This window comes from Pygocentrus nattereri, chromosome 22, assembly GCF_015220715.1.
Source record: "Pygocentrus nattereri isolate fPygNat1 chromosome 22, fPygNat1.pri, whole genome shotgun sequence".
In the NCBI taxonomy this organism is placed as follows: domain Eukaryota; kingdom Metazoa; phylum Chordata; class Actinopteri; order Characiformes; family Serrasalmidae; genus Pygocentrus; species Pygocentrus nattereri.
In genome coordinates, this window is record NC_051232.1 from 12,600,669 (window position 1) to 12,672,757 (window position 72,089).

At 40.0% G+C, this 72,089-nt stretch overlaps 3 protein-coding genes across 3 annotated transcripts in view; 1 reads left to right on the forward strand and 2 right to left on the reverse strand.

The window, feature by feature from the left end:
• Positions 1-425: 425 nt before the first annotated feature.
• npy1r (neuropeptide Y receptor Y1) lies at positions 426-48,905 on the reverse strand. The gene is made up of 3 exons (XM_017717452.2): positions 48,816-48,905; positions 24,846-25,700; positions 426-6,277 (listed from the first exon to the last, which is right to left on the reverse strand). The coding sequence occupies exons 2-3, from the start codon at positions 25,566-25,568 to the stop codon at positions 5,861-5,863; spliced, it is 1,140 nt and encodes a 379-aa protein (XP_017572941.1). The 5' UTR covers positions 25,569-25,700; positions 48,816-48,905; the 3' UTR covers positions 426-5,860.
• A 12,742-nt stretch (positions 48,906-61,647) lies between these two features.
• med28 (mediator complex subunit 28) lies at positions 61,648-65,167 on the forward strand. The gene is made up of 4 exons (XM_017717461.1): positions 61,648-61,895; positions 63,416-63,482; positions 63,589-63,701; positions 64,698-65,167. Exons 1-4 carry the CDS (start codon positions 61,740-61,742, stop codon positions 64,893-64,895), a joined length of 534 nt encoding a protein of 177 aa, XP_017572950.1. The 5' UTR covers positions 61,648-61,739; the 3' UTR covers positions 64,896-65,167.
• Positions 65,168-71,484: 6,317 nt separating this feature from the next.
• Positions 71,485-72,089, reverse strand: part of LOC108439197 (CD209 antigen-like protein A) — a 2,182-nt gene continuing 1,577 nt past the window's right edge. The window contains exon 4 of the mRNA XM_017717460.2: positions 71,485-71,727. Within this exon, the coding sequence (XP_017572949.2) occupies positions 71,553-71,727 (175 nt within the window). The 3' untranslated portion in view covers positions 71,485-71,552. The remainder of the gene's footprint in view (positions 71,728-72,089) is intronic.

The following is a 72,089-nucleotide window of genomic DNA, read 5'->3' on the forward strand; positions in this document are numbered from 1 at the left end:
CTGCATTTCCCCCCCAAAGAAAGTCTGCCCAACACGATTGTCCGTGTTATGAAACTTTGTCACAGTGTCATTGAGCTCTTGTGGCAAAGTTAAACTGCTTCTTAATTCAGTGAGCTAAATTTAAAATTGGCATTAACCCTTTTGCAAAAGCATTCTGGCTATCTACAACAGTCTGTCCAGTCCGAGCTCTTTTAGCTTGCACGTAGCTGCAGCCCTAGAATGTGAATGTCATTTGCTTTTTTTATTTTTAATTAGACATTTTTACATCTGACTCTTGTATTTAAGTGATACTTTTTTAATCCCACAACCAGGGAAATTCCACCTCCGCATTTAACCCATCCGTGAAGTGAAACACCACATACACACTAGGGGGCAGTGAGCACACTTGCCCGGAGCAGTGGGCAGCCCACGCACGGCGCCTGGGGAGCAACTGTGGGTTAGGTGTCTTGCTCAAGGACACCCCAGTCATGGATTGTCAGTGCTGGGGATCGAACCAGCAACCTTCCAGTCACAGGGCCAGCTCCCTAACCTCCAGCCCACGACTTCCCCATTCAGGAACGCATCGATACTGATACTGGTACCGGTTATTGGCAACAGTGTTGTGAAGGTACAAATAACACAACAAGCCAACAAGCAACGTGCAACTGACATTGGAGTATCTGAAAGAGTTCACAAAGGGATGTTCAGTTAAGCAGGGAAGAAAAAAAATACACTATGATTAGGAACAGAACTACATGCTAATGAGGACTTTTTGTGTTCTACTGTATTTTCTCCTCATCGGACATGCCGTTAACACGTTCATTTGTCAGAGAAATATAAATTCGTGGTTTTTGGGCTTAGCTAACGTCGGCTAGACTAGTTAGCATAGTTCGCTTGGCAATATCCTCACATTAAGGCACTCGTACAACACTTTAAATTTCAAAACATCACTCAATTTTTAGCGGAATTTCCTATAGCTTCCTGTGATGTGAATTCAGTGTCCGTATACTGGCACCTCGACTGGTTAACAGTGTCCAGAGTACGCCTCTGACACCTCAACATCTCTTAATCCAGATTTCCGATCATAAAAGTTCTCTAATTAAGAGACCAAGCTCTCAGATCATCACACATTTTCAGGAGATGCTATCGTCTCAGCAATATTTAAACCACAACGCATGACGCAGCATTCGCTCTGCTCCACTGATTCTCCTGACAGTCAGCTGTGATAGCTGTGCTAGTTCCTATAAGCTACTTATCTAGTTAGCAGTTATAATGGAGGTGAAAACAAAGGTAACTACTGCGAAAAAGTGACCAGAAAACCATTCATCAACCTTTTGTCCTAGATATCTACACCTATTGCTAAGAAAGGTGCTTCTTGTCATTTAGCCTTCACTCATCCTGCTATTCTGTCCATTATTACAGTAACCAGTGACAGCCAGTTACACGTGACGTAAGCAATTGCGTGTGGTGTTTAATACTCAAAGGTGCATTTTCCATCTAATTATGTGAGTAGTAACTGGCGAGTTACTATAGCAACATCTCTGGGCCTTCTGAATAATAGCTTAGCATTTAGCATAATGCTGCTGTAGTGCAAACACTTACTTCATCCATGGTTTTATCAGTATATCTCTCAGGGGGGGGAAAGCAGCTAAAGTAGCACACATATAAACCTTCAATATTTGTTTAATGCCCGTATTTAAGATAAAAAAGCACTTTGCATATGGCTAATTCTAGCCTAAGGCTAGCCTGCAGTACACTTTGCATCTGGTGAATAGCATGAAGCATAAAATATCACCAGCACATATTAGATCAACTTGTTTTATAGCAGGAGGATCTGGTAGGTTGCCAAAGCTAACTGTTTGCACAATTACACACTCTATAACAAATACAGATGAGTGCTGCTTGCGTCGCCGCTGGTGTAAAGGCTACGAAGATTAACACACAAGTCTACTGCAAGCGTCACAATCACATTCAAGGCTGCATGGTGTAACACTATACTTGAACGCCCCGGTGGGACCACACTATCAAGGGACCAGCCATGGCAAACTCCACTGGTGGGGCAATACTTGCAAAAGAGTTAAAGATACTTGTTTGTGAAATGTGAACTGCAGCCACCGGACGGCTGGTTCTCATGAATTAAAAGAGGGCAGAAGCGTTTTACTCCGAAACAGAGCGATGACACTGCACCCACTAAAATGTACAGTATACACAAAAATTCTGATAGTAGTAAACAAAGCTGGTCCTGGCGGCAGACATACTTTATAATGGAGTGTTTTCTATACTGACATATTGAGGTATAGTTGTAAGATTTTGGCCAACAAAAAAATATTTTAAGTTCTACTTTGAATCCATTCAGTACCTAGAAGGACGTTATTGTATCGCTCCAACTCTTATAAACATACACACTGCGATATGCACACACAGACCATACACACACTAGAACAATTTCCTTAAACTACAGTACCAGGCAAATGCTCGGACACACCTGGCTGTATGCTTTTCAAAATCTTTGACGTTTTGATCTGAACGCTTATGAATTCAACCATTCCATGATCGAGGTGGTAGAAGAGTTTGATTGGAAATGGTTTACTGTCCAGAGACTCTGATTCCTTTACAATGGTGGTGATAGGAAGCAGGGTCGACCTCAAACATAGCAATTTTATTTACGATCCAAAAAGACGAGGGAACTTACATGTCTCGTCTGCATTACTAATACTGGCAAGATCAACAGTAAATCTGACGACAAATAGCTTTTCTTTGGGGACTACTCTGCCATACAATGCCCTGCATGTACCGCTCTGCCATGAAAACATTGTAAAGAATAGGTTTTGGGCCAAAACATTTTATACAGCAATGATTCAGGCATCAGGCATTTAACTCATGACCATTTCATATAATAGCTTTCTGTGAGGAAGCGTTTAAAGGTATCAACTCTTTAGATGTCTGGTTTCTATCATCACCACTGTGAATAATTCTGACTATAAATTTCTCTAGAACGGAGCATTTCAAGTCAAACCATTCACTATACCTCAAAAATTTAAAAGGATTCATGGAATTTCCTTTAAATGCTTGAATGTATTAGTTTGGCTTGTTTCTAATAAAGCCTATGTATGAATGTGTTTCCAAAACACAACTTTTAGCTTTACAATTTTAAAATGCCCCCCAGCAAGGTCTCAGCATACAGTTCTGCTTGAAAGATTGTGAGCCCTTTAGCAGTATGTGAATTTCTGATCTAAACTCTGATCTAAAATGACTTTAGATCCTCATTGATGTCATAACAATAGATAAAGAGAACCCAACAAAAATACCTCGTATCTCCAAAATGACAATTTCACAGGAGAAGGAAAAAACCTAGTTTCCTTTTAATGTAAGTCAGTGGAACCAGATTTTTTTCAAGTTATTTTGGGCCATTTCTTTCCGTCCATTCATCATGAAATTTACACACAATATAAAGAATAAAAGGCTTTTACAAATTTCAATAACAGCGATAAGCAATTATATAGTTTCTGATTTGTTTTTTGAATGAAGTCCAACATTCTACATTTTGATTGCCCAAAGTATGTGAACCTTTAGATTTAGCACTTTGGCACAGGGGATTATTAGGTTTCATCAATTGCATAACAATGAGTAACATCTAAGGATCTTACAATGGCTAATGTCAGTGTTCATGAGTCCACAATCAGGCAAACAATGAACAAAAACAGTATGTATGGAAAAATAGCATGGAGAAATCTAGTACTCTCCTGGAAGAACATTGTGATCTAAAGATCACCTGGATGAGCAAGAAGACTACTGAAATAATGTTGTGTGGACAAAGAAGGCAAAAGTAGAGCTTTCTGTCTTAAATCAGTTTGGTTTGGCAAAAAACGAACACTGCATTCCAGCATAAGTACCTCATCTCAGATGAAGCTTGTGACTGTTTTGCTGCTATTGGACCAGTACAGCTTGCCATCATTCGACAGAGTTATGAATTCTGGATTATATTAAGAAATCCTACAGGAGACTTTTAGGGCAACCATCCATGAACTAAACCTCAACAGGTGGTCAGTCCGGCAGAAAGACAACAACTCTAAAAACACCAATTAGTCTACCAAGCGTGGTTGAAACAGAAGAAATGTCAAAATCAAGACCGTATTCCAGTAGAAATGTTGTGGCAGGACCTACATTGGGCATTCATTCAAGAAAGCCTACCAGCATCACAGAGGTGAAGCAGTTCTATGAGGGGGAATGGGCCAGAATTCCTCCAAGTCTAAGTGCAGGGCTGAAGAATAGGTTACATACATACTTTTTCCAACAAATACATGTTGTATTACTTTGTTCAATTAATAAAGGAAAAAAACACTTTGTTATTCTTTGTTTTTTTGGGTTCTCTTTTGTTATGCAGGCGTTTTAAAGCTGCGCCAACGCAAAAGGGGGCTACTTTTAAGAATCATGTATGTGTTTAAGATAGTTTTGATACCAATGCTATTTCACAGTTTGGCGCTGTCCCTACTATTTACAAATAGTTAAAAAAAAAAAGGAAAGCCCTTATTTAAGCAAGTGTGTCCAAACTTTTGACTGGCCCTGTATGTTTAACATTTCAAGGTAAAGTGACTTGAGTGAATATCCAAATTATGCTAATCAATACTTAAAATTAAGTATTCGTATGTCATTTCTAAATTCATACTTACAATTAAGTATATAATCCATCACCAATGAATGATGTCACCAATATATGAAAATATTCTCAATACGTCTCTAAATAACATTATTCAAGTAATCATACATAATCAGATTTCTAAGCTAATTTTTTTTCTTATACCACAACACTCAATTCATTTACATTCATAGTTATTTACGACAAATACCAATTAAAACAGTATTTTGCACATTCCTCTGTGTCTCTCTTAATCGATTTTTTTCATTTATACTGAAAGAACCTGTGCACAGAAATCCGCAACAGTAACATATTCATAAGCTTAAGTGGAACACTGCTCTGATATGTGTGTTTTGATGACGTTTTTAAAGAAAATCACTTAATATTGGTGTTACTAAACCAAGAAAACAAACCTTTTATGGTCATTCGGCTTGATAAGCATTATTTCCCAAAATGTTTTATCTTCTTCTAAACGGGACTGCTGTAGATACATTGCCAACAAATCCGATCACTTCTTAATTTAGTGGTCAGATGTTGTTCAACAAAATTTTGTTCGCTAAAATCCAACCCTAGTAATTTAGCAGAGCAGTAGTATCGAAGAAACAAGTCCACTCCTGTAGCTGTAGCATCTCTACGTGATTGACATTCAGGCCGACGAGCTGTTTTAAGATACCTGAAAGAAGTCCAACACAAAAGAGCACCTTTTGGGGTCCCTCACCTTCGAATCTAACTCTTCTAAAAGGCCCATCCCCTGGTGCCTTCTTAGCGTCTCCCTCGCTGGTGCAATTTGTTACAGTTACACAACGATTCAGACTGCTGTTCAGAGAAGTACTGGCTAAGGCATGTCCTCTGGCAGCCCCCTTGGGTTAAATTCCATTGTCAGGCTATGGTATTTTTTAGCAGAATTGATGTTTAAGATACTTATTGGTAGCCGAAATCCCAATTAGCATAAAATGGTCTGATCCAATTTCAGGATCGCCATTAAAGGCTGAAGAATAACAACTTCCAATCGCTCACTGCCCCATTTGCTCTGTTTGCTCCAGCATGACATCGGCACATGCTGAAACCTTCACTAAACCAGGCCTCTAGTGTTATGTATGTGACTGATCTGGGACGCAGCCGTCATTTACTCAGACCTTTTGCCACTTGATATGTGCAGTACATTTGCATCCAGGTGGATGATCTCAGACAGTACACTCCCTTGTGGCCAGAGCAGCTATTTGAGACACAGCTCAGGTTGTTCTCCTACAATTCTGGACTGCCGAGTTTAAGTGACGTTTTGGATAGGTCGGTGTGGACGGTTGACATGGCGATGGTGTCGTACTCATCCTCTCTGACCGACAGGCTCTTGCAGAGGCGGAAAGTGCGCAGGTCCCGCTGGAAGTTGCGGTTCAGGAAGCCGTAGAAGACGGGGTTGATGCACACGGAGCACATGGCTGTCAGGTGACAGAGTGAGAAGAGGGGGTTGTGGGTGCAGTTCATAGCCACCTCGTGGTTCCAGTCGATGACTGCATTGAAGACGTTGAGGGGCAGCCAGCAGACGGCAAAGGCCACTACAATGGAGAAGAGCATAGCGTTGATGCGCTTGGTCTCGTGGTTGCGGAACTTGTTCTCTCTCATTCTCTCCATCATGCTCTTCCGCTGCCTCAGACGGCCGTAGATCTGATGGGGTCAGACAAGAAAGAGAGCGAGAAAGAAAGACAGAGACAGATATTTGTTCAATGAACATAAACATACAGTGCATCTCTATATATTAAAATCTTAATGCCCGTGTAAATTTGGTAACACTTTATTTGAAGGCTACCAAATATTTAAAGACTTCATAACACAGACTTCAGTTAAACTGTACAAATGTACAACTTTTTAAGGGACTGTTACTGAAGGAATATGTTACCAATGGTATTTCTGCCCATTCTTTTTGTGCAGGTATATGTATATTCATATGTATGAGAAAATACGTACAAAAACTTAAGTGTTCACTTAAATTCGAGGGCATCTAAATCTTCCACAGAACTCATGGAGCTATTAAACTGGTCTCCATCTTTTAAGTTCTATAATTTGGGAATGAAGCTTCGTAACAGTGTCAAAAATAAATGAGATGTCTGTCACTTTAATTTCAGACCCCTTATGTCCACCCAATGCAACTTAATTTACAGAACATATTATGTCATGCGATTTCTAACATTAACTACTTGTTAGTTTCAGGTATTGCTTTATAAATATGTTTTCCAGTACTTATAAATGTCAAGTCCTTATGTAGCTAGCCTCCTCAAATAAACCTCCTCATATCGCTGCTGTTGGAAGACAAAAATTTCAGTTTTTGCCATTTTTCCGTTTTTGGCATAATTTGAAAGTTTCCCTTTACATTGTGTGTACATTTCATGATGAATTGACCAAAATATATGTCCCAAAATGACTGATTACTGAAAAATATCTGATTCCATTGCAAAGTAGTTTTTTCCCTTCTCCTGTAAAGTTACCATGTGATTTCCACAGTACCTTTTTGTTTGTTGCTGTAATTTTGCAATTTCTTTCTAAATGAACAATCTTTCTAGTATCTGTTCAGGCCGGGTGCTGTCAGCAACTTCATGATACAACACATCATGATACAAGCATCACAAGAAAACACAACAAAATGACAAAACACACCATATGTAAAACACGGCATTTTTGGTTAATGTTTACCTTAGAATTTGTGCTAAAACTATAGTAATAATGAACAATAACAAATAAATAAATAGACTGGAAAGAATGATAGTGACAGTTTTTATGATAAAGAGCTGGTCAGAGCACAGAGGGGCGGGCAGAAGAGTGAACCTTCTGAACTTTACACACTTTTATTCACAGAATCAACAGCAGCCTGTAGGGCAATATTCAGTGTTTGGAGAGAGTCTGTGGTTGTAAAAGTATCAGTGAACAACAGAATTGCCACTAAGACGTGCCACAGATCACATACAGCACAATAACATCATCCGTTTAGCCAGTGACCAAGCACTTATCACAACAGGCTAAGACCAGAGACTTTATAAAGGAGGAGACAGTTCACTGGCTGGAAAATGAATGGAGAAGCGCGTAATGCTCAACATGGTCTCTGTTTACGGGGAAAGTCCTTCCTTTTAATACAATAAACCAACAAGCTCAAAAAAGCTCCCCTTGGTTGTTGAGATAGGCTCATGCGCAGTAGCCGGAACAAGCTGAAATATGTTTTTTTGCGTTGAGCCCAACTACAAAATATTTATCCAATTTATATTTGACAGTGCAGTTAGCAGTGATTTCAGTTCGGGGTTTATAGTTTTCTCTCCACTCAGAAAGACAGGAGCCTGGTCCTTTGCACTTGGGTCACTCTCTCTTTAAGCGGTTTCCATATCAACGGAGACCAAGAGTGAAAACCCATAAAGACTGGCACCAACCGCCACCTCAACAGCTTCTTTCCCCAGGCCATAATCCTCCTGAATGAAGCCCCTTCTCACATCACTCTGCTTTAAACAACTGCACATGCACTTTGTTACACATGATGTACATTACCACTGTATATTCCATAACATAATCCTTCTGAATCAAAAACGATCCCACTTTCTTATACCATAGTCAGTGTATATATGCACTTAAACATACATATTATATAAATATGCAAACCCAATTCCAAAAGAGTCGGGACAGTACATAAAGTCTAAAAACAAAAGGCCGTGACTAATAAACTGCATTTTACAGGTACACAAAGAAGAGATTTTCCCCTATTAACCTTATTGATTTTTGGGAAAATACACATTAATTCCAAAATTGATGCCTGTAGCACATTCCGAAAAAGCTGGGGCAATGTAAGACTGGGAAGTTTGTGGAATGATCGAAAACACCTATTTTGGAACTTTCCACAGGTGAAAAGGTAACGGGTGATACTATCATGATTTGGTATGAGGAACGTGGGGGAGGGGTTGTGTATGAGATAAATATATCAGGAAAATGCTTATTTGGTAGCTTTCCGCCGGTTTAAGTGGGACTAGCAGTTCGGAGGAAACTATTTTATTGCCTATTGTATCGAATTTTTTGAGGTAATGTTTTTTTCTTTTCCAAAGTGAGTAATTTTAGCCATCTTTGACTTTAGTTATGCCACGTGACTGAAATTCTAGGATATATACAATGTAGATATATGTAGATATATGCATTTGCATTTATATTCGCTGCTCCCTTTTAGCTGAACCTACTATATACTTTATGTACTTCAGTATTTGATTGTAACTGTACTTAACTTCCATTGTACTGTCCTTATACTACTCACAGATTGTTTGTGTACTGTACTTATTTTGTGCATATATACATATAGAGTATAATTTCGTATATTTATTGAATTTCATTTTATGCTGACACCTGCACCAAGAGAAATTCCTTGTACATCTGGTACTAATCCTTATTTGAAATCTGCTTGAAAGGCAGGCACACTGGCAAGCACACACACACACACACACACACACACACACACACACACACACACACACACACACACACACACACAGATTCTGCATGGCCTAGAGGAGGAACATCATTAAAAGCACAGAGAGAGGAAACTCGCTTCCCTGGCATGTCAAACGCTGAACTGCAGTTTGTGTTTGTTTGTGTGTGCCTGTGTGTGCCTGTGTGTGTGTGACAGAGTGGACATGTGCATTTTCAGTCTCTTCCAATACTGAGTCACCACATTCTGACAGCTCTCTCTCTCTCGTCTCTCTCGTCCCTCTCACTCACTCTGTCCTTTATCCTCCTCCGCTCTCACTTTCTCCATCGCTCTGTCCAATCCCTTTCTCGCAAACCACACAGGCGTAAAGAGGGAGAGAGGGAGAGGCCTCTGAGTGAGAAAAAAAAAAAATGAGTTTGCGTCTCGCTTCCATTTCGCCTGGCATTAAGCTGACTTTTCCAATGAAGCTCCACAGTCACATTTATATTACAGTTTGGCTTAACGTCAGTTTTGTGTGCGCATGACTGAGAATGGATTTTTGTGTGGTCTGCCATGCAGTGTTTTAAGATTGGTCCACGTGTAGGTCACCATTGTACTGTCCCTTGTAGTGCTGAGTGATAATACTGTCTGGGACAGGGAGGCAGTCTCACTTTCTGTTCTAAAATACAGGGGTGTGGATAAAATAAGACTCCACCTACATACAAAAACTCTTCAGTGCTTCAGTAGTGACATAAAAAACATGGCCCAGAATTTTCAATTTAAAATTAAATTCATGGTAAATCTAAATCTCCACTTTAATAGAAAAACACACACACACACACACACACACACACACACACACACACACACACACACACACACACACACATATATATATATATATATATATATATATATATATATATATATATATATATATATAAAAAATGGAAGTATTATTTAAAAAAAAATATAGAAATTTAGGGGTTTGGGTTTGGAACCTCCCAACTGAAATCAACCTATAAATTATGATTTTTTATATTTAGCTTATTACTATTTGTATTAATGCCTTGGTTCTTAAATAGATCATACGTGTATTCTACGTGTATTCTTTATAAGGTCAGAAAAACTTCCTTTTTGTTTAAATAATTTTTTTTTTTTTTTACTGTGGGATCACAGTTTGAACTTATTATGACTCTAATGACTTATTATCATTAGAACAATCCATATATTAGATGGTTGAAGCTCCTCCATGATTGCAGCCTCTTGCTCTTGTTCTCTTTCACACAACTCAAGGATTCTTGTTAGTTCAAGGAGAACTGTGTCTTTCCACTTCGCTGTTGCTTTTGTAATCTGAGAATAATAAGTGTAATAATAAGAAGAATAATCCACTGTAATAAGTGAGAGCAGCATATATATATATTATACACTATTTGGACAAAAGTATTGGGATCCCTACAGATTAAACCTCCAGGAGCTTTTATGACATCCCAGTCTAAATCTATAGGTATTCATATAGAGTTGGTCCCCTCTTTGCAGCTCACACTTTTCCACAAGATTTTGGAGTGTGTCTGTGGGAATTTTTACCCGTTCATCCAGAAAAGCATTTGAGGTCAGTGATGTTGGACAAGAGAGCCTTGCTCACAATCTCTGTTCTTGTTCATCTTAAAGGTGTTTGATGGTGTTAAGGTCAGGTCACTCCAAACTCACCTAACCACCCAGCCATGCCTTTATGGACCTTGTGTTGTGGCACACAGTCATGCTGGAAGAGAAAAAGGTCTTCCCCAAACTGTTCATATAAAGTTGGAACCATACAATTGTCCAAAATGTCATGGTTTGCTGAAGTATTAAGATTCCCTTCACTGGAACTAATGGGCCTAAACCAACCTCTAAAAAAACTCCCACTGCATTATCCCTCCTCCACCAAACTTTACAGTCACTAAATCCACACTCATCCATCATACTGACAAATAGAGAAGCGTGATTTATCACTCTGCAGAATATGTTTCCACTGGAAACTGGAAAACCATTTCATTAAGCTCCTAATGCACAGGACTTTTTCTGATGTTGCTTCCAGAGGCAATTTTAAACTTTTTAGTGGGTGATTCAGCAGAGAACAGGCACTCACCAGCCCCACTCTATGAGTTTGTGGGGTCTACTGCTTAATGGCTAAACTGTTGTTGCTTGTAGGTGCCTTGATTTCACTTACAGGACAGAAATTTCAAAAACTTACTTGTGGCAGTGGTAGCATCCTATGACAGTGCCATAAGCAAAGCTACTGAGCTCTTCAGTACGACCCATTCTACAGCCAGTTTTTTTCTATTGCGACTGCAAGGTTATGTGCTTAATTTTATCCACCTGTTAGTATTGGGTGTGGCTGAAACACCTAAAATCAATCATTAGGACAGGTGTACCAATATTTTTATCTATATTGTATGTATATAGTATACATACACTATATGTATGCTATACACACTCAGTGGTTGGAACATGCAGCCACTGTTGCTCTCAGTGATAAAAATTGTTTACTGTTAAAATCATGTGAAAGAAATCTAAGAAAATAAGCCACTTGTGACTACTATACAATATCATGCCTTTACTTACAATTAATTATTGAATTTCAATTCAATTTATTCATCCCACCTGGCACTTGACATTTGTGTGTCTGTTTAGCTATAAAATATCTGGGCTTTTGGCCTTTAAGCCTAATTATCAAAAAAACATTAAGCCGTTTACAGCCAATTTCTCACCAAGTGCTAAAAAACAGGGAACAGGAAATTCCAGCTGTAATGAGGATACATTTGTAGCAGCAATGCTGATAAGCTCCTGACATCTGTCATAAATATTTAAATGAACATATTAACATGCTAACATGAATTTCATGGATCATGAGCTAATTGGACACAAGCTTGCAGAATCTGCCATAAGGTACCCTGTCAAAACGCAGGCACATGCACACGCACACACTTTCTCTCTGTCACTTTGTTTGATGATAATGTCAGTTCTGGCAGAGGCCGCTGTTACCTAAAACAACTGCACAACACCCACAGGCCGCTGTCTATGTTTGTGCACCATGTATTTAGAAACTAAATGTCCCCGGACTGATGGAAAACATGAAACTGGCGGACAATGCAGGGACATTCAGCTTGTCCTCATGAGGACAAATACCCTCTTTAGTGTTAGTAATGCAGCTTTCTTGCCCTTTTGTTTGTTAAGGCTAAGGTTAGGTGCCATAATGGCATCACTTGAACTCTGCTAGATAAAGATGTCACGGCAGATGTCATAAGCTGTCATGAGAGATTTTGTTCAGTAATATAATAGTGTCATGTTACTGTACATGTCCTGACAGACTCCATCATGTTTGGTGTCAAGACAGCTGATGGCATACGGTAATATTTGCTTTGTGTACTCTAACCAGCCATCATACCATCAACATCAAGACACCTACCATGACAATTCACGGTAACAGTAACATGGCAGTTCTATTTAGAGATCACAGGCTCAATACCACTTTTTCTGATCTGATAATGATGCTGAAACCTCATTTATCAGCCAATATTGATACCAATCAGATATTTTTGTTTATTTATTTTTGAACTACTGTGGAGGTGGTCCGCCCAATGCCTGTTGGGGCTCCAGCTTCCCGTCCCGTGACCCAGAAGGATAAGCAGTACAGAAAATGTATGCGCATGGAGGTCGTGTTGTGGGATTAATTTTGTTTACAAGACTGCAGTAGTTAAATGCCTTTCCCCCTCCATTGGCATGATCCGTCTCTCTTAGCGACATTCCTAACTATACCGTGCTCACTCCCTACACTCTGAGATTTACTGTACTGGATCCTGTTCGCCAGCACTCTCAGCTCACTCTCCCTCACTGCTCAGCTTCAGTTCTCAGTTCACACAGTTAGTTATAGTTAGTATTTATATCATATATGATCTATTCTACCAAACTGGTTTAAAGTCAGAGTTAAAACTCATTTCAGACTTTTAACTGACTTGGACCTTGGACTAAAATCCTTTTGCTTTGAGTAACTCCACATCTTAATTATGTTTTTTATTTTAACGAAAATAAATGATTGAACTTTCCATTTTGTCACTACTCAATGTGTCGCTGGTAGTGATGGTTTTGGTAGTAACAGTTTTAGCATAACTGAAAAATGTTAGCCAGTGCATGACTATAAAACAAAGCTTTGAACAAACAAAATCATTACATTTTTCATTAAAACACAAAAAAAGTTTACATAACAGCAGAAAACGTGTGTTTTGGTAATGACTATTCTTAAATGTTACACACTGATTTTCAGACTTTGGGACACATTTACTTCAATGGGATCTACCTGCTCAGCATGACCATGAAGGACAGGGACGCAGAATCACTTCTCGCTTTAAAATGCAGGGGTGTGACTAAAATAAGGCTCTGTCTATGGACTAAAACTCTTTGTGTTTCGGTAGTGACAGAAATGTGGGACAGCTTTTTTGTACATTTAAAATCAAACTTATGATAAATTTTAATCTTTTAACTAAAAAAATATATTTTTAAAGACACAACATTGAAAAATACAAATCGTATTATTATAATAATATCATTTTTTTACCAATTGAAGTTTAGGGGTTGGAGTTTGAGACATCTTCCAACAGAAAGTACCTTATAAATGCCTCAGCGACTGACTGTGACTGACAACACCGCTTGAACAATTTATTTGAATTTCCTCACACTGTCAGCTGCCAGTGTAAATTCTTGAAGGTCATGAACTTATCATGGAAGGAGAATGCTGTACTTTGCTTCATCTGGTTACTCTCTCTCCCAGCTCTGATTGCCTGGTCTGTTCTACTGTCTCTGCTCTATGCAATGATCTCTCTTAGCCTTATAGCTGAATAGCTGAACAAGGTGTATTGTTTGTTTTTGGTTTAATGGTGCTAAGTTAGACAAACAGTGCTAAGTTAGACAATATATTCGTGTCTTTTGCTGCATTTGAGGTCACTTCAATAAGAAAACAGATCATCTTTTATCCTCACACTGGTTTAGCAAAATTCAGTAATAGCAATGCAAAGCTTTGCACGTGTGCCATATTTATCCTGGCAAAGTATAGTTTTTAATCGTAAAGGTGAGCGAAACTAAAAGTACAGTCACTGTAAATATACAATCTTCCATATAGCAAATACTCGTTTTCTCCAACCCTTCTGTTATCACGTGACGTTATCATGTGTTTACTGATGTTAACACGTTGTTTTCCAGAGCTACAAGCAATTTTGTGTCAGGCTAGATTAGTGATAGACACTGACATCCGTTCCAGCATTTTCTGCCAATATCAGCCCAATAACGATATTGAGAATTATATCGGTGCCATCTCTAGTTATATTACTGGATATAATCTGTCATGACAGCTGATGACAGCATGACATCTGCCATGATGTGTTTATGTCAATGTTATGTAGCAGAGTTCAGGTAAAGTGTTTGTAATACAGAAGATAAAGGAAAGACCCATAAAGATGGTGTTTGCCAGAGAGAGAGACAGAGACAGAGAGAGAGACAGAGAGAGAGAGAGAGAGAGAGAGAGAGAGAGAGAGAGAGAGAGACAGAGAGAGAGAGAGAGAGACAGAGAGAGAGACAGAGACAGAGACAGAGAGAGAGAGAGAGAGAGAGAGAGAGAGAGAGAGACAGAGAGAGAGAGAGAGAGACAGAGAGAGAGACAGAGAGAGAGAGAGACAGAGAGAGAGAGAGAGAGAGAGACAGAGACAGAGACAGAGACAGAGAGAGAGACAGAGACAGAGACAGAGAGAGAGAGAGAGAGAGAGAGAGAGAGAGACAGAGACAGAGACAGAGAGAGAGAGAGAGAGAGAGAGAGACAGAGACAGAGACAGAGAGAGAGAGAGAGAGAGAGAGAGAGAGAGAGAGAGAGAGAGAGAGAGAGAGAGAGAGGGAGGGAGGGTGTGTTTATTCATCACTGACTTATGCTACTGGCTAATTTGCTCCAGCACACACATTTGAGGTCAGCCTCTTTGAAATTTCATGGCATCGTAAGCAGTGTGTGTGTGTGTGTGTGTGTGTGTGTGGTTTTGCGTGCATATGCATGTGAGAGCACGTCTGCATATCTCATTTAAGCCTCGCCATCTCTCGCTATCTTTCCTCTTGGCAGTGTTCAAATGAGATTAGTGTTGTTGTGGGTGCTGCACGTGGGTTTTTGGGCCGATTTCACTGACAGTGGACACGATTTAATCCCATAGTTATGGGGAAAAGAAAGGTTTTCCTCAGAACATTCCCGCGGTGGCGAGGATTCCGGACGTCCGTAATTTTCGCTGGGCGACCTACGTAACATGATGTGACAGTCACTGACCTCAGTGGACGTTTGTGATTGTCTGATGGTGGACATCTGGAGTTACGCAATCTGGTGAATGAGGGTTTAAAAAAAAAAAAACAAAACAGAGAGAGAGAGAGAGAGAGAGAGAGAGAGAGAGAGAGAGAGAGAGAGAGAGAGAGAGAGAGAGAGAGAGAGAGATGGGTGGGGGATTGGAGGAACAGGAAGGATTTTTTTCAACAGCTTGTGATTAAGTGAGAGCAAAAGTTACGAACAAGCCATGTATTTCAAGTGATAGTCTGGTGAAAAATCCAAAATGTTCCCCAAATGTAGCTGGTTTGGCGTCTGAAGTTTGCTTCTTCAATTTTACACTGGAGCTACAAGGCTAATGTAGACAACAAGTAGTAGGAGTTCATAACTGCATAAATAAATCATCACATACTTGCTTCAAACTGCACTCAGTCTGAAAAAATAGGCTTTTTCCCACTTTATGGACGAGTTTCTCCTCATCCATTTTGAAGTGGAATGGCAGAGTAATAGTAAAAAATAGAAAAGGTGTCCATGAAAATGCTCTACTGCTTGCAGCTGGTCTAGACGTCTTCATAGATTTCAACGGGAGCATTTTGGTTTTGTTGCTGTTGATTGCATCACGTGCTGGTAGGATGAAGGGTGTAAAGCTACAAGCTACTGCATGCCAAATGTGTCAGGTGAACAAACATAAAATGACAAAAGTAAGATGCCGAGTGGCACATTACTGTACTATATTAAAACCGGACCAATAAGAACGGCGTTCAATCACAAATATTTAAGATAAACAAAAAACAGACAAATGCTGAAGGTGTGTTACATGAGCTACTATTATTAGCCTAGGCAAAGAAAGTTTATTAATATAACACCTTTCATACATCGCTTTTGTTCAAAGTGCTTTACAAGTATGAAAATACAAAGACAGTTCATATCAGCTTCACAACTGTAGTTTTCAGTGAGTTAGGAAAAACCTGACAAAGTGAGGTGTTTACTATCTGAAGTATGTCCGCTTCTATTGAGTTGAAACACATTCTTTAAAAAGTTGGTTGGTATGGTGTCGCAACTACAGGATGATTTGAGATGACTCCCTAAAGCACTAAACTGGGATATTTTAATCATATCTTTTATGTCGTGATAGAGAGACACCAGTGTAAGTGTAAAAATAAAAAAAACTGTGTAAATAAAAAATTTATAGTAACTAATTCAGTTGTACCTTTATCTCATAAACAGCAAATTTGTGAAGTGTTAACTGATACCAAACGTAAAAACTTCATTTTATTAAATCTATATTAAGTGTAAAATTAACTTTGAAGTTGTTGGTAATCTGTGCTTCTCTGCAAGACTGCCTATGTGCTGTAGCTGTGCTTTGTACCATCTACAATGCAGCGCATCTCATACCGCTGTGTGGTCCTTTTAAAAGGCTGCAGTCTATCTATGCTTCTTTTCTTGGCTTAAGCATAAACTCTACCCAAAATGTACAGCGCAGGCCATCTGGTGAAGCACAAAGTTCAGACATTTCATGGTTCTGAAACACAAGATTGTATAACATTAATGAGATAGCAGTAGTGCAGTATCTGAATACATTGAAGTAAATATCCTGCAGATGTTCTGTTGATACATTATGTGCATTAAGCAGATGTATTGTTAATATGTTACTTCTATTAAGCAAAACCTAACCTTACCCAACCTTACCCAAGCCTAACCCTAACCCTGATCCAAATCCTAACCCTAACCCTAACCATAACCTCACCCTGATAGATAGACAGATAGATAGTTATTAATATTTTAATTATTTCTATTTTTTTTTTACTTTAGATTAATTTACATTAACATGTGCAAAGTTACTCATACCCTTGAAACCTTCGCTATTTTCTGAGAAAATGCAAGCTTCTGTATCTTCCCAAATGGCCCTGGAAATTTCTACCATCTTCTAGAGAATTCTAATCAGCCATAAATTGAGAACAGCTGATGTAGTAGTTCTCTAGTCAGTTACTATTCAATAGCACGTCATGGACACAACCAAAGTGTTTAGTGAGGACCTCCCGTTGCACATTTGGGCTGCTCACAAGATGGGAAAAGGCTATAAAGCCATATCCAAGTGTTTTCAAGTGCCAGTGGCCACAGAGTAAAGCATAATCAAAAACTACAAGGAGTTTCACACTGTAGAGTATCTCAAAGGGCATGATAGAAAGCCAAAAGTGATGCCGGTGCTGGCAAGAATAGCAGTGCGAGACGCCAAGAAGAATCCAAAGAACATTACCAAAGCCATCCTGGTGAATCTGAGTAATTGTAGTACCAACATCAAGGTATACACTCCAGCAGACACAAGGCAGGTCTCCAAGGACATTTTCCAAAGAGGACTTCACTTCTCCAAGACAGGCACAGAATAGCTTGACTAGCTTTTGCAAAAGCTCACCCAGGCAAATAAGAAAGTTTTTGGTCATCAGAAAATGGAACTGTCTGGACACAGATATGTGGCGTCCATTTGGCAAAGCAAGGTGAAAGGAGAAGCATCCAACCCCAAGCATAATGGTGGGAATGTTATGCTTTAGCAATGTTTTTCAGCCCATGGATCAGGCTACCATGTCAACGTAAACGGCATCATGAGAAAAGAGGACTGCATTAATATTCTGGAGGAAACACCAGGCAGTCTGCAGAAAAACTCAGCCTTTGGCAGCATTGGACCTTCCAACCAGGCAATGATCTGAACATACATACAGCTAAAGTGGTCAAGAAAACATTAAGATTTTGGAGTGGTCCAGACCTGAATCCCACTGAGAATCAGTGGAAAGAAATAAAGACCGTAATGGCAAGGACGCCTTCCAACCTCAAAGACCTGGAGATCATCACAAAAGAATCCCAGTGAAGACACGCAAAAAGTTGGAAGCAATTATAAGAACCATCTCACTACTGTTATGGCAAATAAAGGCTTTGGCATTGATTACTGAGAAAGGGTATGAATAATTTTGAACATGGCATTTTTGTAGAAATGTAAAAACACAGAAATAGTTTTTAGTTATAAATAATTTATCATTTATATCATTTATATCTCTAGCAAAATGTCTTACTGTCTTTTGGCCCTTTTTATGTCATTACAGCCATAAGCTATTGGTCAAATAAAAATTCAATATAAATCAAAATTTGGCACGAGAATAAGCTTGGGCTTAACTAATATTTGTTTTTTTTAACCTTGAAACACAATCAATATCTACCACATCTGCATCAGCTAATTACTACAGACAATGATTATGACACATTCCCCCATTGCCTCCTATTATAAGTGTCAAGTTAACAGTGTTTGTACCAAAACAGCATTCAGAGTAATTGACCATATGCTGCAGATGCAGACAGAGATTAGGCTGAAAAATGATTGAGTATGTCTTTAAACGATTCTACTGCCATCACCTGAATCTCAACTATCACTGGAGAAACACTTCGCATGTTACAGCAATAGAGGAGGTGGAATGCTCGTTCTATGCCACCTCGTGCTCTCATTTGGATGCTTCTTTAGCATAATAATCTCGGTATTTGACTGATTAAATCTACATATTAATGGCCAAGTATGCCTCCATTATTGCCCACCTGCTCTAAATGTCCCTGCTCGTTGGGACAGTGTGAACCAACTCTCTGTTCTTCCTCTCTCTCTACTTTGCTTTGTGTCTTCTCTTGGCCTCAGCGAGCAGTCAGGCTCATAATTATGGCCCTTTTTCAGTCTCTGAATTTTGAAAATCTGAAGTTATTATGTCTCCAGCTTTGACGGGCCTCATTTCCTCGAAACACACTCTCTCAGCTCTATCTCTCTGCTCTCTCTCTCTATAGCAGTGTATGTGTGTGTATTTGTATGTGTGTGTGTGTGTGTGTGTGTGTGTGTGTGTGTGTATATAAGAGAGCTGATGTGTCTGGTCATGCTGGCTGCTGGTCATGTTCAGTCAGGAACACACTTCGTTCCTCTGAGCCCACCGGAGTATGGCACCAAACCTCAGCTACTATCATAGTCTCAGCACAACACAATAGTAAATGCTCATTGTGTGTGTGTGTGTGTGTGTGTGTGTGTGTGTGTGTGTACTTCTGGCTGCTTGGAGATGATTTCATAGATGTTTCTCTTTTCTTCTCAAAAGACAGTAAAGATGTACATACAAACACCAATGACTCAAAACACTGCAGCATTGCAAATGCTATGTCCTCCATGTGCTGCCATGTACAGCCTGTCCTATATTTATATAGTATATTTATATTATTAAAGACTGGGAATCACTTGTCTTTATTTCCCGTAAGGAAAGGTGACAGTAAAGAGCTGGCATTATATAACTAAAATTACTGTACAAAAGTAGAATCTGCACTATAAATCTAAAATGATACTGGTTGATACTACTGGTTATCAGAATTTTAAGCCCCCTAAAATTGACATTTGCCAGAAAAAAAAAATATATATCAGGCCCTGATGAAACGGACAGAATGTGAAAGAGAGAGAGGGGGAGAAAGAAAAAGGCAGAGAAAGCATGTGTCCATGCTTCCGAAAAAAGTCCACTCATTACTTTGCCCCTGAGAGGAGCTGCCCCCCCACCCTACACACCCACACACAAAAGAATCCTCAGCTAACCTGAACAAAATAAGCCGAAAAGGGTTCAGACTAATCCACTGTCAGAGTAACTAAGCTACAAAACAAATTCATCTACTAAAACTGGTCAGATGTCTCTTCATTACGTTGCCTCTGTGCACACCTTCTAAATCCTTAAAGTCCTAGACAGTCATTACTGAGCCCCAGAGACCACCCACCCACAAACACACACACACCCTCAGCTAACCCCACTCCACACGTCAAAACGTATGAGTCACACTGAAAAAATATCTTGGCAAGTAAAAACATCTTAAATCAAGTCGATACACTTTGTACTTATTATAGTTTGTCAGAAAATATTTGGTGACACTTTCTGGGTCAAGGTTAAGGTTAGAGTTAGGATTAGGGCCATGGTGAGGGTTAGGTTTAGGTTTTGGGATGGGGTTAAAGTTAGGATATGTTCGTTCATGGCGTTCATCTTGCTTGTTTCAACAAACAGTTCCAAGAAATAATCAGTTTCAAGAAATTATCGGTCAACAGAATAAGAGCATTTAAACAAAATAAAATAAACAGTCTAGAAATGAGTTAATCTTTTAGACTAGATTTAGGATCATTTCACTTGCCAAGATATCTGTTTTTGCAGTGTATGATTTGGTATTGTTCCACTGCAATCCTATTACTTCTCACCCCTGACTCTTATTTTGACTGAAGCTGTATTAATCATTTTCTTAAAGAAACACAAACATTATAAATCTATCTCCCCAGGAGGCTAGAATGGAGATATATGGGTCACACGTCATAATCTTCAACGAAATACGTCTGACTTCAAACGCTTGATGTACATCCTCCTCGTTTTTGAAGCATATTCATGACATGCAAATCAATTTGGAAAGACGTTGCTGTACGGCCGACAGACGGTACTAATTTTTCGTGGAAACGTTTCTCCTTGTTCTCCACCGGTTCACAATGACATGGTGCTTGCTGTGTCAGAAGTCAAGCTGAGATAAAGCAAGAACAGGTTACCTAGCAAAAGCTTTGCTGAAATGGTTTTGCAGGCGTACAATTTCCACAAACTGAATGAATACATGAATAAATTGGGATGGAAATGTGGACATAGCGGGAGATGTGATGAGGAAAACTGTGCTGTTGCTGGAACGTGACGGAATAAAGCACAGAATAAAAGGAAAAGAGACCGTTTCTGAGCTCTCAATTAATATGCCCCACAATCTTAAGATGTAAATTGTTTAACCCAGAGGACTCGCAGTCATGATAAAAGCTGAGTTTTGAGGTTTCAATCTGTGTGTAGTTCCATGTCCTTTATTCTAACTTTGGAGAAACTCACGTTTATTTAAAAAAGGTGTCACAGATCATTGGCAGCAGGCTATTACAGTGAAAATGGGCCTTTAAAAAACTCGGCCTTCCTTCATGCTTTCAACGAATATGTGAACACAGCCTGAAGTCACAGTTCAGTTACAGGACGTGCCTTCAGACTCGATCATATCAGTGCCTTGATCAGGGATAGGCAACTTTTGTCCAGGAAGACGGCACAGTTTGGTGTTTGCATTGCTCTGACACACCTTGTTACGCTCATAAGGAGCTTGTTAATTTGCTGATAAGTCAAATGAGCTGTGACTGATCTGGGAAAATGCTAAACTGTGCAACGTTTTAGCAAAATGTTTTTTTCTAATTCTGCAACATGCAAGCAGTGAACTGGGCAGGATCTTGCTATATACTGCAACTTTGTCGATTGAAATGTTTTAAAACCACTGTAGCAACGTTTAAGGCTGGCCTTCATTATTATGACTGAATTTATGCATTGACATCACCAGAAAGTCATCTGGAATATCTGTGATTTATTAACTCTTTTCCATAGAACGCAATTTCGGAGCATTTTGGAGGTCCCACTGTTGAGCTTTTTTTCTTCAACACTGTTGATGGGATATATTTAAATGGAAATGTTTATGATTCACAAAAAAATTGTAGGTGAAGAAACAAGTCAACACTTACAGCTGTGTTTTTATCATGTTTAAAAGCTATTTTTTATCATTTCAGTTGGCAATAGAGCTGGGCGTTATGGCCAAAAATGTTATCACGATAAACAAAATGTTCATATCATTCGATATCGATACATATTGCGATAAATGTCAAATCATTATTTCTTTCAAGTTTGAAGGCTGATTTTTGATAAACACTTCTCCTTTTACCCCACGACCCTGAGGGAGAAGCGGCTTAGAAAATGGATGGATGGATGGATGGATGGATGGATGGATGGATGGATGGACTTCTCCTTTTAGGTACTATATATTTAAACTTAAAGCGGTGCATTTGTGTGTTTGATCTACAGTATCATCAATTCGCCGTGTTGTGTGAGTGACGGAGCGCTGCTTAAAGTTAGCCAGCTGATAACACAGCTAGCCTGGAGAGACAGTGCTCTCGCGCTCTCCAATACCTCACAGCTTCCTCAGTTTATTTTTGTTGAAATCAGGGCTGTAATTTGCATGAACACACTTTTTTCTTTCACTTTCGTTGCTTGGGAATGCACTAATACTAAAATATGACTTTTTGAGCGCTGTAACAGTGCCTTGGTTGAGAGGATCAGACATGGTTTAATGCTGCTAAAGCTGGTTAGGATGTATGGATAGAGGTGAGTTCACTGTACTGAACAGTTACACCACTGATCTCGTCACTCACACTTTGTCACAGGAGAACAGATCGCCGGTTGCTCCACTCAAACAGGGAATATATAACTCCAAGTTTCAACCATTGCTAAAGACTCCCCGAAAAACTCGGAAGTATGCCCTCTCCTGGTGACAGCAGAGTAGTGTCACTTTCCTTTCAGTAGAAAACGCCACCAGGGCTTTCGCTAGAATGCGAAAGAGTGAGAATGGAGTATATCAAAAATGTATGGATTATAGTGGATTATAGCAAAAATGTATCTAACCATTCTTATCATATTTTATTATAGTAATCAAAAATGTCTGAGTTAATTTCCATTTTCATGGAGGGGGCCTGCAAAAAGAGGCTACAGGGATCATTTGCATATTACAGCCCTTTGCAATATCAGTAGTGCAAAAGCTAATATTGTGACAATTATGGATTGATTCATTGTGCCCTAAATCAGAGCTAAAAACAACAGTCATTTGGAGATGCTGGTTTTTAGCTGTGTTTCTCACAGACCCAGTGTACCGCAAAGGCTACCTACTACTTGAGTCTAGATATGACTATGTTCAAGGCTTTTGTTTCATTTGCTTTTTCCTCTCATAACCAATTCTCTACCCTTGTCCAAAGCTATACATATCACAGTGCTGTCAATTTGAGCGGGGAAGAACCTGCTTCCTTGGAGAATCCTTGGGAGAGAGCACAATCAACTCAACTTGCTATGTGATGGTGAAGATGTCTGACTGAATCAGTAGCTTGTTCTGCAAAAGGAGGGTGACCTATAAAGTCTTATTCCTTCATCTTCATAATGTGGCCAGTGGTGGCTATCTAGGAGGCTTCTTTATGTACCAGTCAAATGTTTGGACACATCTGCTCATAGAAGGGTTCTACTCATTTGAACTATATCCACATTTAGAATAATAGTGAAGACGTCAAGTCTATGAAACACAACATATTTTTACAATCTTCAAAGTGGTCTCCCTTTGCCATTTGCTGTCACTCAGCTTCACGAGGAGCCATCCGGGATGCTTTTCATACATTATTGAAAAAGGTCCGCATATGCAAATCGCACAATTTAAATGACATTTCCTGTTAAACAATTTTGGATTTATATTTATATTTTGTATTCACACTTTGTTTTAGCAATAAAATGTCAAGCTGAACATTCGCTGAATGAAGAATGAAGGGTTTCCTACACGATGGATGTGTCCTGGGTGATTACCTGAGCGTCCAATGGTTTCACACAAAATGTGGACCGGCAAACAAATCCACCAATTACACATGGTCAGAGGCAGATGACGTATATATCTCAAGCCTTCTTCATAGACTCAAAACTCCAAATGTGAGTCATGTACAATTTTGTGATGAGATGGAATCCAAAGGGTGATTTTACAGATTCAGGAAATGTTTGAACTGTATTTCTGCACTGTTTTATCACAAAGATGGAAACACTGAATTTGATGCATGGGTGAGTTCATAGACCCCAGAGGGTTAAACAAAGATCATTCGTTGTGCTTCTACTTGTTTGGAATGAAAACCTGCAGCCACACCAACCCTTTATGGATAAGACTGATGACCTCTGCTTTAGACTAAAATGTACTGAAGATGCTGGAAAATACATATATTCAATGATGTGTGTCCAAACGTTTGTACAATTTATGTATTACCTTTCGTCTTTGTAATTAATTATTAGCTCAAGATGAAGTAATACCATATATCAAGGCTCCCACCAAGATACAGATTTGGAGGAACAAAATTGGAGGAATTTTGTATGGCCTAAAGTTACAGATAGTTGAAGTTTAACAGTGCATTCATCACTGAAATGATTGCCAATTGCCAATTGTCAAATGTCAAGCACAATTGTCAGCTGTTATCTGTCAACTATGATAATGTCAGCTTTCAGGTTTGTTAAAAAAAAACACAGAATCTCACAAAACTTTAAATAATACAAAAACAAAACAATCAACCTATAAATCTTGTACCATAACACAAAACTTTACCCTAAAACATGAACATAATATGCACTCTTACAATCTGTCACTCTCAAACAAGAGCTCCAAAGTGCCCAAAAGAGTCTTTAGTCCTGTTAGAAGCAGTATAACGGTTCTGGCTTGCTTACATAGCATTTAAAGAAACAATAGTCTTTATTGGCAAGATTTCCTCCAATGGCAGTAAATCTTTGACATCTTAAAAACATTGTCTGATTTCATCAACTAACCACTTTTATTTTTGTGCTCTTTTGGGATCTGCTCAAATCTCTCCTTACCTTCAGGTAACAGATGAATATGAAACACAGCGGCACGAGATACTGCAGCAGCAGCATGGCGGAGGTGTACGTGAGCTTGAACTCACGGGACGGCCACTCTTCCACGCACACAACCTTGTCGCGGTAATGCTCTTGGAAGATGGACGGCAGCTGCCGGAGAGGTGCGTCCGTCACCACGGAGAAGACCAGGAAGGGTGTGGCGGTGAGCAGGGCCAGCGTCCAGGTGAAGGCAACACCCAGCCAGGCTTGGGACAGGCTGGGGCGCCAGCCACGGGGGTGTATGATGAGCTGGTGCCGCTCAACAGCGATCAGCACTAGCGAGAAAATGGAGACGGAGACGGAACAGCACTGCACAAGGCTGTTGAGTTTGCACATGACAGCGCCGAACACCCAGTGGTCCATGAAGGTGTAGATAAAGGTGAAGGGCAAGCACATGATTGCCATCAGCAGGTCAGACATAGACAGGTTGGCGATCAGAACGTTAGTAACATTGTGGAGCTCTCGCTGGCGGGCGATGACCAGAATGAGTACCAGGTTGCCTGCAATACCCAGGAAGGCCACAGCACTGTACGCAATGGCCATAATGACAAACAGCCACTGGTTACCGTGGCACTCGTCAGCGTGGGCAATGGCTGAGAGGTTGCCGAGGGAGCAGTTGGTGGATGCCGTGCAGTTCAGAATGGCAAGAGGCGGGATGGGAGGTAAGGGGGCGGGGTCAGGCATCGTTGCTCCTCCTCTTTTCCACTCTGATTGAATGAGGGTGGGGTTACGTCAGGTCATTGTAGACTCCTCCCCTCCCACAAACGGCCTTTTCAAGGTCAAGACTTCATAACTTCTGTCATTTGGCAGCAGGTACTGTCAAGAAAAAACAAATAACAACTATGGTAAAAGAAAACGCTTGATATTCTTTTAAAAAAAAAACATCTTAAAACACACTTATTTAATATTGTATTTTAAAAAATGTTCTAATTAAATTTTCACTAAAATTTGATTTCTCTTTCTTCTGTACTTTATTTGCTTTTTACCTTCAGTAAAGCACCTTTTAAACTTGTTTTCAGAATAAATGCAATTTATTTTTTTAGCTGTTTTTGTCTCCCTTTTTTGTTCAAGCTTTGCCTCTTTACTAATCTTGATCAAATTACTCCGTTTTGTCTGTTGTTTTTTTTTCAAGCTTTGCTTACTTACTGATCCGAATCAAAATCACAAGCTCCTCTTTCTATCCTATTGAGAAAGCATGGCCATATTAATTCAGCACTTAAAACATTTTTCACTGGCCTCTGCTCTGCCCCTCTCAGTCTACTCATACTGCAAATCCACTCATATGCACATTTAATAATCTCATTATTTTTGAAGCACAAAGCGCCGAACCACAGGTCACACAATATTACCTACATTAATAATGTCCTGTCTCTCCCAGACGGGACAGCCTCTTAATGTGTGTATGTGTGTGTGAAGGAGATTAAGCAGTTAATTATGTTATATTCTGATGCATTATGCATTTCTTTATTAGTTCATTTACAGTGATGTCATCTTCACTCATGTTGGAACTGACGAGGCGAGTCAAGGATGCATCATCTGTCAGAGAATATGAATCGGGTTGTCAAGGTAACAGAAGTGACAGGGACACCTTTTTTTTTTAAGTCTCTAATTCTGTGACTTTTTTTCTCTCTTTCTGTCTGTGCATGTCTGAGCGAGTGTGACTCAGTAACATTCTAATAATTTCTTCATTTCATGCGTTTAGACACTCAATCAGGACATGCTGCAACTGGCAGGATGATTTGTCTTCCCGCAAAAGAGCAGACTCGTCATTAGTGCTGGGTCTCGGCAACAACGTCACCAATAAGATACATATTACGATCATGCCACAGTAAGATGAACACAAGACATAAAACATGGTAGACAAAGAGGGTCAAAATCAGCTGTATTAGTAGCCTAATTGAAAGATACACCCAGACAAGACTGTGTCTACCGTGTCTGACTTATTTTTCTACAATATACTGCCAAAAATATTCACTCAACCATCCAAGCCTTACATCACCAAGCGCAATGCAATGCGTCGAATGCAGTGGTGTAAAGTGCTGCCACTGGACTCAAGTGCAGTGGAGACGTGCTCCTTGCAGTGACAAATCACGCTTCTCCATCTGGCAATCCGATGGGCGAGTCCGGGTTGGCAGTTGCCATGAGAACGGTCTGACTGCATTGTGCCAAGTGTAAAGTTTGGTGGAGGGGGGATTATGGTATGGGGTTGTTTTTCAGGAGTTGGGCTCGGCCCCTTAGTACCTTGCTTCAACACCAAGAGATTTTTTGACATTGGAAAACTGTGAGCCAGGTCTCCAAAATCAGTGTCTGACCTCACAAATGTGCTTCTGGAAGAATGGTCAAAAATTCCCATAAACACACTTCTAAAACTTGTGCAAAGCCTTCCCAGAAGAGCTGAAGCTGTTATAACCGCAAAGGGTGGGCTGACATCATATTAAACCCTATGGATTAAGAATGGGATGTCACTCAAGTTCATATGCATGTGAAGGCAGACAAGCCAATACTTTTGGCAACATAATGTATGTAAGTACAGTATCTATTAAGAGTTTTAGGGACAGCACTGCTAATTATTGCAGATGATAGTTGCAGATTATCCAATAAGCTAAGAAGGCAGTGATGTATGGACAGGTTGTGAGGGGGTAGCTTATACTGGATGGTAACTTTTTTGCTGCAGTTTAGCCAGCCAGCCATATATATAATGTATTATAAATATACATAATGGGAATTTCGAGTTATCGTTAAGTAAAAGAAGTTCAGGGTCCATGGGGAAGTATGTCTTGGTCAGAGAAGAGATGGAATCAACAACCAATCCCACAAAATGTGCGGATATGGACGGATGAAAACACAAAGACTGCAAAATTGTGTTTTCTCCCAAACGAAACAACACAGTGCTACAGAAGATTTATATAAGGTGACAACATTAAATGCTAGTTTGAGGACGGAACGCCCCTATAACTCTTGATGGAATATTTTCATGGACCTTTGCACTCTCTTATATATGTGATATGTTTAAGTGAATGATGTAACGGTTATGTCATGTGTCCTGTGCTGTATCTACGATTGGTTCTCCTCAATGTCACAGCTGGACTGAGGGTAGCCCACAAACCAAAAATATCCAGCCAACAGTGTCCTGTGGGCAGTGTACAGTGACCACAAATGAAGGACTAAAGGATGACCAACACAGCAGATGAGCTATCGTCTCTGACTTTACATCTACAAGGTGGACTGACAAGGTAGGAATGTCTAATAGAATGGACAGTGAGTGGACACAGTGTATAAAAAACTCCAGCATCAGTACTGTGTCTGATCCACTCGTAACAGCACAACGCACACTAGCATACCACCCCCATGTCAGTGTTACTGCAGTAAAAACTTCCGACAGCAGCCATATATACTGTATGTATGTATGTAAAGCTGCACTGTGTCTATTTGTGGCATGCTGAAGAAACGAGTACCATTAGTTAAATTCCATCCACTGGCTTGCATGCATGCGTCAGTCAGTAGCACGCATGCATGTTGGTCAGTATTGTAAGCATCATGGTGTCAGTATTCTCTGTTGTTGATACCAATACTACATTAAATTGCCACTCTCTGCACTGACATGATTAAGGTAATGGTGCAGTTCTAGCACTAAGCTTTCAAAATTTTCTCCCTCCTCCAAGATATTGTGTTTCTACCAGATGTTGACATAATACGGAAAAGGGTGAACTTGTGCAGTGGTTCTAGATATGAATGGGTACATTTTGTTTTATATTCAAATAATCATGAATGTTTAAATTATATAAAATATTTTTTGCACACATGTTTAATGAGCACAAGATGTCTGAAGTCTGTTCTTCACTAGAAGAAAGTAAAGAGCCTCTGTCTTACTTTTTGGCCAGAGTTTCTTAATCTGTTCATTCAAAGAAGGACTCATAGAAAAACAGATAGCAGATAGCTAAAGGCCTCTGCATACCAGATGAGAAGTACTGTGCTGCACTGCCAGAGGAGAGAATCTCTCTGTGGTGTGAGGCAGCAGACAGCCAAGAGTGTAGCTATAGCACATAAGAAGGATCACAGAAAAGCACAGATAAACATCAAACTTAGGCCACAAATTCAGGTCTAAAAGAGTTGAGGTGAATTATAAATGCATCACAGGCAACGTGATCACTAGCAGTGCACAGTACACTGGTTTGTCCATACCGGTTAAAATTCTTCCTCAGGTTCTCTTATACTTGTATGCCTCAGATGAGCGCAGATAATGCAGTTTACAAACAATGCACATTAATGGTGTCAGTGATGTTTGTCACATTTCACTGAAAAGGCAGTAGACCTCCTACTGTCTAGTCTTGGCATCCAAAGTAGTCCACTTTTGGGGTCAGCCTAAGCCTAATACAGAGAAAGCCTGGCTGAAGAGCCACTTTACTCGCTCAGCTGCTTCAGACAGCATTGTAGTCTCCTGGCCTTGTCTGTGCAACAAGCTGTAGACCAGCTGGTGCTGACAACGTGGACGGCTTTAATACTTTCCAAATTAGCCTATGGGATACTCCTACTCACTTAAGAAATTCCCTTTTGTCTTAAATGGTGTAGCAGAAAGGTGGAACAGGAAAAGTGAATACAAAGCTGCAAATAAAAACAGAAAGCAGTGATTTATATATGTAATTTGTGTACTGTGTACTTGAATGAAAGCCAAGACAAGATGAGTAAGGTTTTATGTTATCAGCTTTATCTTTTTTTTATATTTAAAGTTGGGACAGGAGAAAACCTAACGAAATGTTCCAAAAACATCTTAAACAGGTGATGTGATCATGCTTGGGTATAAAAAGAGCATTCAGGCAAGGTGTAGTCCTTACTAAACAGGGATGAGACAAGACCCACCACTTTGACAAAAATGCATCAGCAAAAAATCCAAAAGTTTAAAATGAACTGTCCTTAGCCAGAGACTGCTAGGATTTTAGGTACTTTACAGTGCATAATGACATTTAAACATTGAGGGAATCCAAAGAACTCTCTGTGTGTAAAGGACAAGACCCTCAGTGCCATGATCTTTGATCCCTCAGATGGCACAGCATTAAAAACCGACATGTTCTTGTACTTCTTCATGTACCTCTTTGATGGAAATCACCACATGAGCTTTGGGAATACTATGAAAAACAACTGTCAATAAACACTGTCTATCACTGTATCCACTTAGTTTATGTTAAAACTGTACTATGCATAGCAGAAGTCCAAAAATGCTGCCGATTTCTCTGGGCTCATCTGAAATGGACTGAACACAGGACTGCACACTGAAGACATGTAATGTGGTCTAATGAGTCGTCCACCTTTCAGACTATTTATAGAAATTATGGACATTGTGTTCTCTGGGTCAAAGAAGAAAAGCACCATCCAGATTGTTACCAGTGTAAAGTTCAAAAGCCAGGGTGTTTCATGATATGGGGATGTACGGTTAACCTGCACATCTGTGAAAGCACAACACATTCTGGAGCAACATACACTGCATTCTAGACGGTGTCTTTTTCAGGGAAGTACATGCTTATTTCAACATGACACTGGAAAGCCACATTCTGCATGAGCTATAATAGCATAACTGCATAATCAGACAGTGTGGGTGCTAGACTGGCCTATCTGCAGTTCAGAACTGTCTCCTATTGAAAACCTGTGTAAAACACAACAATGAAGGCCCTGTATGTTTATGCATCAGAAGATCTGTATAAACAAAGAAAAGAATTTCGCTGCCAAAAATGAAGTATTTCGTGTCTCCAGCCCACAAACAATTAGAAATCAAACTGAGCTGGATCCAATAAATTTGAATGTTTTATTAATTGTATTTTATGCTGCACCGGTTTAATAAAATTAGCTGAGATACATTGAGTAGAATTTACTTATGTTTTATCAGAAACAACAACAATGCAGAAAAAAATGACAGATTTTGCAGTCCTCCGACTTCCCAAAGGTAAGACCTTTTTAATTACTGCAAGGAAAGAAACAATTTCCAAGTAAGTTGCTGTAGCAGTTGCAGTTCTTTTAAGTTACTGCAGCTACCAAACATGTAAAATTGTCTGTGTTGTAAGTCAAATTTGAGCTGGCAGCTAGCTAATGCATTTAGATTTTGATTAGTATAGAAGCCCAGCCTGGACTTAAACTACAGATTTTACTGTTGAGGTACGGACAGATGTGAGGTTCTCTGATGTGTCGGCAAAAGACTTACTGGAAGATTCCACCCGTACTGAGGAGAGCAGATTACACCTATATTGAGGAGAGTAGATTACACCCGTACCGAGAAGAGCAGATCACACCCATATTGAGGAGAGCAGAATACACCCATACAGAGGAGAGCAGATCACATCCGTAATGAGGAGAGCAGATTACAACCGTACCAAGGAGAGCAGATCACACCCATATTGAGGAGAGCAGATTACAACTGTACAGAGGAGAGCAGATCACACCCATATTGAGGAGAGCAGATTACACCCGTACAGAGGAAAGCAGATCACACCCATATTGAGGAGAGCAGATTACAACTGTACAGAGGAGAGCAGATCACACCCGTATTGAGCTCCGAGCCGCGATAGCTAGCCTACTGCGGTCTGTGGTGTGTGGGACTGGTGTAGCTTGGTGGCGAGCAGGCTGACGGGCTCACACCACAGAACACGTTTGATGCTTTTCTCACACGAGTTTAGGGGTTAAACACAGAAATCTGAGGGAGAGAAGTCGAGTGACCGGTACAGTTAACTAGCACTAGTTTAATAAGGACAACTAGCTGCCAAGTGATTCTACATGCTAACGATCCGATATCACACTAAAGTTGGTCACATCTGTTTTTCCTCTCCTTATGTCCCTGTTTCTCAGGCTTAACCAGATCTTTTCTTCTTGCAGTCACACGTTTCCTACATCTACCACCAGCATTTCTCAGGTATGGAAGCAGCTTCTATTGACCTCTTTCTCTGGCATGCTGCTGGTTTGTTTGAGATGAACGTGTGTGTCTTTAACTGAAGTCAGTATGTCTGTGTTTCTCACGACTGACTGTAACAGCCTTTGGGACAGAACAGTTTGTGATGTTTTTCTCATGGAGGGTGCATGTTGACTGAATACCTTTTCACAAGTAATATTTAACCAAGAGTATTTCTGCTCTTACCAACACCTCTCTTACACAACAACGGAGAGGCTGTGTATTCTAGCCACACTGCTTCTCTCTGATTGCCAACTCCAGAAAAAGCCAGAAAAATATCTCTCAGCTATAAAAGCAGCATGTTTACTGGATCCGAGGCGCCTGAATGCTCATACAGATGCAGTTAGCCAGCATAAATGTGCCTGTGTCTGTTTCAGTTGTCTTTTACAGCCATCCACTGCTGCTTCTGGTTCTCAGCTGCTCAGGAATTGTCCCAGGTACTTTCATTTGAAGTATCTTTATGGTGTTGCTCTTTGTAGTATTAGTACATATTACGCTAAATAGTCTTTTAGCACAAGACATTGTCAATATTATGTATTTTAACATGTATTTGACTCACCTGCGTTGCTTTTTTCTTTACTTTGCAAAACTGTTATATGAAACAATATAATTTTAAATACTGTGTGGTATTGTAAAATACCGTACAGTGTTGTTTACAGTAACCTGCTCTTGCACTGTTTTGCGTATACCTTTGTCTTTGTTGTTACTGTGTAGATTTATCTTTGACACTGTTTACTATTTGTTCAGGATTCTTCATCCTTATGTGTTGTATGGCGAGTATTTAATACTAATTTTGCTCTCTTATTTTTTCATTTTACGTGCAGTCATAAGGAATCCATCTTCACAAACTGCAAGTGACCAAGAAATTGAGCAGAGACCTCCACATCTGTCAAGAGCTGAGTATTTTTAACAGGTAATTTAATAGGTGTTCATTCTCTCTCCCAAACATCCTCTACATATATGCTCACTGGCTGTTTTTACAGTACTCCTGACTTACAGATTGGAGTCCATCTGTTTCTTTGTATACAGTGCGATTGCAGAACTACAGAGTGCACATATACATTAAATAAACCTGATTCAATAGAAAAGTAAGTAAATACAAGGCGGCATTGCCTAATAAAGTGGCCGGTAAGTGTACACATATAGTCAAGCACAGTGATGTAATTTAATTTGTCTTTTTTGTAAAAACATTGGTGTAGCTGTTACCTGCTGTTTCACTCAGTATGTCTGAATTGTGTGTAAGTTGTATATATTTTGCTTAGGCAATTAATGCAGTTGTTTCTAAAGGATTTCTGGTGTAATCAATTCATTTAAGCTTACCTGTGAACACGTGAATTTTTCAAGACATGATGTAGTATATAATGTCTTAATATATGATAATGCATATATTACTTTCTTAGAACAGTGGCAGATTATTGATTGATCAAGTGTGTTCACCTGTGTTGTACTTGTCCTCTTTGCTTGAGACTAGCTGTACTTAGTACAACAAATATTCTTATGTTAGCTCAACTAAATATTTTAGTGCTGCCAGGTATCAGCCAGTAAAACCAGTCATTTACAGAAGTTGACCAAACGAGATAAAACTAAGGGAAATTGGTATGAATGCTGAATGCTGGTTTCTCGTATATTCACTACATTGGCACTCAGTTTAACAGCAGAAGGCCTCGCGTTCATCTTTGTGTAGGCATCATGCCCGAGCGAAGCATCGGTCCAACTTTTACTTTGTTTTTGTTTTCTGGCTACTGAGAGTGTCGTGCAGGTCCCTAGTGAACACCTGATGGACAGTGTGCGAGTTCTCATGCAGAACTTTTGGCAGTGCACACTTCAAGTTCCAGTCCGTATGAGAGACTGTCTTATATCGAACACCTTCTTCGGTCAAGTCTGGACTTCTGTCTGAATTCATTATTATTGATCAGCCAGGGCAAGTGGCTGATTCTTTTCATGATCTTTATTCATTCCACTGTGCACACGTGCTGTTTTTTCATCATCTCAGCACTGCTTTGTGAGTATCCTGGACATTTAATTGAATCATGGAAGAAAAGTTTCTTGAAGTTCATCAATATAGTCTGTACTTGGATTGTAATGGGTGTCATTTGTTATTTCCTGTGTAATTTACCATAAGCACTTATTGACTGTTAAATCTATGCTAACAAACTAATTCCTTATGGGTTGTACTCTATTTTTTAATGAAATTCTGGCAACTACAGCTGCCGGTAACTTACTGTAAAGCTGAACATTGCAACAAAATACTGTAATGTGTCATACGGTTGTACTGTGTATCACTGGATAGTAATTATGTTAACAGTTTATCTGTTGTTTTTAAAATAATGTACTTACAGATTTACAATATATGCTTTTTTTTTCACTAATTAATCTTAAACAACAGTTCTCAACAGAGAAATTGACAGTTGGCAAAAAGCATACTGTAATTTATTATACTTTTCCATATATTTTTACTGTGAAGATCTGGCAACCACAGCTGTAGGAAAGTGTAGTAAATATAAACCAGTTTTTGCTAGATATAAAGCAATTTTGCTCAGACACTTTATAGTAATAATAATAATAATAATAATAATAGCAATTCTTTATTTTTATATAGCGCTTTATCAAGGACCCAAGGACGCTTGGTAGATATTACAAAATTTTGTTAAATTACTTTGTATTTTCTCCGTATTTGTGGGCTACCATGACTCATAATGCGGTACACTATTACTAAATACATTTTAACTGTTGCTTTTATTAACATGTACTTAATTATTTTTTTGCTTAAATTTAATTCATTTATTTAATGCATTTTAATGAAAGTTTAGGTAAGTAAAATCTATTCAATTATATTGCGTGTCACTTGTTGCCATAATTTTTTTTAAGTAACCATTAACCATTTTTACAGTCTGTATCAATTCACAGCACGAAACACAACATACACGGAAATAAAGGTACCATGCAAGTACATGATTCGTTCATCAAGGTATAAACAGTGTAAACGTTTCCTCAAGGTACAACAGTGGTTTTAATGTCCAATTGTCCACCTTAAATAAGTTTTTCCCAGTGGAAAAGTAGATATTTGTATCTTTTTAAACAAATGTTTTAAAACAGAACCATTTCATAAAAAGCCTGGCGTTGAGACGGGGTTTGTGGAGTCAGTACAGCTTAGAAAATATCATTATTATTATGGTACAGTTATGTTCCCTGACTAAAGGTACTGGGATGTCCCCCTGAGGATACCAGCACAGTGATAAGAAGGGTACTGCAGCAGCGACAGTGTCCTACCTTTTTTTTCTGAGAGTGTACAGTGATATTCACATTAATAATGGCAATGTCACAGAATACATTTACTGTTCTCTCCGTTAGTACACTCAGAACCACAGCCCTGCGGAAACCAGGCACTTTTTTTTATAACTTTAATAATCCAAATGAACTCGAAGCCAGTGTTAACAACATCAGCATTTTTCATGTTCACAATGTAATCAAATTCAGTTCGGAGAAACAAATCCTCTCTAATGTGGTTCTGTAGACTGAACACAAGCTTCCTTCTTGTCAGTCTGCTGTAAAGTGGCAAGCAGCTCACACGCTCTCCACACACTATTCCCTTGATAGTAGTGTTCTACAAAGTGACCTTAAGAGCAGTGGACTATTAAGGGAATAGGAAGGCGTTTGAGGCGGACCTGTTAAATGTCACGTTAGAGTGAGTGAAATCGTTTTGTTATTCCACAACACTTTTTTAGGCCTAGGCTGAACGTCGGGAGCTGAAAAGCGGCTGTCAACGTGCTCAAACACAAAACTCTCTCTCAGAAATGTCTTCTCGAACACATTCGCACCGACAAAGCTGAGCAAGACAATCAAAAGACAACCAGCTGTGTGAGAGTGACTGACAGGCTGCACTAGAAGTTTTATTACTAATAGGAGAAAACAGGCAATGTTTGCTGTCTTTTATTAGCTATGTACAGACAGTCGTTTGACATATGGTATATTTTATGGCTAATATTACTCTTCACAAACTCCTGACTGCTCTTAAGGGACGCTGCATGAGTCAGATTTCCTTATTTTATTATTAATTATGTGGGTCATATTGAGATGTATTTGCGTGTAAACGAACAGCTGTGTGTGTGTAAGTTTGTTATTGAATTATCCAGAAGGAGGCCCCAATTAACAAACTTCAATCCTATTTTCCGGCGGGGGCACTACTTCACTCTAAGACGGGGCTTAATTGGTTTGCAGGATAAAAAGCCCATCATTTATTTTCCAGTCAGTGACTCAGTCAGTTTTTAATGCATACTGTATGTGTGTATCAAACAAAAACAGCGCTGTCTCTCAGAATAACAAGCAGAGCCAAAAATAGTTCGGAAGTTGTCTTACAAGCAGGAAAAAAAAGTGTAGAGGCACAACCTGCTCCTCCCTCTTCTCTCTCTCTTTATCACTATTTGTGCCTCTCTCTATCTCTCACTCTCTATACCCTGTCTGTCATTTTACAGCACTGTCTCTAACATCCCTCCATTTCCCTCTTTCTAACTTCCCATTCTGTCTTTCATTGTCTTCTGGCTTTTTTGTCTCTTCTTGTCTCTTTTTCTCAACTTCTCTTTCTCACTCTTTATTTCTCTCTGCTTCTTTGTCCCTTTCTTTTGTCTTTCTTGCTTTCTCTTCTTTTTCTCTCCCCCTCTCCCTTCCCTCTCTTTTCTAGCACTCTATCCCTCTCTCCCTCTTTCTCTCTTGTGTTCCCTCCCTTCTTTCTTGCTTTTGTTTTTTTCTTTCTCTCTCCCCTTCCCTCTTTCCTTCTCTTCCTCACTCTCCCTTCCCTCTCTTCTCTATCTCTCTATCCCCCTCTCCCTCTTTCTCTTGTTCCCTCTCATTATGTATTCTCTCTCTCTCTCTCTCTCTCCTGTTTTGCTTTCTCTTCTTTTTCTTTCTCTCCCTTTTCTTGATCCTCTCATTCTGTTGTCTCTCATTCTGTTCTCTCTCCTGTCTTTCTTGCTCTCTTCTTTTTCTTTCTCTTCCTCTCTCTCCTCCTGGGTTGGCTATCTTTGAAATGAAAGACCTACAAGTAGGACAGTGGTTATTCTCTGACCGCAGCAGATCACATTTGATGGCTAAAAGCCGCCCAGGCAATAACACCTCAGATCATTCCAGCAAATCATTAGACATTTGACCCGGCTGACGAAGCACCGACAGAGCGCTTTAACCGTCTTTAACGGCTCCAAAGGGAGATGTTAATGCTGTTGTCATGGCAATGAAGTGAGATCATCAGTCGTAGTGCTTTTTTGCCGTGCAATTACAAAGATGGTAGAGATAAAGAGCGAGATGAAGCCACTTTAGTTGGCTTAAAATCTACAAACTAAGCAACAGCCTCAATGTTTCTTCATTCAACATCAACCCTTTCAGATCTACATTAAAGCTTTTGTACTTTCCATGACTTTTGTTGAACTTTTGTGTTTTGCATAATTATGTTGTCATTTTTTCAGAGATATTGCAGAGACGAGTTTTACATGTCCACAGATTTAAGACTTTAAGACTTCAAAAACACAATAACAGGAGATATAAATCTGTAAACAACATCAATAAACACTTCTATAGACTAGAATATGAGATATTACTTTACAAATATAAGTTCATAAGTATCAATAAACACTCCCAGTACTGGCTGACCGACAATCAGCTGAAATAAACAACATTAGAGGCAGACCGGTCACTATTTTTGGAGCCCAAACCTTTCAGCACAACTGGCTAATAGCTGTTAACGACTGAGGGCGGAGCTGGATGCAACTTTACAGGTGTAGAAGTTCTCAACAGCAAAACAAATGTTCCGCCACTGAAAGTCATGGACGCAAAAGCACACAACACTTTTTCAGATCCTCATGGCCATAAAAGTCTTCAGAAATGTGCAGACAAATGCCACAATATAACGTTAAAGCAAACAACGATGTAACTAAGCTGAGGATCAGCAAACTGTCACTACAACTGCTACTGAAAAACTAACAACAAACATTAACAAACTGGACAAAACAATACTGACCTACTGATTCTGTGAAACAGTAAAAATAAGTTACCCACATGTCAGGAAGAAACATCCTCATCCTTTTCATGCCTTTCAGCTCTTAATCAAGCTGGAGTCAGCTTGTTTTTCACCTGCTGCTTTCTCTGCCAAATCTGTAGGCCATGAAGCTAGTGTAGTGTAAGTGCTCAGATGCTAACATGTTAACAAAAACGAATCCAGAAAGCTTTGAAAACAAACAGTGTTAAAGAGAGTTTACAGTGTCATAAGATCTAAATATGTAATATACATCAGAAAAAAGTTTTTATTAGTGAAATAGTTATGACAAGGCTGAAGCCCCTTATATTCACTAGCTTCTTGTATATAAGATTTCAGCTGCTCAACACGTTGGCATCCCCTTTGTTGGATTTTTCATTTAATAGTGAAACCCATATCATGTGCACTATTGCTCCCCTGTCCCATCATGAATACGGAACTGATGCAGGGGAACCTTTTTGAACTGTGCACTGATAAGCAGCTGAGTGGTCTTTTGCCCAGAGGACACAGTGTCCATGATTTCCAAAAAGAATCTCAAATGTTGATTTGTCAGACCGCAGGACACTTTTCCACTTCCCCTCAGTCCATTTAAATGAGCTCCGGCCCAGAGAAGGTGGCAGCATTTCTGGATCCTGTTTATGCACAGGTTCATCTTTGTGTTTTAGAGTTTTAACTTGTATTTGTGGATGCAGCAACGAACTGTGTTCAAAGACAGTGTTTGTCAGAAGAGTCCATGAAGTGATTTCCACTATAGAATAATGTCTGAGAGCGCTGCATTAACATCATGGCCAGCAAATACTGGTTTTCAGCCTTGTCCCTGGCATACAGAGATTTCTCAAGATTCTCTGAATCTTGTCATTATGCACTGTAGATGATAAAAAGCTAAAGTTGATCGTGCAGTCTTTCATAGAGTGGTGAACCCCTCCCCATCTTTACTTCTGAAAGACTCAGCCTCTCTGGGATGCTCTGTTTATACAAAATCATGTTACTAACTTGTTCCCAATCAACCACCAGGTGTTTTTTTTTTTAGCATTACATAAACTTACCAGCCTTTCATTGCCACCGTTCCCAACTTTTTTTAGAATGTGTTGTTGGAATCAAATTCAAAATGGCCAAATATATAAAAAAAAAAAAAAACAATAGAATTTGTCAGTTTCTACATTTGATATGTTGTCTTTGTACTATTTTCAATTAAAAGTAGGGTTTAAATGACTTGCACATCATTGCATTTTGTTCAAAGCATCCTAACATTTTTAGGATTGGGGTTGTTAATACACACACACACACACACACACACACACACACACACACACACACACACACACACACACATAATGATAGATAGATAAATACACAAATAAATATCTTTTTTTTACCTTTTAAAATGTATTTTAGCCAGAGCCATTATATATAGAGAGACTGGTCACTGTTTAAAATAAATAGGAAAGCTCGTAACGTTCAACATGTCATCAGTTTACGGAGAAAGTTCCACGCTTCACAAAAAAAGAGCCAATCCGTTTGCTAGTTACACCACGAAAGCCCTCGTCATTGTGGAGATCTGCTCAAGCACGGTATGCAGAATAACCTGATAACAATCATGTTTTTCAGAGTTTTATGTGAGCCAGGTGCTACAAACTATGTATAAGGTTTTTCTGTCCGATTTAATCAGTGATTTCAAACACGTGTTTGAAATGGTAATTTGACCTTCACTTTAAAGTATTTTGCTCTCTCCTCATTCAGGGAGAGGAGTCTGGTCTGGCTGGAAATAACTGCCTGGCAGCACTACAAACATGGCCAAAAAGTGAAGAGACTTTCCTATACAGACTTTGTTTTGGCACTATTGTGATTTACCAGACAATAAATAAACACAAAAATAAACGTGTTAGTATTTCTTTTCTAATTGTCTTGAAAACACACGGTATTGTGATGTATTAATATCTTGTAATGTATCATATCTTGAAATCTGTGTATACACCCCTGCATTACACTCCAGGTATCATTTCACCTCTAGTAGTCTGATAACAAAAGGAATAATTCACATCGATTTCTCTAGTACCACTGAAAAACCTGCATCTCTTTCACTCAACACTGATTCTCGATGGGACGGCTGGTCTGACTGGGTTAATTAAATTCAGTCCTTCAAGTGCTCATCCAATGAAAGCATCGCCTCCTGAGACTCTTCTGTCTGATGCTAATGTCGATAAGCCCAGCTGTCATGAGTTCTTAAGTGATGTAGGAGTTTCCCTGTTTAATTGTATTGAGTATTGAATGCAGTGAGCTTGATTCAGTGTATGTGCCACACATGAACGAAGTAAGCAGTAAATCCTGACTGATCATGTCGGTGTGATTTTACTGAAGAGAAAACATCTCGCTTCTAAATTACACTCCACTGCCACACTCCAGGCAATACAACTGACCACAGATCAGGGCTACATAATGTTAACATCATGCAGCATTAAATCTCACCAGGCTTACTTTTTATGACTAACTGACCCTCAAAGAATTTTCCTTCTCTGCTTTCCTTCTCAGATTCGACATAAAACCACATGGTGCAACTGAAAAACAGAACTGCCAGTACTGAACCCGATCAAACCAGAACTGAAATTACAGAGGTAGAACAGACATTGGATAACGGAAAAAAGTCCAGTAATGCAGAACCAGATCAGACAATACAGAACCGGAACTGAAATTAAAGGACGTTTCAACACGTTTTGTACACAGTACCAAAACAGGTTATATGACGTAACAATAGGTGAACGCTTTCAGTGCTTTATAGATTCTTAAGAGGTTCTTTAAAGAGCTATCTACAAAAGGGCTCCATCGTAGAAAAGAACCATCCACCCATTCAAATCAACATTCATGCATTCAAATGAAACAAGTTGCCATGTTTCTATAGATCCCTGTTGCCCCTGCTAAAGAACCACTGAAGCAGGGATGTGCATGGGACTTGGATACTCAGTTAACTGTTTGAAGCGCTTTTGAATAAAACATACAGTTTTAAAAGAACAGTAAAATGTGGTGAGATCTCTTGTATTTGCAAGTGTATTAAACTATATTTTTCTGCTTGAAACACAAGTGCTGTAACGTAAGCACATTGCCAAAAACATGTTATAGATGTGACCGAATGCGACTTTTTATGGCGCAGCTTTATCAATAACCTAGCTAACTTAATTACTCTAGCTGATGATAGCTGGGTCCAGGAACAGTGAAATATGTTTTCATATAAATTAACATGTTGTCACATCAACCCTGTGTAAGATGACAGTGAGTCCTCATGAGCATCCAGCGGTGAACCTGAAGATGGAGCCTCCTTTACTCATCCAACATGAAAAATTTGTTTCTCGGCCTCATCGTGCCTACGCCTTGTATGGATGCTCGAATATGAAAACGCACATCTCTACCTTGAAGAAGCACTTTAAAGGATGTAGACTGTGTTGCCACAGAAACAGAACAAACAGTACAGAACCCAAGTCAGACAATACACAACTAGATTAGACAATACTGAACCTAAACAAACACTATAGGACCAGATCAGACTGTAGAGAACAGGATCAGCTACTACAGAACTAGGGATGAAAGGTTTAGCGGTTTCACAGTAAAATTACTGACATTAGCATTTCGCTGGGGGTCTCGGAGGGCGCTGGAGCCTATTCCAGCATTCATTGGTATTACCGCTTCAAATTAGCAGCAATCTCCCTGACACAGGCAGGCAGTGACAGGTGCTCTGGAGATTTTTCAGCTTTCTCAAAGTCTGAAGTCTGGTCACATTTTGATTTTCGTAAAAGTGCAGAGGGGAGTTTGATTGAAGATGTTCACCCTGTCTGCAGAACATGCAGGAAGAAAAACGCTGCGAAAGAGGGCAACAGTTCAAAGAGCCCTCTTCGTGACCACGACCTACTACTTTATAGCGAAGGTGTTCTGATGAATTGTGCTAGGTCTAAATGTCCTACTGCAGCACAAATTTACAGGTAGCACTGTACAAGAGAGTCTACATAGGATGTTTAAATAGCTTAAATCTCCTTAACAAAAAACACTACCAGCATTAAAACTACAAAGCTGAAGTTGGCTTCTTTGTCAAACTTTCCTGATCCACCTCAAAAGGTGAAGCCTATTAAGAATGAATTCCATGTACATTCGTATTTGTATATTCTTGAAACAGAACACTGTGTAGACCAGTTTATTTCTTTGTTCTGTGTGGAGTTTCCAATGTAACAATGATGTGACTAATTATTTGTATTTAACTGAAGTTCAGTAAGCGGTTGAACTCTGTTGAGTCAATGAGCCTACTTTGTTTTCAGGGGGAACCGAACATTGGAAAACACTGCTTTTTAATTTGCCATCTTCAGCATTGTCATGATATTCCGAAATCACCTACAAATTAGCATGTGTTATACAAAAACCTTCAGGTTATGTTCAGACTGACAGCCTAAATCTGACTTTTGGCATATCCAAATTGTATACAGATGGATTTTTGATAGTATGGAAAGCAAAAAGTAAAAAAAAACCAAAAAAAAAACCACGAAACCTGATTTGCAAAAAAGCACACCTGGAGTGGTGAAATGCGATTCCAATCTGATCTTTTTTCCAGTCAGTGTCTTTGGTACCACTCGCAAAGTGACACACAATGCCGATGTCAAATCCAGAGTGATAGAAAAGCTGGGATGCAGGAAAAGCACCAAAGACTCATGTTCATGCCAGAGAACTTTCATGAGTTTGGATGGCGAGATGATGCACCTCCATCTCTCCTGCATGTCATTATTTTTATCTCTATACAGAACCAGAACCAATAGTATAGAACTATATAAGACAATACAGAACCAGAACCAGTAGTACATAACAGTATGAACCAATACAGAGTCAGAACCAATAATATAAAACTATATGAACCAACAAAGAGTCAGAACCAATGATATAGAACTACTGATTATGAACTAGTACAGGGTCATGTATATGAACCAATACAGAGTGAGAACCAATAATACACCACTATATGAGACAATACAGACCCAAAGCCAATAATACAGAACTATATTGCTATGACATAACAATAGGTGAACCCCCTTTTGGTGCATTAATAACCTTTTTTAGAGGTTCTTTCAAGAGCAAGAACCAATAACTCAGAGCTACATAAAACAATGCAGAACCAGACCAGACATTCCAGAACTAGAACCAAACTAGCAAGTAGAGACAAAGATTAGTCACTAGAAAACCAGAACCAATAGTACAGAACTATACGAGACATTACATAATGGAACCAGAATAGAAGCAGAGCTGTCAGCACAGAACAATATAGAAGCAGAACCAAATGAGACGTTACAGAAGCCGAACCAGATCAGACAATAACAAGACAGGCCAGCCACCCCTGAGTCGCTGATTAGAGACAAAGACAGCGAAAGAAAGAAAGAAGGAAAAAGAAAGAGCAACTCTGGGATAATGAATACAGACAAGAGTGAGGGAGAAATAGAGAGCGAGAGGGTGAGAGATTAAGACATACAATAGATGCTCTGCTGTGTTGAACTGTTGAAGAAGCTCTGGAGAGCGAGCTCTGAGTCTGGTGTAAATAGGTCCCTCTCAGAGCCACACTTTTGGCAATGATTGCACTGTGCTCTTGGAAGCCATGGATTTTTTCCTGGCTTATCTGTAGTCACCCTCTGCTTCAAATGTGTGTGTGTGTTTATACAGTGCCTCCATCTTTCTATGTTCTCAGTGAGACCAGCTTAAGGCAATATCCAACCAAGTGATTTACAGTAATATGCAATTTTCCTCATTCCCTCCCCCTCTTCTCTCAGCACTCATCCTTTCTTCTCATCTTTCATAACATCCTCAAAACCATGCACATCCTTCTCCTGAAACACTGACACGAAATGAACTTTGATATTTTGAACAGGCGCCGAGATGTGTTTATAGACCACAATAAAGGACGGTCCCAATGGGCCAGTCAACAATCAGATCTATATTTTATCTGGTCATGTAATGTTCTAATATATCCTTCAGATGTGGGGCGTTTCTGCTTTTACCCACACGACACTGAGTGGAGCTCACATGGCAACTATTACACAAACAACAGTCTCCAAATGGAGGATAAAGGAGAACCATCAAGAACTTTGGAAATGTCAGCATAATCAGGGTACATGATCACAGAGGTTTTCAAACTTGGATTGCCCAAATCATTCCCTCAAAACCGCTGTAGCTTACACATGCAGTATTATATGACTTTGATTTTGAGAGGTTGTGTTCTCTGGTCAGTTTGAACACAACTGCCTGGACATCAAGAGGAGCTGCTGACATGCGGAATGCCCGCAAACACTGCTATATCAGCAAGCATCCGCTTACAAGGCGTCCTTTAACAACCAAAATACCAAAAGAAAGAGCTAACATTACAAATGGTATTTGCTGAAGTGCTTTTGGTGGTGAAACATAAACCATGCTGCAGTAAATGGTACCCAAGACTAAATGATCTCTAACAGTCTGGAACCAACACCTACGGTATTGAACCAACACCCATATTGTTGAATTACACCAGTGTTTAATTAAACTCCCACAATGTTGAATGTATATGCACAAACTTAATCATTAAGATGTAAACAAAGTCATTCAGAGCGAGTTGATGTGAAAAGCTCCATTCTCCAGAAACGTCAGAATTGTTCACAATAGTGGTGACAGGGAAGCAAGCATTTGAAAGCTCCCTCATAGAACGTCATTATGAAACGTTTATGGATACGCCTGAACCGAACTGATGCCTGAGACATTGTTTTATGATAGTGAGATAAGGTTTGGCCTAAATTGTATTTGCCAGGCGTTGTAAGGTAAAACAATACCAAAATAAAACTCACTGTTTGGATTTACATCTATTTTACCAATTATTAACACTACATTTGAAAACGTAGAAGGTGTGTAGGCTCACTGGTCACTTTGGATAATAAATAAAAATGGCTATATTTGCCTTGCAGTCTCTGGTTTCTTTCACCACCCATTGCAAAAATGCGAAGGCAGTAAGCTTCTCTATAATACATCATTTCACATCAAACTCCCACAGAACTGAATTAGCACCAAGTCTGAGGTGAACATCTACAGTATTAAGTGAATTCGTACAATGTTGAAAAACTCTTACACTGTTGAATTGGTCCATTATGAGCCAGTTTTCCCAGAAACTCTTGGACTAAAAATAATTTCCAGTTGTGATTCACCACTGATACTACAATTTAGTCCAAAATTAGGCTTAGTCCTTTTCTGGGAAACTGGCCCCTGAACGAATGTGTTGAATGAATAACTACAGGGTTGAGAATTAATTCTTACACTGATTATATTTGTTGTTTGCTGGAGATATAAACTGTAAACGATAGATATTTTAAGATTGTTCAACACTGTAGGCCTTAAACACTGTGGGCTGGTCTCATGAACATAGATTAAACCATGTGTTTGTAGTAGTGTAGGTATAAGCTTAATCTGAGCCTCCGACTGGCCTTGTAGGTTTTAATTCAACACATTAAGAGCTCATTACAGAGTGCAGTATTCAATTCAACACTGTAAGAGCTCATGAATCACTGTATTCATCACTGTGGGTGTTACAGGGTAATTCCACTGATTTTTTCTTTACATTTCTGCATAATAGGTCTGGGCGACAGGTCGATGCAATCACATATCCTGATTGTGTAAAAGTTGATAATTGCACAGATTCCCCTCAATTTACTTTACATGAATGGAATCGAAAATGAATCTTGACAGGTTTGGGATTTTCAGCTCGCTTCACAGTGACTCACTACAGAAAAAAAATGCTAAACTGACTGGATGATAGCGTAGCGCAGTTAACTCTAACCTGGGGAGAAAGGTGCTCTGATCCCCGTCTACAGCCGGTGATCTTAAAAAAATGTAATAAATAATATTACACAAAACATACACATAATCCATGCTATTTTACTCTTAAGACATTGAGTGATAAAGCGGCCTAGAAAATACTGTGCCAATCATTTTTAGATATCACCCAGACCTACTGCATAATTCAGTTGCTGAGATGTAAACAAAGTCATTTGTTTTGGTGTGTGTTAAAGCAGCACTACATAAGGTAATAGGCTAAAATATGGCGTGTGTGCACTGTTCCGAGTCGCTCCGCAAAGCCAGAAACAAAAAGGTCTGACGTGCCGGGACATAATTTAAGGGAGTTTTTCGGACTTTGTCATAAATCTTTGTGTTAATGTCACATGCACAGGCTCAAAAAGAAGGTCCAGCTTGACGTTTAGGTCTCAAATACAAACTTAACATTGTACTGACGAATAAAAATGTTACAGCTTGAAAGACTTAGGGATCTGCAGATTTGGACGCCTTTCCCTGTGAGCATGTTGAAAGAATACTCAAAGAGAACTTAGTCAGGATGTAAGGCTGGGTGTACGTGTGGTGACACGACCTCTTAACAGATTTCTAAAACGGAGAGCATCACAAACTCAACGTCAGCTTGTCACAGAGTTTCTTGTCGTCTTTTTGCGGTGAGGGGCCCTCACGTGAGATGACAGGGCAAAGAGTGAGTATAACACACAAAGAGTTTAGGCTAGGAATAAGAACTCAAACTTCCAGATGTCCTCAGAGATAATGACACAAACAGAGCTAAACTTGACTGGACTGGACCTGTTTGTGCTTTCACATGTAACGAAAGCGAAACGTGTGGATTAACACAGGGCTGAGGAACGCTGATTTCAACTGGAGAAACATTTCACTACAAACCGGCAGCCGAGCTGAAATTGTAAAGAAAGGGCTTTGACGGATGGATCAATACATCATAAACATAACAGCCTGTGTTTTGTTCAGACGGTGTTCACGCGCATCTCTTTGCCTTTCTCTCCACTCTTCCAGCTCTCTGATTGGCTGTTGTTTGAATCACTCGTTGAGTAAATCTCTGACCTCCTCACACCACAGGACTCATGAACGTTTTAGGTCGGAAATATCAAACATGTCTAATAATATGGGCAGGTCTCCGATCACTTCCGCGAAAGATTCACTCGTCTCTCCACTCACACTACCAGATCATTCACGCCATCAGTCTTGATCTGGAAAACCGCCTCATATTGTGAAAATTTGTCACAAGGGACAAATCAGCCTTAAAATTTGATAAAAATTGTGGAGTGTAGACCCAGCTTACGTGAATCTTACATCCTACTTACGTCACATTACCTCAAACTATGTCATAATTTTATGTAAGTTAGCTTTCAGTGCGGTTTGGACGTCTGGTTCCTATGACCACCACTGTGGACGACTCTGACTCAGGCTGGAGGTTAGGGATCCAGCCTTGTGACCAGAAGGTTGCTGGTTCGATCCTCAGAGCCGACAGCACATGACCGAGGTGTCCTTGAGCAAGACACCTAACCCCCAACTGCTCCCCGGGCGCTGCGGATTGGGCTGCGCACCGCTCCAGGCAAGTGTGTGTGTGTTCACTAGTAAGTATGTGATGTTTCACTTCACGGATGGGTTAAATGCGGAGGTGAAATTTCCCCGTTGTGGGACTAACAAGGGTCTCTTAATCTCAATTTCATGCCAAACCACCCCAAAAGACTTCCGTCAGAATTCCTCTTTAACCCAACTGTTGATTTAAGTCTGTAAGACTTCAATTGACACTTCACTCTTTAAAAAGATGGTACTTCAAGGGGTCTTTAGTAAAGGGAATAGTTGGATTTAGAACCATGAATTCTACATAGAACCATTTCATCTTTAAACGGTTCTTTTCATGGTGAAACTGCTCTTCAGGTTGACGGAGAACGTGCTGTATTCGTTTCTACATAGCTCCTTTCTTTGAAAATGGCTCTACATACGCAGCACCACTCCTGCCCCTGGGGTACTACCCTTGAAAGTACTACCCCATGCCTTTGGTCCGGGAATGTAATTGTACCATAATCCATTGCAATTCTAATTGTAGAAGTTGCATTGGCTTCAGAGACCCCACCTCATCTTGCCTTATTGCTCCGTATTAAAACATTAGGCTATGAAAAGGTACAAACATGTACTGTTGACTGAGAAAAGCAGATTTAAGGTACACGCCTTAAAACCACTGTTATACTTTTAGGGGCACATTTATATTGTTTGCACCTCAAAGAGCACAAAACGCACCTACATAGTATTTATGTCTAACAGCACCTAAAACGTTCTGCCAGTGTTACAGACACATCTGAAGAACCATTTCACCACGCAACCACTGAAGCATGAAACGGTTCTAGATGGTGCTGACGGTTCTAAAGAGAACCGTTGAAGAACCTTCTTTTTAACCCAGTGTGTGCTGGTCCTGCACTGGAGAGTGAACGGGGGATGAAATGCGAAACGGTCTCTGTCGTGTTCACTCGGCAGCCAGAGCTCTGAGGAAGCTCTTCTTCATCATCATCATCATCGTCGTCATCCCGGAGAGAAAAACAGCCCAAGTGCACATTAACCGCGCGCGCAGGCGGCCGTTTCTCCTCCAGAGACGCGCTGTAAAACTTGAGCAGGTGAGCCGCTCATCAGCAGCAGGGCAAAGTACGACCACCGCGGCCCCCTGCACAACTCCACAACCTCCTCACCCAGTCCTCGCTCTCCGGCATGAGGGCACGTTCGCTCGGAGAGCCGCTGGCGCTCACAGCAAGTGTGTGTGTGTTTGCTGACCGAGAGCTTCGCTGCGCGCTCCGGAGTCTCCACAGAACAGCCGGGAGCGAAGCACCGCGGTTGTTTGAGGAGATTTGAACAGTTTGTGAGGGAAAAGGCGCGTCCAGCCCCTCTGTCCCCCTCGGGCTGCCAGCGTTGGCCTCGCTGACATTTACACACGAAGCTTTGCGTTCCAATTGTTCCGTTCCACCTTAAGTGGTGGAGCAGTTACATTGTGGCGCCTCATTTAAGGTGGAACGGGAAAATTCGAACACAAACACAAAGCGGGCGAATAAGTAAAGGACGCCAGCCGGGAAACAGGAGTGAGAGGACGGGGCGAGCAGCCTGTTAAAAGAGTGTTGTTTAAAAAAGGAGGACTTACCCGGAGAGGACAGCCGCTTGAGAGGAAAGCAGCCTGGACGCTCCGTCTCTCTCTCTCTCTCTCTCTCTCTCTCTCTCTCTCTCTCTCTCTCTCTCTCTCTCTCTCTCTCTCTCTCTCTCTCTCTCTCTCTCTCTCTCTCTCTCTCTCTCTCTCTCTCTCTCTCTCTCTCTCTCTCTCTCTCTCTCTCTCGGTGTGCGCGCGCGTGTTGGTCTCGCGCTGAGCTGACAGCGATCTGAACGCGCCTCGAGCGGCTCGCGCGGCGTCACAGTCAACAATCTCCGTGAGCGCCTTGCTCGGAGCTGCGCGCGCGCCTGTGTTCAGTGTAAAGTGTGGAAACGAGATAGTTCATTTGTGATATATTTAAGTCTTGTCTTTGAAGATGGAATGTCAGTGACGGGTTGAGGGACCCAATACTAACGAGGGGGAACCATGTAAACACGTAATATATGGCATAGGTGGGATAATCGTCTGACCCTCTCAATACAAATGCGTGTTTTACTTTATTTTAGGGCTGTCACTGTCCGTTATATCAGTAATCGTATGTTATGGAGTGGTGTGGCCCGTCTGAGTATTACGGTTTGCCAGTCTGACCAAGTTGGTCGACCAATACGAGTATTTTGGTTGACCGGCATGGCCGGCTTGATCAAGTCAGCCGACCACTATTGTGAAGCTTGCTCAAGTGTGTCTCACTGCCAGACCAGCTAAACCCATTTGAAAATATATCCATACAGCTGAGTTTATCTGTTGACCAGCACAGGGTATGTTTCCATCTAGCAAAGTATTTCCAGCTTGTCTACCACCTAGAGAGTGGTCACTAATTCGTCTAATTACTAAGGTGGTTCTCCATGAACAGGGTTGGTGACCACTGTCCTAGACCATCAGAGACCAACTTAGACAATCTCAGAAGAGCTACCAGCAAAATAATTTTTGAATTTTGTTCATTTAATTTTCCGCAGAAGTTCCACCATAAAAATGTGTGGCCTTAGTAATTAGTAAAGGCTTTGGAACTAGTATTAATTGTGACAGTTAAGTTGTGGCCATGACTTAATAAGGCGATGAATGGAAAGAAGATCCAAATGTGTGGCCACAACATGATAGTTAACTTAAAGTTGGGTTAAGTCGCTGCCAAAACTTAGTAAAGTTTGTGAACAAGATAGGTAAGTCAAAGCCATGACTTAGTAAAGCTTTGGAATGAGATAGTTAAGTCATGGCCACGGTTTAATAAAGCTTGGGATTGAGGTAGTTAAGTCACAGACAGAATTTAGTAATCTTGGGAACAAGATAATTGTAGTTAAGTTGTGGCCAGGGCTTAGTGATGCATGGAGAGGGAACAAGGTCCTAATATGTGGCCAAGATTTAGTAAACTGTGGGAACGGGGGTCTATATGTTGTAAGTGGGGGGAAAAATCTCTTACTGGAACAGAGACCAGTAAGGCGTGGCCAAGAGCGAAAGGCGTGCCGTGAACGTTCCGCGTCATCAGTTGGAGATTGATGGTAATAATCGACTTTTATAGACATATGATCTAATTCGGTAGCTAGTTTTCTAGTTTTCTAGTTTGTTTTCACTGACTAAATTGTGCAGTGTGATCAGCCACATGGTTCCCACGGCGTCCACCGCTGGATCCCAAACCGTGTTTCTTTGAACATGTTATCTTGGTAAACGGTAAAGTAAGATAATGAACTCCAGTAGGTTAATTACGAGCTAACTTCAGTTAGTCTGAGCAGTGGGCTGGACTGGTGGCAGCTGCTTTTACGTCTTCGAGAAATGTTAAATGAAGACTTTTAATTTAGGACCCATAATTTAGGCCGTGCATGTGGAGTTGGTTGTTAGTCATGGAGCTAGCTGGGTTAACCTCAACCTCAAAGTCAACAGGGAGGTCAGGTCCAGCAACCGAGACAACCCCTCGCACCCCCTCCTCCTTCTCCTGTTCCTCTTCCTCCTCCTCCTCCTCCTCCTCCTCCTCCTCCATGCCTAGCACAGGTCGATTATTACCATCAGTCTATAAAGTGTATCTACCTGTGGTCCAGCTGGGCGACCGGCTGCCATGATACCAGTAAACCGAATTACCGCGCTGTGTGACGGTGACTCCAACTGATGACGCGGAACGTTCACGACACGCCTTTCGCTCTTGGCCACGCCTCTTTCCCCGCCCCCACACAGAGGGTAAAACCAGAGCAAAGAAAAGAGAGAAGCGCGAAAAAAAATGATGAACGTAAAATGCGAGACGCAAAGAAAAGAAAGAAACGCAAAAGAGGGAAAGTATTGCAGAAACAAAAGAGGAGCGTAAAATGCAAAATGCTAATCTTATATTTGCGATATTTTTTTTTCTCGTCACCATTAAAGACCCTAATTTGACTCCATAGGGAATGAGATTAAATTGTAGCCATTAAAAGCCATGAAGTGCGGTATCTGCAGATATCAGCAAATGAAATAAATGTAATTGAATGAATTTTAAGTACTTTTTGTTGCTGTTCTCTAAAAAAACATTTGTTGCCATTTCCATGTACTTTCAAATATACACTATATTGCCAAAAGTATTCGTTTGTCTGCCTTCACACGCATATAAAATTGAGTGACGCCCCATTCTTAATCCATGAGGTTTAATATGATGTCGGCCCACCCTTTGCAGCTATAACAGCTTCAACTCTTCTGAGAAGGCTTTCCACAAGGTTTAGGTGTGTTTATTGGAATTTTTGACCATTCTTCCAGAAGCACATTTGTGAGGTTCAGACACTGATGTTGGACGAGAAGGCCTGGCTCACAGTCTCCGCTCTAATTTATCCCAAAGGTGTTCTATCAGGTTGAGGTCAGGACTCTGTGCAGGCCAGTCAAGTTCTTCCACACCAAACTTGCTCATCCATGTCTTTATGGACTTTGCTTTGTGCACTGGTGTGCAGTCATGTTGGAGCAGGAAGGGGCCGTCCCCAAACTGTTCCCACAAAGTTGGGAGCATGAAATTGTCCAAAATCTCTTGGTCTGCTGAGGCATTAAGAGTTCCTTTCACTGGAACTAAGGGGCCGAGCCCAATTCCTGAAAAACAACCCCACACCATAATCCCCCCTCCACCAAACTTTACACTTGGCACAATGCAGTCAGACAAGTACCGTTCTCCTGGCAACCGCCAAACGCAGACTTGTCCATCGGATTGCCAGACGGAGAAGTGTGATTGGTCACTCCAGAGAACACGTCTCCACTGCTCTAGAGTCCAGTGGCGGCACTTTACACCACTGCATTCGACCCTTTGCATTACGTTTGTTGATGTAAGGCTACTTGCAGCTACTTGGCCATGGAAACCCATTCCATGAAGCTCTCTACGCTGTTCTTGAGCTAATCTGAAGGCCACATGAAGTTTGGAGGTCTGTAGTGATTGACTCTGCAGAAAGTCACCGACCTCTGTGCACTATGCCCCTCAGCATCTGCTGACCCTGCTCTGTCATTTTACATGGTCTATCACTTCGTGGCTGAGTCGCTGTCGTTCCCAATCTCTTCCACTTTGTTATAATCCCACTGACAGTTGACTGTGGAATATTTAGTAGTGAGGAAATTTCATGACTGGACTTCTTGCACAGGTGGCATCCGATCATGGTACCACGCTGGAATTCACTGAGCTCCTGAGAGCGACCCGTTCTTTCACTAATGTTTGTAGAAGCAGTCTGCAGGCCTAGGTGCTTAGTTTTATAGACCTGTGGCAATGAAATTGATTGGAACACCTGAATTCAATGAGTTGGATGGGTGACTGAATACTTTTGGCAGTATAGTGTATTTGATTAATACACTGTAAATTCTTTCTGTTTTGGGTTTGAGAAAAGTATAAGGGTCATTTCACAAACGTCTCACAGCCGCATATCATTACAGAGCAATGTTTACTGTAGAAATCTTTACTTCATAATTGTCTGAGTACCATATCAACAATCGCTTCTATGGTTTGTTAGTGCCAAGCTAGTAGTGGTGTTCACCTCCCACCTCCATGTAATCACAGTCAATTTCAAGCATTTGTAGCTTGTAACAGAGATTCAAGTGGCATATTTTTTATATGTTGCAGTTTTACAGTGAAGCCTCCTTTAAAGCCTAACTAAATATAATTGGAGGAGCCTGTTAATAGCTGTTCAGCCTTGACCTCAGTGAGCTCATAGAGAATGAATTTTACTTGATTCTTTTTCTTAATTAAGTAATCCTGACAGTCTTCATTTATTTATCTGCTTGCTTTATGGAAATACACAAATGCAGGCTGTTGTTGTGCTTGAGAGACAACAAGACATGATTAGCTCTTTATGTCCACAGAATGATGGAAAACAGAAAAAACACTGGACATTTGGCTGGACCCCAGGAGAAAAAAATGTGCATGCGTTTGTGTGTGTATATGTGTATGTTTTGTGTGTGTGTGTGTGTGTGCATGTATGCTTTGAAGCTTGAGGGCAGCTGAGCTTGAAGGTTGGGGATAGTGGGTGGAAGTTCATTGCTCAGTCCCAAGTGACTCCACTAGGAAAATGGACCTTAAATAGACATGGGCTGTACATATATCTACTTAGATATATCCCATTTCTTCTTTTTACCTCTACCCCTTGTTTTTGAGTGTCACCCTAACTCCTTGGGCCTGAGTTAGTGGTAGTGATTGAAATCTTGCCCTATGAAATGGGACAACCCTCAAATAAAAAAAACAAAACAAAAAAAACCACATCACTTCATTAACAGCTACTAGCGCTGCTCTGTGGGCGACCCGGCTCGTCTTCAGTGACAGCAGAGAAGGGGAAGATTCAGCTCCTCACCGCTGGGCTTTAGTTACATTTAGGGCATCGTATGCCTTCAAAGAGGGGGAATAAGACGATTATTCATTATCACCCTCCATTCATTCTTTGGTGATACGAAGCCGAAGTCAGATATTCACCAGCTTCTTGTTCGAATTTTCCCGTTCCACCTTAAATGATGCAGCAGTTACAATCTGGTTCAGGTGTCAACACTGCCGGACTATTTTAAGGGGAACGGAAAAGTTAGCTAGCTAGTTCCCGAGACATTAGCATGCTATTAGCAAATTTTTTGTGCTTGTTATGAAGAAAACGACCACAATACATTGAAACGACAGTAAACTAAGACCATGCGACAGTTATAGTACTTTTTTAACAGAGAAAATACTTATATTTGTGTGTTTTCTATTTTTTATAACACTCCGTTTGGAGTGAGCCTCTGAAAAACCTCCGTTTGGAGGGCCATGTAGCCCTAATACTTCACCCTGCCCCTCTATCTCAACGAAAATTGGGACACCCAACCCTAGACATGAACACGCAAAACAGAGGGCTAAAGGCTGAGTGGTAGGGATGAGGGGTGAAATGGGATTATTAGGTACGCCTACCACTACCATGTACTGCATACATCAAAAGTGAGTACACCTGTGTTAAATATCACTAAAATGCCAAATGAATTTAAACAGTATTTTATTGAAATGGCCACATACTTTGTAATTCAAACAACATGACACTGCTCTTATGTTTAACTAAAAATAATCTGATTAGACAGGCTATATTGAAATTAGAGTCTAATGAATAAAGTCAAGTCACAAGGTCAGTACACCTGGGATCCCTTTTCTTTTCTAAGGAAGGCTAATTATTTAAGCCCGGTGACATCTTTTGATCAAAACATTGATGTTCAGCTGTTTCCTTGATTGCTAGACAAACCAAGCTGTTAACACCCGAATCGTGCTCAATTTGGGTCTCTTATAGGCTGTATGTAATCCATTGTGTCTCTACATGGCAAGGAATTGTCAGACAAAGTGATAAACCAGACAGTGAAACTTCATAAAGATGGAAGAGAGTACAGGAACACTGGTAAACTACTAAACATAAGCTGAAACTCAGCTGCAGCAGTTATAAGGAAGTATCAGAGGAGCCACGCTATCAACAACAGCTGTCCTCAAAAGGCGGCAAACCACACAGCTGGCTATTTATGCAATCTTTCACTGAAAACCAGATGGACCAGTGATTCCAGATTTATCTTTAGAAACTGGCCTCTCAGTGAGTGCCCAGACCGTGTGCCAGTCATTGCATGAACTCAACCTCTACAGACAATATAGAAGAAGAAGAAGACTGTCACTAACAAATCAGCACAAAACTTTTAGGCTAAGGTTTGGAAAAGAACATGAAAAGAAGACAGACGAAGCTAAGATGGTATTTGGATCAGACAGGGACTCTGCATGTTTGGCATATACCTGGCCAAGACTGTAGTGATACAGTGCCAAATGTTGAGTTGTCTTCCTGTGGATTTTTTCAGATCTGAAGCAAAAGTGGAGGCGGTGGAGGCGGTGAAGGCGTGTTATTGTGTGTTGTGTTGATATGAGTGCTTTTTAAACACCTCTCTGTCACTGCAGGACTGAGAATAGTCTACCATTGAAGGACTAGAGGATGACCAACACAAACTGTGTAGCAACTGATGAGTTACTGTGTCTGACTTCAAATCTACAAGGTGGATCAACAAGGTGTCTAATAAAGTGGACAGTGAGTGGACACAGTGTTTAAAACTCCAGCAGCACTGCTGTGCCTGATCCACTCAGACCAGCACAACACACTAACACAACACCACCATGTCAGTGTTACTGTAGTGCTGAGAATGGTCCACCACCCAAGTATACCTGCTCAGTGAGGGTCCAAGCAGAGAAACAGATGGACTACAGTCTGTAACTGTAGAACTACAAAGTGCAGCTATACAGTAAGTGGAGCTGATAAAATGAGTATAGATACAAGGATGTGCATATATGAATGGAGCGACTGGTTTGTGTATACTGTATATAAAATTTCTTGGGTATGTCTGTTGGGAGATGACAGTTCCAAACCCTAACCCCTAAATTTCATCTTGAGAAAATAATTCTTGCATTTTTTGTAATTTTTTCCCATGTTTTTATTTTTATTTATTTATTTTTTTATGTCTTGTTGATTTTTTTTTGTTATCATTTTGGAGATACAAGGTTTTCTTATGACAAAGGCGATTTACATAATATATTTAGGTCTATATATCAACGACGAAGCAGTTAAACTCAGACAAAGGTAAATATTGCAGTGCTAGCCAATTTAATTCTATTCAACTTGAGCCTGATTTTAATAGACATTAAAGAATTAAAATCCAATAAAAGGCAGTTTACATGCAGACAAACAATTTACTGTTGTCAGAAGAAAACCTCATCTCCAAAATGACAACTTTACAGGAAAAAGCAAAAAGCCTACTTTACTTTTAATGTAAGTCAATGGAACCAGACCGCCCACTCCAGTTATTTTGGGCCATTTCTTTTAGTCCATTCATCAATGTGCACACAATGTAAACTGATACATGTAAACTGAAAAACCACAGCAGCAAAATATTGTAACTGATATAATACAGCACATTGAAGAGAGATTGTCTGTCAGCAGGCTTGGCTGAGCTCCACAACAGATTGTACTTGCAAAAGAGAGTCTGGTGTCTGTGCACTTTCCCCCAGACAATATGTCTGGCCTGAAACACCACATCAATCCTCTAGATTAGTAACACCATCATGCTCAATTCATCATGGACAAAGCATGAAATAGTCATAATCACATACACACTCCGTCCTCTTTCCGGTGTCTATAGTTAGCTCAGTTCAGAACAGTTTATTACTTTCACTTTGTAAATATAAAAATAATAAAATAGAATTTGAGTGTATGTCAAGCTTATAGCAATGCATCGGCAAAAAAATCTCATTTACAGTTTTCCACTTACTGCAGACTTAATCAATTAGCCAAGACACATTGGGCGTCCAAATTTTACTTCTTTAGTTTTAAACTGGAGTCATGAGGCTAACTTTGCTAGCAAACACTCGAAGTCAATAGTCACCCAAATAATTTCTGTGAATACATCCCCAAAAGTACTTCTCTCCACTCTCAAATCATATCCAGGGGTTGTATTGCAGAAATCTTTAATTATGAAATCTTAACTTATCTCTCAGTCACCATGATGACTTCAGTTAGGACTGAATTTAGGACAGACGCTATTACAGAACAACAGTCAATAAGTTCATAATCTTATCTAATGTCAGATAAGAGACAAAAACATATTAATATTGTGCAGTAAACAGTATTACAGAAACATCTTAACTGCATAAAATTTCCTAAATACTGTCCCAACTTTGACAGCCCTAAAAGAGTCTTAACTTCTGTTTTAACTGTCTGTTTTCACTTTTTATGCAGCGGTGACAGGCAGCATAGTTCACTACAAATATAATGACCTTACATTTATCTATATTACAAATATGGTTTGGTTTGGCTTGTGAGATGTTTTTTTGTACTCTTTTTTCAGACAGTGCAGACACTCCATCAAAAGTTTCAGTACCTTTGTTAATGTTGAAAACCTCTCAAATAAAATATTACAGTGATGGTCGTGGATAAAGAGGACACTCTGTTGAATGTGTGTCTGTTTATTTGGAGGAATTAGCACAGCTAAAGTTTTTGGAAAATGGAAACTGAAACTGGGAGCTCACCCTTTGACAGGCAGCTTGAAGCGCAAAACACTAGTCAGTACATGACTATCAAACACAGCTTTGACAGCCAGCTTGACAGGCAGCTTTGAACAGCTGTACAGACATAAAATCATTTTTTCATTAAAACACAGAAGTTTACTCAATTCCAGAAAATGCCTTTCAGTAGTGACAATTCTTATGGTTACAGACTGATTTTCAGACTTTGGGACATTAGGATAAGGATAAGGATCATTCTACCGAACTTGTTCAGAGTTGAAAACCCATTTTGGACTTTTAAACTGACTTTAGGGTAAAACTATTTTGATTTCAATAATGCTACAGCTTAATAATAATTATTTTGTTCAAATAAATGATTGAACATTCCATTTTGTCATTGCTAACATTTTGGTAGTAACAATTTTAGCCAATTTTGAGCAGAACTCAAAACACTAGTCAGTACATAACTATCAAACATAGCTTTCAACAGCTGTACACACATAAAATCATAATATTTTTCATTCAAACACAGACATTTACTCAATTTCAGAAAATGCATTTCGGTAGTGATAATTCCTAATGTTACAGACTGATTTTCAAACTTTGGGACACATTGACTCCAAAACAATAGGCCTCAATCATCTATATCTTCCTAAGTTTTTTCTTAAAGGTGTTCTTGAGAATAAGAAAAAGTCTACGTTAAATTCATGTTGGTTCTTGAAGTGCAGAACTGTTCACACTTCTGTGCTCTTGAGTGTGTGCAGTTAAATGTAGCTAAACCTTAAAAAATATAAAAAATATCTTTGAAAACATTGGGAAAAAATGTATGTATGATTGTGACAAGTGTAAATTTAGGGGTTAGGGTTTGGGACACACACTTCCCAATAGAAAGAGTCCTATAAATGATAACGGTGTTCATATTTAGCTTGTTACTGTCTCAATAAATGCACTGAATTTAAATAGATCTCCACCACCTCCTTTCAGTACCTTTGGTTGTTAATGTTGAAAACTCATCAAATCAAACATTACAGTGATGGTTGTGGATTATGAGAAGACGCTGTTGAACGCATGTCTGTTTATTATGTATATTTATTTTTTATTAATTAGCACAGCTCACCTGGCAGCTAAAGTATTTGGGAAACGGAAACTGAAACTGGGAGCTGACCCTTGACAAGCAGCATGAAGCGCTGTTCTCTTGTTTCTCTAATAAATAACCATGTTTCTGTTTTTGAACAGAAACAATAGAGATTGCTAATGAAAACCAGCCTCCATATGCCTGCATTATGTGTGTGCATGTGAGGGGAAGTTGGAGTACTGTACCTGTTGTATAAATCCTGTCTTTCACATAGGGTTCTAGAATCACTAAATCTGCCCAAGTCTGATTACGGAACAGACAAATAGAGTACATAAGACATCAGAATACAACCATCTAAAACATATTACATGCTACTCTAGGATATAACCAGTCAGCAGAAGTGTATTACGTTGCCATTATGACACAAATCTGAGAATGAGTGTATAGATTTCCTGCCATTGAAATTAGTGACCTGCACTGAGAGGACGTACGCTCGAGGGCCGATATCTATGGCTGTAAATGTCAGTGAACTTCAGGATTGGCTCTTCTCTGAAACTAAGTGTGAACTGTCACTTCTCATTTGGCTGAGGACACTAATTCTGACTTTGACTCACCGGACGTTCAGTGTTAATCAATGAGGTGCTTTAAGGTGCTGCAGTCCGGGTTCAGTTATCCATTCAGGCGTGGTTTTGTGTGTGTGTGTGTGTGTGTGTGTGTGTGTGTGTGTGTGTGTGTGTGTGTGTGTGTGTGTGTGTGTCTGTGTAGATGTGCGTCTGCCAAGTCCACGTTTATCAGGTTCCACTGAGTGATATCTACATAGTAATAAACTTTTACCGTAAACGTCCAATTCCGTTTTCTAATCTGGAGCACAGGGAATGTTTATGTCGGTGAGAGGTACATTTTTACAGGTCATCATTCCCAAAGGAGTAAACTCACAGTGATTGTATGTGTTTACGATGTTATGATGAGCTTTACTTTGGACGCATAAAGACTGCAATCATCTTCTAATTAGGATAAGGATCATTCTACCGAACTTGTTCAGAGTTGAAAACTCATTTTGGAGTTTTAAACTGACTTTAGGGTAAAAAAAACTATTTTGATCTGAATGATGCTACAGCTTAATAATAATGATTTTGTTCAAATAAACGATTGAACATTCCATTTTGTCCTTTTTGTGGAGAATCAGCTTAGAAAATGTGTGTGTGTGTGCGTGTGTGTGTGTGTTCTTGAGAAAAAGGCCCAAAGAAAAAAGTCTACATCAGATTTATGACGTGTTCTTAAAGCTGAACTGTTCACACCTCTGTGCTCCTGAGTGTGTGCAGTTAAATCTAGCTAAACCTTTAGCTCTTCAAAGAAATATATAAAAAATATCTTTAAAAACATTGGGGAAAAAAATGCATGTATGATTGTGACAAGTGTAAATTTAGGGGTTAGGGTTTGAGACACACACTTCCCAATAGAACGACTCCTATAAATGATGATGGTGTTCGTGTTTAGCTTATTACTGTCTCAATTAATGCACTGAATAAATAAATAAATAAATGAAATAAATCATAACGTAACCCTTTAATATTTAAAAACTCAGCTTCATTTATCCACTTTTCTTATGCTCTAATTCAGTAGAATGTTCCCTGTAAGCAAAACCATGGGCGTCCTTAAAGGAGGTATTTCAACATAACATTTTCAACAGTGTTTACATGAACTTAAACATCCTTTATATAAAAAAGGAGGTAAATTCAAGTCTTAATGTCTTGATATGGCCATTTAACATTTTAAAAGCATCACAGTACAATACTTTTATTTATTTAAAAAAAATATTTCAGGCAAAATACAACAATATTACTTTTGTATAGGAATAGACTGAAGAGAGGAGGTTATTCAGGGCACAGTTAGAGACTGAGTGGAGTTTAATGCTACAATATCGCCCTCTGCTGCTCATGTGAGGTAAACGCAAGTGAGTTTCTTAATCATCAGCAGAGGGCAGAGGTACATTTACACTTCCCTTTACAGCATTTAGCAGACGCTCTTCTCCAGAGCGACTTACAAGAAGTGCTTTGTCTGTCTAGAGAAAGTATCTTTGCTAGTTACCAATAGGGTAGAGAAAAAGACAGTCCTGAGCTCAGATACTGCTAGAAACAAATGTCACTGTATATACCGAGAGAAAGAGGAACAGAGTTGAACACAGAACTCTGTGCCATTCAATGCAATACAATAAAATACAATATAATATACTACAACCCCAATTCCAATGAAGTTGGGACGTTGTGTAAAACATAAATAAAAACAAAATACAATGAATTGCAAATCCTTTTCAACCTATATTTAACCGAATACACTACAAAGACAAGATATTTAATGTTCAAATGGATAAACTTTATTGTTTTTTGCAAATATTCACTCATTTTGAATTTGATACCTGCAACATGTTCCAAAGAAGTTGGGACAGGGGAATGTTTACCACTGTGTTACATCACCTTTCCTTTTAACAACACTCAATAAGCGTTTGGGAACTGAGGACACAAATTGTTGAAGCTTTGAAGGTGGAATTCTTTCCCATTCTTGCTTGATGTACAACTTCAGTTGCTCAACAGTCCGGGGTCTCCGTTGTCGTATTTTGCGATTTGTAATACGCCACACATTTTCAATGGCAGACAGGTCTGGACTGCAGGCAGGCCAGTCTAGTACCCACACTCTTTTACTACGAAGCCACGCTGTTGTAACACGTGCAGAATGTGGCTTGGCATTGTCTTGCTGAAATAAGCAGGACGTCCCTGAAAAAGACGTTGCTTGGATGGCAGCAGATGTTGCTCCAAAACCTGTATGTACCTTTCAGCATTAATGGGGCCTTCACAGATGTGCAAGTTACCCGTGCCATGGGCACTAACACACCCCCATACCATCAGAGATGCTGGCTTTAGAAATACAATACAATAAACTACAATACACAGTGCAATACAATAAAATATAAGTGCAGCTTATAATTCAATGCTCAGGTAGCACGCGACAAAATAAAAGTCACACTAGGATTGAAGATTGTAGTATATTTCATATTAGCCAAAGGACGTAAAAAGATTATTTATAGTTTATATTATAAATAATAATATCATAAATAATTACTAACAAATAAATCACTCTATTATCCCTCGTATATTAATTTAATATATTAATTCCTGGTCTCAGAATAACAATTCGTGGCCTCAATATAGTAATTAGTGGCCACGCCTTATTAAAAATGATTACCGTGTCACTTTAGCGGCTCCGTATAAAAGAACCTGTCCAGAAAAGCTGCGGTCGAGCAGGTGGTCGACGCTGTGCTCGGTTCCTCCCCCCGTCAGCAGGAGGCAGCACACACAGGCGCTCACACCGACTCTCGGCGGATAAACACACAGACGGGAGAATGGCCTCCTCCATGAGCGGCATGTTCCCGGGTCAGCAGCCCCCCGCTCACCCCGCTCCTGTCCCCGGAGCCGCGGCTCCTCTCTCAGCTCCCTCCGGCAGCAGAGCCCCGGGCGGCAGCACCACTCTGGTGGACGATCTGGAGGCTTCGTTCGAGGTGAGAGAACGGCAGGAAACCGCCGAGCTAATGCGCTAACGCGGCGAACACAACGAAGCTGGAGTCGGATTCATGTTCGAATTCTCCCGGTCCACCTTAAATGGCGCAGCAGGTACGTTCTCTCTGAGGCGCCCGAATGCAACTGCAGCACCATTTAAGGTGGAACGGGAGAATTCGAACAATAAGCTGGGCAGTAGCTCCGAAGTGGGAAGCTAAATTGAAAGTGAAATAAAGCAAAGTTTTGAGCTTACTTGGTCCAGGTGTGTGTGTTTTCACATTAACGCGGTAAGTGAAATCACAGAAATGAGTCTGTCTACGCCGTTTTGAGCTTGTTTATCCAACGGAGGTTAAAATGCAGTAACGTAACGTTACGTTACGTACATCCGGTATAGGTGGTCCACTCCGGTGTAGGTTGATTCTGGCTTAATAAAACACTTTAAATAGCATTTTAAAAAAAGAAATATCTTTAAAATTCAGTAGTTGAGGTGTAAACTAGGTCACTCGGGGTAGTTTGGTGTGAACTGCTTCACTTCATAGAGACTTGGCTACAGGCCTCCTTTACATTAGTGGTGATGGGAACTAGGAGTCACTTTGCAGTTTAAGGTGTATTTACTTCAGTTGCTAAACAAAACAACTAGTGAACGTTCATGTGTTTTCTCAGTTGGTATTATGAACAGAGGCAAATCTAAAAATATCTACTTTATTCATACCAACTTGCTGTACAAGTTCTCTGTGAGTGGGTTATAGGCTGAGACCTTAACTTGACCCTAAACCGTTAAACGGTGTCTGACGTCAGGCCACACATCTGTGAACCTTTCTATAATAACTGTGTGATGTAATATTTGGAGGCATTACGTTGCATTTTCACATCGAGCTCTGGATGACTTCGTGCACATCTCATCATTTAAATGCATTGTTTGGGAAAGTCAGGCTATTTTGTGCTTCATTGTACGAAACCTCGTCATTTCCTTGAGACCACCGGTGGTTCCAAAATGCACCTCGTAATATTCTTCATAAGGTGGGGGGTCATATGAGAGCTGTAACGGTCTTCTTTCCAGTTAAATAGATGGGTGGTATAATTTTAAACCCTTATAATAAAAGAAGCTGAACTTTTGTTCTGAAAGTCTATCAATTTTTCCACAAATCTGGGCTATAAACTATAAACAGACGGCATCTCCTCAGTGATCTACTCTGTAAAAATGATTTTTAGAAAATAATACAAAGAGCTTCTGAGATTTTTGGCTTTCAGAAGTAAATTGGAAGCATATAAAATAAAAATGTACCTTTTTATTTAATGCAGTTACTGAATAATTTGCCTTACGACTTGTAAATTCAGGCGGACAAACCAAAATACACCCTGGAGAGTAAGAGGTTAACATTGTTTTGAAATATGGACAGTTCAAAGAGACAGACAAGAAACGTTTCTTCATTGAACTAAATCAAGTGTTCTGATGGAGTTTAGCAAATCCATGCAGCAGCTGGAGGGCTAAGTAAAACTCCGTTCTGTGTTTGTGTTACAGGCATGCTTCGCATCGCTCGTGAGCCAGGACTATGTGAATGGGACGGACCAGGAGGAAATCAGGACAGGTGAAATATGTAGTATGAGCACACTTAATTTTTCATGGTAGTTGAACTCCGTTACATGAAGAAGAGGAAGCTGATGCTCAGTGAACGAAGTTTGTGTGTCTTGTAGGGGTCGACCAGTGCATTCAGAAGTTTCTGGATGTGGCCAGACAGATAGAATGCTTCTTCCTCCAGAAGAGACTACAACTGTCAGTACAGAAGCCTGAGCAGGTGGAGAAAGAGGTGATTTCGGTCGTCTTGCATACATAAACATCCTTTGTGAAATGCCTTGTGCTGCTTTGATCAGAGCAGTATTCTGGAACGTCAGTCAGTCAACATGCAGTACTGTGCAGGATGTCGTAGGCAGACAAGAACACGGTTTAAAAACGTGAAAATTAAAAAAACTGAAATTAACATGCTGGGGAAAAGAATAAAACAAAATGTTGCCTGTGCAAAGGTTATGGCACATTATGTTAATTTTTTCCCTCTAAACTTAGTAGATAAATAAATAAATAATTAGAATAAATGGATAACAAATAAATAGAAATTGTGTGCTGAAATTTGCATTAAAATGCCATATTGTGCAATCGTCTAAGCGTTGGTCCTATCATCAGGAGATTGCGAGTTCGATCCCTGGTGATGCTACAGCAATCTGTGAGTCCAAGAGAACACAATTGGCCTCACTCTCTCTGGGTGGGTAGGATGGCCCCCTCTTCTCCCCTATCACTCAATGTGATCTGGATTAAAATCATTCATACAATGGATTGAATTAAAATCATTTCTAAAGAGTCAGAGGTCAGAGATGTACATCCTTGATGTCACTTGGCTTAGAAATGGTTGTTGAGTTAAATGGTACTTTATTAGTCCCACAAACGGGGAAATTCAACCTTCGCATTTAACCCATCCGTAAAGTGAAACACCACATACACACCAGTGAATATACACACTAGGGGGCAGTGAGTGCACTTGCCCAGAGCAGTGGGCAGCCCTGTCCACCGCGCCCGGGGAGCAATTGGGGGTTAGGTGTCTTGCACAAGGACACCTCAGTCATGTGCTGTCAGCCCTGGGGATTGAACCGGCAACCTTCCGGTCACAGGGCCAGTTCCCTAACCTCCAGCCCACGACTGCCCCAGGATGAATAAATGTACTGCCTGTTGCTGTGTTTTTCATGATTGCAGTGGTTTGAAATGAACAAGGTCTGAGTGTCATGTCTGCATTCCTGTGTCTGTTCTATGTTAGGACATATCGGAACTGAGGAATGAACTCCAGAGGAAGGAGATGCTGATTCAGAAGCACCTGACTAAGATCCATCACTGGCAGCAGGTGCTGGAGGACATTAACGTCCAGCACAAGAAGCCTACAGAGCTGCCTCAGGGTCCACTAGCTTTTTTGGAACAGGCCTCTGCCAACCTTCCCGCCCCAATCAAACCCAACTGAAGATCCCTGAAGAAACAGAATGGGACAGGACACTAAAACGATTTTGTTGTTTAACTGGGTGTGGCCAAGGTTACTTGTAGGCAGTATTTACAGTAACCCAACTCTTTGGTACAGTTTATCAACTCAGTTTTATATCTGATCTAAATTCCCTTAAATAGATTGAAGGCCTTTTGAATTCGATAGTTCTTAAACTTTATTTAAGAGGAGCGCTTTTGTCATTGTGTGGATATTTAAATCTTTTTGTACTCTCTAGAATAAATGAGCATTTTGTAGTTTCTGTGTGCTGTCCAGAATGCGGGAGACATCACGTTCAGGGGGGGGAGTTATCAGAAGAGTTGTCCACTAAGAGTTCTTGAGTTGTAAAATTTGCAGTAGAAAGGCAGCCAAAGTCATGCATGTTCAAAATCCATCCATCCATTTTCTAAGCCGCTTCTCCGTCAGGGTCGCGGGGGGGAGCTGGAGCCTATCCCAGCAGTCTTCGGGCGGAAGGCAGGATACACCCTGGACAGGTCACCAGTCCATCACAGGGCAGACACACAGACAGTCACTCACACACTCACACCTAGGGACAATTTAGCACACCCAATTGGCCTGACTGCATGTCTTTGGACTGTGGGAGGAAACCGGAGAACCCGGAGGAAACCCACGCAGACACGGGGAGAACATGCAAACTCCACACAGAGAGGGCCCTGGTCACCCGGCCGGGGAATCGAACCCAGGCCCTCCTTGCTGTGAGGCGACAGCGCTACCCACCACGCCACCGTGCCGCCTGTTCAAAAATTGTTTATGCCATCTTCAAAAATGAAACCAAAATAATGCATTCATATTTCTTAAAAAAAAAATAACTACAGCCCTGAGGCCTCATGCCTCGAAATGAAACTTGGCCTTAAGTTTTCCCTTTACCTTAAAACAAGCATCTCAAAGTGCTGCGGAGTTTAGTGTTTACCCTCATCTAACGCCCTGAATTCAGTTCCTGAAGACCTTGCTAATTAGCTGATGAGTTGAATCAGGTGTGTTTAGTGATGCAGTGCTTTGGCCTGCGAGGACTGGAGCCTGACACGTGCCTTAAAAAGGTACATCATTCAAAAGAATTACTGCTGGAACAAAACCTTTCATTGCCCTGTAGATGGGGTGTAAATTTCATGATGAATGGACCAAAAGAAATGGCCCAAAATGACTTGGGAGCAAAAGTCTGGTTCCATTGACTTACAATATAAGTAACGTTACCATTTTGGAGATACAGGTTTTTGTTCTAACAACAGTGCTATGCAAACCTCTAGTGGTTAAATAGGTGAACTACAACACTGCAGGGATGTTTTCTTCTGCCTCCCATTCCCGCCTATCAAACCGAAGCGCAGCCGCAGAATCGTTGGTGACCAGAGGAGTTCATTTAGAGTTTGCCAGCATTGCCAAGAATAGTCATGACTGCAGTTGGGACTGTTTATTAAGGGTATTGTGTTAATACTTTGCTCAGTGCTTTTAACAGTACTTTGGAAAGTATTCAGTTATCCTACTTGGTAACTTATGCAATGCCATTACATTTTGCTTATTCAAACAGACCTTTTGTGTAATCATGCTATCCAAGCACTCTTTAAATACTTGGAAGGCAAGAGTTTATCAGGTGAGCTTCCAGAAGCTGATTTGGATCCAAATGCGAAATGGAGAACTGACTCCAGAAATAAACTTTGTTACATTTAATATTTAAGACTTAGTTTGGTAACCAAGGGAACACCAGGGGTTAGACCTGAGAACATTTTACCCCAGTTACTGGGCAGAGAGACACCAGCTTGCAACATGTCAGACTCAAAACGGAGCACAGCTTCTGCAATGTCTTCCGGGTTTCTCGAACGCTAGAGGGCGCTCCCGAGCGAGCCCAAAATGAATGGGTTGAAATGGAGCATTTGAGCAAAATCATAGTTTATAAAAGCTTAAACATTTTTAGTGTAAAAGAATACAATCATTTCCTGAACACAGAACAGCATACATTTTAACACTGCTGTTATATTATTAAAAGCTTTTAATCTCGAGTTATAGGAGTTTAAAACTGCACCTCATGATGTCAGTGACCAGGAACAGCCAATGAGCTGCTCCGCTCACCAATCAATCATTACGCTCTAGCAGTAAAGCCCGCCTCCTGCTGCCCAAAACCTGTTTGCTGTTTAAAAAAAAAGGAAATATATAGATATTTTAGAGTTTTCTTTGTTTTTTTTAGTGAAATACATCCTTCTACTTTCTAATGTTAAAGAAACGTTCTGGGCGAGTGATTAGAAACTGTTTTAACTTTTCGTTTTTAGCCATTGAGCTCTATTTACTCCTGAGGACGTTTTTGATATAATGGGGGAAATAGGAAGTGGCCAGGCTCCTCACAAACCAGCTCTGTGGTTACCTAAGCGTTCCATGTCGAACCGTGTCCATGTGGGAACGCCACTGGAATGGTTACCCTCTATGCTCAGAACTGCCTGGCCTGCTGTGGAAAAGAGGCCAAAGATATCATAAACAAGCCTTTAAGAAGCCTGTTGACCCAAAAAGAAGACAAGACATTCTGGTGAATCACTATGCATATGGATGTTAGGAATCTCAAGCTTTTAACAAATAATGAACAATTTTTGAGTAGCTTCAGAAAATATACAATCAACATGTTGCTGCAGACCACCATACATGTGGTCGGCATCAATTAGTTAGCTAGTGAAAATAACCAAGTTTGATTGGCTGGGCAAAATATTGCATTCCTAACATTATTCATAGGTGTTTTTATGAATTAAACAACTAAGTATTTAGGAATCAGCTGTATTTGTGAACTGCATGCTCAATACATTTAAATACTGTAATCCTAGTGAAAGAATTCTCATGCAAGTCTGCAGGTTTCCCTTTGATTCTGGTTCCTTGAGTCGTGTCGTCATATCCACATGTTCATCTGCTGTGGTTTGAAGTCTGTTCTAAGCGATGTGGGAGTACTGTGTGAACATCCCTTCAGCTCTTAAAATGATTCGTTGTATGTGCTAATACTGGATTTCTGCCACTATAAGAGGAAAGACTTGGCACAAATCATCAATGTCTCAGTCTATGACGGAAACATGATCTCATCACTATACATCTGGGGTTACCTAACATATATATTGCAGGCAGCTGTTTCCTTTTAAACATGGTACAATGGTGGTTATGGTTTTTTCCAAGTACAATTTCCACCTTGAAGCCTAGCTGATGACCCACTGTATGCATATTAATGTTTTTTCCGCCCACTATCACTGTGACTGACTCGCGGCTGTAGTCCCATTTTTCAAATACAGTAGTTTTTTCTTTTTTACTATGTTTACTTGATTTTCATGTTAGTTCATTTACATGATGATAATATTATTATTGAGTCATTGAAAGTAATAAAAGCATCATTCTGCTGAAGCTAAGTTTCTCTCCCTGTATATATGTGTGTATATATATATATATATATATATATATATATATATATATACTCACACACAAAAATATATACCATGTAACTTTACAAGAGAAGAAGAAACAGTTAATTTTGAATGTAAATCAATGGAACCTAAGTCAATTTACGATGTAAAGAGCAATGGGTAATTACAAAACATGTTAATGACTGAAAAATGACAAAAATGGAGATAAGAGGTTTTGTTCAGAAAGCAACTATATATATATATATATATATATATATATATATATATATATATATATATATATATACATACATACATACATACATACATACAATAGGCTCCAGCACCTCTCGGCAACCCTGAGGGAGATGCGGCCTAGAAAATGTGTGTGTGTATGTGTATATATATATATGTATGTATGTATACAATTTTTACAAAAATTAACCTATTCGGTTATCTTAGTATACCTGTAGAATCTTGCCTTATATACGCACTCATGGCACCAGTGTAGATATTCTATACATATATAATATTATATAATATATTTTGTAAACAGCCGATGTAACAATGAACAAAGTTATTTGAGCAGTGACCAATCAGATTGGCGATATACTTGGCACCCTGCCTATGTTAGGATCTCTTTGTCTAAGCTGGTTTTCTCAATGACAAAAATGGGTGGTGTTTTAAATGCATAGTTAGCTTGCATGTAGCAATAGTGGTATTGCAGCTCCTTTGACTACACAGTGATGATGTGACTCATGGCCACAGTGCAGTATTGGACATGGGAAGTGATTCAGCTGGCTCTAAATTTAACAGCGTGTGGCTCTTGCAGGTTTAGTATAAAGTATAAAATAAAAATACAAACTCCACCCTAAAACAAATTACACAAAGGTTTTTATTACGCTCTGATTATGATTTCGAAGCTATTTTTAGCAGTACAAGTGATGCAACCCTCAAATCTACTTCAGGCATCTCTGCCTGCACATCTTCTCAAACCAGACGTTTCGTCATCCCTGGGTGCTCATGGTGAAGTACATTTGAAAGCTTCTCATTTAGTCCTAAAGTAGTCTTTCAGAGCTTTTTGTTGTTTTTAAGTTGCAGTGCAGCGTCTATAGAATGACTGAGACGGATAAACGTAAACACTCCACTTTCCAAAGAAAGAGACTGTCTCTGTAATTAACTGTGCCCTGCTCAAAATAATCAAAACCATTAAGTGTTGTTTTCCTGATGGGTTCATATCACGGATTCTGATGGAACACTGTCCACCTAATCATGATGTGTGCGTGCACAGTGTGTCTGTTAGATGATCTGACAAGACACTAACCCACTCTTTACCAATGAGACCAATGGACACGTTTGAGTATGGGAGTATGGGAGTATGGGAGTATGGGATGACCAAGGACTCAAAACAAAATATACAGACTCTGAAATTGTGTCAGATTGATATATGGAGCAAAACAACAGATCCATTCTTTGAGGTCGGAGTGTTAAACTGTACATGATCTCAGTGTCACTTGCAGTCATCCCATTTAAGCTGTATTTTTACTTAAATACTAAGATAATATTTAGATAATGTAGGGTTTTTTTTCCCTCAGCTCTCTATACCCTGATCAAGCATAACGTAATGACCACCTCCTTGTTTCTACGCTCATTCTACGAGCAGATCAGATTCAGCAGTGCTGCTGGAGTTTTTAAACACCTCAGTGTCACTGCTGGACTGAGAATAGTCCAGCCACCAAAAATATTCAGCCAACAGCGTCCCCTGGGCAGCGTCCTGTGACCACTGATGAAGGTCTAGAAGATGACCGACACAAAAGGACAGTGAGTGGACACAGTGTTTCAAAACTCCAGCAGCACTGCTGTGTCTGATCCACTCATACCAGCACAACACACACTAACACACCACCACCACCATGTCAGTGTTACTGCAGCGCTGAGAATGATCCCCACCTCTATGAGGGTCCATGGGGGTCCTGACCACTGAGGAACAGGGTAAAAGGAGACTAACAAAGTATCAGAGAATCAGATGGACTACAGTCTGTAACTGTAGAACTACAAAGTGCACCTATATACTAAGTGGAGCTGGACAATGAGCATAGAAACAAGGACATAATAGGTCATAATGTTATGCCTGATGGGTGGATGTTAAATTAGTGCTGGACGGTTACTGATAAAATTCAATACCAGAGTATTTTTAAACAATAATCTCCTTCCAGTATGTTTCACTTTGAGAGAGAAACTCCTGTAAGTGTATATATAAAGAGACAAAAGCACAAAGTAGCAGTGACCACCCCTTTGGACTTTATGGGTGCCCATTATAAGCTTATTTATGTTTTAACAGCAAACTGTTTGTAACTGTGCAAATATGTCAGTACATCTGTTTTGTTTACAAGGAAAACTATAGTTCATATAGTTCATATTCAAAGTCATTCAAATCAATCTATGTGAATAATTTGATCAGACTCATCAAATTGATTAAACAGCTGTATCTCGCAGTCCTAATCAGTGATCAGAGACGCTGTCCTCATTAGGGTCGTAATGATTAGTTGACAGGCCTTTTGACACGAATGGAAGCAATGACGTGATAAAGCAAAGTGAGAGGAAATGACAGAAAGTATTAGAACTTGGTTAATCGAGTAATAGTGAATAATAAAAGATGAATCACTTATAGAAATAATCCGCATCCACTTCATTTATCGGAGTACTGAAGAGCAAGAGTTCATTTCTTCTTGAGGTAGGTCTGCGTCGGGCAGTTCCTTGAGCTGTAACGTAGTGGCCAGTCCATTTTGGATTTACTTGACTTCGTCTGCTGGCCTGCCTTTCCTTTCTCAGTTTGTACGTATCCATGCTACTCTATGTCTTCTCAGGTCAGTCGCTGCTGTCAAAACAAAACCTTGTATCTTCGTTTTTTAAGGGTTTGACATCATTTACAAGTACCTGTTGTTTTTTTTACATGGTGTGTAAATTTCATGATAAATGGACCAAACGAAATGGCCCAAAATGAGACCAAAAGTCTGGTTCCATTGACTTGCAATATAAGTAAAGTTACCATTCTGGAGATACAACGTTTTTGTTCTAATAACCACTTCTTCTTAAAATTAATTTCAACTTTATTCGCAGATTTAGTAACAGGGAAAAAAACAGCCAAAAAAAGAGCAAGTAACTGGACTATCAAAACACCTACACAGCATTTCTGTCCATTTATGGAAACAAAGCGTCACAATTTTACTCTTCGAAACAAAACAGGCACTAACATGTAGGCCTAGTGGTGATTATGCTCTGCTCCTGTAGCAGCTGGAGGGGCTTTTTTCTCACAGATCCAGTATTTATTTTCTAGACATGATAAATCATTCCATCCGCTGCAGTTGTCATTCCTAAAGCTAGTTACGGCACAGTCCTGGTCACCATTATTGTTTGGCTGATGTTTCCTCCAGTGTCTGGAAAGGCACAGAGAATGTACAGTTTAGCTACATTTCATTATTGTACGTAATACGACATTATTATATTCCAGAACAAGCCATTTTTAACCATATTACAAAGGAAGTGAAAAATGGGGGGCCGCCACGATGCAAGATTGTGGTTTAAAGCATTCTCTGATACAGAACATCAACATTTTAACAGTATTCTGCCAATTTTATGAGTTATTGAATGAATTTTTGACACAAAAGGCAAGGCTGTTTAATCGGTCTTTCACTCAGTAAATGATGTCTTCCGGCAGTGAAGTGGAGCTACAAAGCGGCCTGAGGTGATCCTTTTGAATGAGAGCTGGTGATTTGTGGCAGCACAAATGTTGGCAACA

What these genes read in the sequence shown, in the direction of transcription:
- npy1r (XM_017717452.2), bottom strand. Translation starts at nt 25,568, where the DNA reads ATGCCTGACCCCGCCCCCTTACCTCCCATCCCGCCTCTTGCCATTCTG. An exon ending in TATTCATCTGTTACCTGAAG is followed by an intron (nt 6,278 to 24,845) that starts GTAAGGAGAGAT and finishes TGACCCCATCAG; the next exon opens with ATCTACGGCCGTCTGAGGCA.
- med28 (XM_017717461.1), top strand. Translation starts at nt 61,740, where the DNA reads ATGGCCTCCTCCATGAGCGGCATGTTCCCGGGTCAGCAGCCCCCCGCT. An exon ending in ATCTGGAGGCTTCGTTCGAG is followed by an intron (nt 61,896 to 63,415) that starts GTGAGAGAACGG and finishes TTTGTGTTACAG; the next exon opens with GCATGCTTCGCATCGCTCGT. An exon ending in CTGAGCAGGTGGAGAAAGAG is followed by an intron (nt 63,702 to 64,697) that starts GTGATTTCGGTC and finishes GTTCTATGTTAG; the next exon opens with GACATATCGGAACTGAGGAA.